The 72,089-nt window shown below is 36.4% G+C and overlaps 2 protein-coding genes and 1 long non-coding RNA gene across 3 annotated transcripts; all 3 read right to left on the bottom strand.

Annotated features, from left to right (window-relative positions):
* Positions 1 to 35,627: 35,627 nt before the first annotated feature.
* LOC145604083 (uncharacterized) lies at positions 35,628 to 39,985 on the bottom strand. Its single transcript, XM_081660031.1, has 3 exons — positions 38,306 to 39,985; positions 36,789 to 37,001; positions 35,628 to 36,698 (listed from the first exon to the last, which is right to left on the bottom strand). The coding sequence occupies exons 1-3, from the start codon at positions 39,983 to 39,985 to the stop codon at positions 35,628 to 35,630; spliced, it is 2,964 nt and encodes a 987-aa protein (XP_081516157.1).
* Positions 39,986 to 45,227: 5,242 nt separating this feature from the next.
* LOC145604082 (uncharacterized) lies at positions 45,228 to 46,864 on the bottom strand. The gene is made up of 4 exons (XM_081660030.1): positions 46,604 to 46,864; positions 46,489 to 46,512; positions 46,369 to 46,443; positions 45,228 to 46,271 (listed from the first exon to the last, which is right to left on the bottom strand). Exons 1-4 carry the CDS (start codon positions 46,862 to 46,864, stop codon positions 45,228 to 45,230), a joined length of 1,404 nt encoding a protein of 467 aa, XP_081516156.1.
* Positions 46,865 to 48,596: 1,732 nt separating this feature from the next.
* Positions 48,597 to 52,590, bottom strand: LOC145606065 (uncharacterized). The gene is made up of 3 exons (XR_014105205.1): positions 52,270 to 52,590; positions 50,032 to 50,201; positions 48,597 to 49,211 (listed from the first exon to the last, which is right to left on the bottom strand). It is a non-coding gene; the product is annotated as an uncharacterized LOC145606065 (long non-coding RNA).
* Between the last annotated feature and the right edge of the window lie 19,499 nt (positions 52,591 to 72,089).

Below are 72,089 nucleotides of genomic sequence, written 5' to 3'. Positions count from 1 at the left end.
TGTCTGGCATCTCTTCCACTTCAAAGGCAAACACATCTTTGAATTCTTTCAGCAGGAGGTGCAAGTCTGCACCCAGAACAGCATTGGCAACCGTCCCAACCTTAACAGTTTGCTCTCGATGGCTGTCGTCCAAAACAAGATCAATACTTTCACCAGCCGGTTGGGGACGGAGCTCCTCTGACCGTTCACCGGTCAGTGATTGCTATTTCTTTTCTTTCTTCACCACCACCAGCTCTGCAGCTTTTCTCTTTTTTCCGGCTGCTGGTGGAGGTGAGGGAGCATCCTTGACATTGTCAAGGTCTATTGGTTCCTTCCCTTGGCCGTCTGCGGCCACAGTATCCTTGACGGCTGAGAGGTAACACTCCCTGGCCGTCTTCTGATCCCCGTTCAGGGAACCAACAGAACCATCATCCCTCTCATACTTGATGAGCATGAGAGAAGGGATGATTACAGCCTTGGCCTCGTTGAGGGTTGGCCTCCCAAGAATGATGTTGTAGGCGGTCAACTCCTCAACGACCAAGAATTTGACGACTATATGTCGTCCCTGGCCCTTCTCACCCAACCGGATGGGTAAGTCAATTCTGCCGGCTGGATAGACCATCCCACCCCCAAAACCAACCAAGGGGTGGGTGACCGGATGCATGCTGCTGGAGTTGTATTTCAGCTTCTGCAAGCACCGGAGGCTGATGATGTTTGACGAGCTGCCGGTGTCAATAAGGATGCGACCAACTAACTGGTTAGCGACTTTGCATTCAATGACAACCGGATCGTCATGCGGGCGGCGGACGCTGCCCCTGTCCTTCTCAGTAATGAGGACATCCCGAAAAGTGGAGCTGGCAGACGCCTGCTCCTCATCATCCTTATCCATCATTCGAAGATGGCTTTTGGTGCCCCGGATGGTAGGGCCACCACAAGAGAATCCGCCTGCTATGGTGTAGACCGGATCCATGTCGGTTTCCGAACTACTTGCAGGCTGGGAGGCAGCCTTAGAGGATTGATCCTTGTTCTTCTTTTTTGCCCCGGCTGGGGACTTAGAAATATAGGACTTCAGATTTCCTTTGTCAGCTAGACGGTCCAACGTCCGCTGTAAACTGAAGCAGTCGTTGGTGTCATGGCCAACCTCCTCATGGAATTGACAATATTTGTTCTTGTTCCGGGATTGGACGGAACTCTTCATTGGATTCGGCTTCTCAATGGACAGCCGATCCTTTACCTCCATGAGGATGGAGTTACAATCCTTGTTAAACTCGTACCGGGGAATGTATGGTTTAAACTCTTTTTTCTTTTTCTGGGATGGCTGCTTAGAATCACTGACCGCCCAGACTTCTTTTCTTTTCTTGCTCTCTTCTTTTTTCTTCGCCGGCTGAGCTGACTGGCTCTCTTTTTGTTTGTCAGACTTCATGGAGTCCGACTGGTTACCAGGCGTACAGAGGTCGGTTGCTTGTTTATAGCTTTCCGCCTCCCTCAGGGCCGCCTGAAGCATTAAAGCCCCTTTTCTGACAAGGTCGAACTTAAAAGTCGACCCGTCTCTCAGACCCTTGAAAATGTCTGTAAATGCTACCTCGTCAGACAGCCCCTGGATTTGAATTCTGACCAGGTTGAACTGCCTGACATATGAGCGTAGCCCTTCTCTCTCTCCCTGCTTAATGGTGCTCAAGTCTAAACTTGTCTTCTTAGCAGGGATGTTCATTGAGAAGTTGGTGGCAAACAAGAAGGCTAGCTTCTTGAAGCAGTCAATAGATCCGGCTGGCAAGTTGCCAAACCATTGCTGGGCAATGCCCTTCAATGTAGCCGGAAACCAACGGCACCAGGTGGCATCATCCCAACCTTGTAAGCACATTAGGTTGGTGTATGCCATCAGGTGATCTTCAGGGTTGGTGGTGCCATCATAAGCACCAACCAAAATGTTTTTAACCGGTTGGTCTTGCCATCATAAGCACCAACCAAAATGTTTTTAACCTTGGCCGGCTGAGCCGCCTCGGTTATATTGGCTGCAAAGGCAGACGGCTGTTCGCCTAGCCTCATCAGCTGGAGCTGCCAGTCCAATGGCTGGGCATTAGCATATGTCGCCTGACCTCCGAATGGGGGTGGCTGCATGAACTGGAGGCCATATTGCCCATACTGCGCCTGGGGTGCGTATGGCATAGACCCTATCATCAGCTGAGGTTCGGTGTTAACGGATTTACCGCCTGTCCGACTCTCATGCAAGGACATAGAGTTCCTTGCAGAAGCTTGCTTGAAGCTGTCTGGAAAGCTTGAGGTAGAAGTTGACTCAGACTGCTGCTGCCTCCTTCGATTGATGACTTCTCTAGCATCAAAGGTAGAGGCTTTTTTGGCCTCCGGCTGGGGTCGCCGGGGCATCATAATCTTAGACCAGTCAAGTTTTGCGGCTGCCTTCTCCTTTGGGTGAGGAGTTGGCTGCCTGTCCTTGACCGGCTTCTTCTTCTTCCCATCACTGGGAGTCTTTTTAGCCTGCTGACTCTTGGAAGAGCCTGCCTTGTTGTTGATCATTTCTTTGATCTCACCCTTGAAGGAGTTCATGAATTTCATGAGCTCGTTCCGGGTGACTGGAGCTTCTCCTCTGGTCTTCCGGGTTTCCCCGTCTGACCTCCCAGTGGGCCGGCTACTAGGGCCCGCCTGATCCAGATTTCGTTCCAGCTGATCTCTAGAACGGATAGATTTAGATGAGAGAACCATCCCAAGAGATTGATAGGTTGTCGTACACCTGTCAAAAATAAATTCCTAACGAATCCAACTAACAATGTAGTAGGGCAAGTAGGGTCGAATCCACAGAGAGATGGTATTCAATCTAACTTCTAAGAAATTGGTGAAACTAAACAAGTCACGAAATTGGGATTAAGAATAGATCTAAAATAAATAGGAAGAAAACAAATAATAAAAAGGACCTAGGGTTAAGGTTCACCATGTTTATAGTTCTAAATCTATCAAGTATCAATAACAATTCAATCAATCAATTATCTAGAGCAATTGCTAAGTCTACGGTCGGGTCTTAACGCTCTCAATTCAACATATGTAGTTTGGTATCTAACATAATCAGAATTGCTAATTGTAGGTAAGCCTCTAAAAGTAAGATCTTTTGATTCAAACTCTTATTAACAATAATTAATCAAACAATTGATCAGGTTTCAAGATTAACAATAGAACACTATCAATTAGAGAAATCAATAATCAAAATATCAAAAATATCAATCAAGATTCATAATATAATCATGGATTCCCAAACCCTAGAAATAAGACTACTCAAGCATGAAATAAATAAATAAAACTAGATCTAAGGAATAAAACATAATTAAAAGCAAGAAAATAGAATAAAATACCTCAATGAATTAAAATAATAAACCCAAGAATCATCCATGGAAGAATCCATGGAGATGCCATGAGAAAGTAGGGTTCTAGAGAGAAAACTAAAAAGAACGTCAAAAAAATAAAAGATATAAAAGGCCTAAGGGAAAATAATATCCCTTGAGTATTAATATTATCCTAAAACTAATCTAAAAATAAATAAAGAAAAGAAATAAGAAAATATAAAGATTACATAAGTTGAATTATTATTGGACAATAGAAGGTGATGTGGCACGAATAAGATCGACGGAATCGAGAGACAAGTGAAAGACGAGCATCAAATGAAGCCTCGTGGGCTGCCTTGGCTGCTCGTCGGAACCTGCGGGCGCAGGTCAGCCCCGCGGCCTAGCAGTAGCTGCGGCAGGCTTCGAGTGGGCGCGGGATAGACCCGCAGCAAAATCCCGCGGGAGGCTGACAGCATTGCTTGGATTCAAACGCTTATAACTTCTGTTCTAGAAGGCTTCTTGGGGCGTGTGACCTTTTAATTGAAATCTCTTCAAGTCTAGTTTCAAATGCAATTTGAATCGCATCAATCCAATTTGTATAACTCAAGTTATGATCAATATAGTGGACAAAGGTCAATTTTGCCACTTTGTAAAACATCGTTTTTCTTCGTTTCTAACTCAAATTCATTTCCGTAAAGTGCATAACAACCCTTGTGGATGCTATATTCATTACTCATTCATATAAACCTCAACCTAAGCTTCCACAAACACATATCCTTCATTGAGCGACCTTGATTCATCGACTTTTCATCCTTTCATTGTCCCGTTCTTCCAAAACCACTCCGAAAGCATTCAAATGATTATGAAATCACTTGAAACATTAAGAAAAACACAAACGAAGCGTAATAGAGCACAAAACAAACAACTTATGCAATTGCGACCAAAAAAGAGACAAAAGACTCAAAAAGCAACTAAAATAACTAGCATAAACGTGCCTATAAACTCTATATAAATATGACTCATCAAATTCCCCCAAGCTAAACCGTTGCTTGTCCCCAGGCAACACTAGACTCAAGACGGAGGAACAAGACAAGTAGGACTTCCAAGGAACCAGAATAAGACCGACCTGACTCTCGAGCAAACAATCAAACCAAAGTTATTAAGACCAAAATTTAGCTCGGATACAAATAGAATCACTCAACATCGCGATCCACAATTGAAACCAAACTTGGCCACAAACGATTTCCCAATCAAGCTAGTCGTCACCGCACACCTTGTAGAATATAAATATTTGATGCAACAAAAGGTAACATGACGATAGCAAGAAATAACGTTCACTCGATCACAAAACACACATGCCGATCAAAAGGACTTTTTAAAGCTTGTAATGGGGCAAAGGTGAAGGGGTAGGATAATATTTAGGAAAATGTGAGCGAAAAAGCCAACTTGGGGAGCAATAACATAAACACGAATAAATAATGATCTAAAAGTCATTCTCCAATTGACATCACCAACTTTCTCTAAAACATTGTATAGAACCAAGATTGAAATCAACTATACATCGTCATGGATAATCTTTTTCTTTCTTTTTTCCTTTTTCTTTGCCCTTTTTTTTTTCTTTGGCTTTTTCAATGAACTACATATAAACAAGCTTTTTTTTTATTCTTTTTTTTTCTTTCGTTTTTTTTTTTTTAATTTTTTTTTTTTTTTATGTTTTTCTTTCTTTCTTTTTCACATCTTCAAGTAACACTTCTCAACTATAAATACAAAAAAAAAAATTCTTCAATAATCATTCCCCCATAAATGTTTCGCATAAAATGAAGCTTGACAATGACAAACAACGACACCACATTAATAAGCTCCCCAAGGTAGCTAGACTTGGGAATAGTAACCAATGGGGCTAAAGTGGCTTGTAATGTAGCTATATATCAATGAATGGGCAAGGCAACAACATGGGTGAGGAAAATGGGAACAAATGTATCTAAATATTATCTGAAGGCTACCTAAAGAACATGGCCTTTATCATATGCGGCATGCGTGAATCATAGTCAAATTACTAATAAATCTCAAGCCAAAGTCATTGAAATAACAAATTGCATCAATCACACAAACACAGAGTAAGGTGACCTAACAAGAGAATTGGCTAGCTATACTTGATATGGGACAACCAATCTTTCCACAAACCATTCAATTGGTTCACCCAATGTTAAGCAGTTAGCAATGTATAGCACAAACCGACTGAATTTTAGAATTATAACTAAGATCAAAAGAAGCTCAAGAGAGTCAAACCAAATCCGCACACGGTTCGAAGTCAAATATATGAAAAATGGACACAAGTATGCACTATTAAAACAACTTAGAAAAAAACTAAGAAAGCAATACATTGTTTTTCTTTGTATGTAAACTCCCACTCCTAATGAATGGTACAAACCATACAACACCTACAAAGCAATAAAAATTAAGCTAAAACACAACTAACATGTATAAAGTGATGATGACAATTATCCTCCCCCAAGCTAAACATCACATTGTCCTCAATGTGAACAAAGAGGAAACTAAAACATAAATAAGGGAGGGGCACAACTCACAAGGGGTGGGTAAGCGAAGGGAGCGTCAAGGGTATAGACACCTCCACCACAATTGGTAGTTGTAATTGGGTAGCTGACGTAGCCAAGGAGCATAGCTATGTTTGTACCTAGCAAAAGACGTCATCACTAGAACACACATTAGCATTATTATTTAAAAAACGAAAAAAAAAGAAATAGAAATAGGAAGTAGCAAAAAAAAAACAAAAAGGAAATCGGGTTGCCTCCCAATTAGCGCTGGTTTTTAAGGTCCCGCACGACCCTACCCAATTCGTCAATCGGAAGAATCCAATGCCTTGAGTAACTTATCATACGCCCCTGCAAACATATCATTGAGCACTATATATGGCTCGATAGCAAGCACACAAATCTTGAAATACAGAGGGTTAAAAAAAATTAAAGAAAAATAATCGGAAAAAGAAAAGTTAAAATAAAAAGAAAAAGAATGTATACACCTTACCCCTGTTTGCCCCTTAGGCAATGTAGACCTTTTTGAATAATCATCAAGGTCCACATGACCAAGTGTATCATGAAATGGAGATATTTTGAGAAAGTATGGAGGATTTGACATAGTGAATGAAGGAACTATATCAAGCCTATGGGAAAACGGGATATGAAGGGGAGATGGGTTAGGCTTAACATAAATGTTTTTACCTATGCTTTTACCTTCAACTTCACCCTCATGAATAAGCTTGTCAACAAGATCTTCAACTACCAAAAGATCTAAAACAAGGACTTCACGATAATTGGTTGTTCTTCCTTCTCCACTACTTCTATATCATCATTCCAAAAAATTTCACCATCGGAATCATAGATAGATGGGAAACTATTCTCCTCAATTGTACTTTCACTTGATGGGGAGTAAATATCATGAGCCAAATTAATGCTTTCCTCCATTGAAATACAATCCTCAAAACCAATATCATTATCATCATGTATCACCTGTTGGTTAGTATATTGTTGCACAGCAAGTAATTCAATAGATTTTGAAATACGTTGACAATCATGCATCAATTCATTAAGTTCTTCATGCTGATGAACAATAAACTCATTCATCATATTGAAAAGTTCCCTACACTCCGATGAATTGGATTGAGTATAATTATCCACTAAGGGTTGGTAAGAGGAATTAAAATCATGCATATCAGACTCACTAGGGTAATAAAAACTTTCACTGGAATTCATGCATATATTTTGTGAATTTTGATAATCATATGATGCATCAAACACATAAACATTAGCATTACAATACCCGAAATTATAATCATATTTCCCCTGATAATTATAACCATTCATCCCATATAAATTATAATCATACCACTCCATAATAACACAATAAGAGTAAAACAAAAATGAAGTATATACAAAATAAAAAAATATATATATAAAAATATATATACAAGTTTAGTTCAACCAAAAATAGAAGTCAAATCAAATGAAGCCGTCTCCCCGGCAACGGCGCCAAAATTTGATAGGTTGTCGTACACCTGTCAAAAATAAATTCCTAACGAATCCAACTAACAATGTAGTAGGGCAAGTAGGGTCGAATCCACAGAGTGATGGTATTCAATCTAACTTCTAAGAAATTGGTGAAACTAAACAAGTCACGAAATTGGGATTAAGAATAGATCTAAAATAAATAGGAAGAAAACAAATAATAAAAAGGACCTAGGGTTAAGGTTCACCATGTTTATAGTTCTAAATCTATCAAGTATCAATAACAATTCAATCAATCAATTATCTAAAGCAATTGCTAAGCCTACGGTCGGGTCTTAACGCTCTCAATTCAACATATGTAGTTCGGTCGCTAACATAATCAGAATTGCTAATTGTAGGTAAGCCTCTAAAAGTAAGATCTTTCGATTCAAACTCTTATTAACAATAATTAATCAAACAATTGATCACTATGCAAGATTAACAATAGAACACTATCAATTAGAGAAATCAATAATCAAAATATCAAAAATATCAATCAAGATTCATAATATAAACATGGATTCCCAAACCCTAGAAATAAAACTACTCAAGCATGAAATAAATAAATAAAACTAGATCTAAGGAATAAAACATAATTAAAAGCAAGAAAATAGAATAAAATACCTCAATGAATTAAAATAATAAACCCAAGAATCATCCATGGAAGAATCCATGGAGATGCCATGAGAAACTAGGGTTCTAGAGAGAAAACTAAAAAGAACGTCAAAAAAATAAAAGATATAAAAGGCCTAAGGGAAAATAATATCCCTTGAGTATTAATATTATCCTAAAACTAATCTAAAAATAAATAAAGAAAAGAAATAAGAAAATATAAAGATTACATAAGTTGAATTATTATTGGACAATAGAAGGTGATGTGGCACGAATAAGATCGAAGGAATCGAGAGACAAGTGAAAGACGAGCATCAAATGAAGCCTCGTGGGCTGCCTTGGCTGCTCGTCGGAACCTGCGGGCGCAGGTCAGCCCCGCGGCCTGGCAGTAGCTGCGGCAGGCTTCGAGTGGGCGCGGGATAGACCCGCAGCAAAATCCCGCGGGAGGCTGACAGCATTGCTTGGATTCAAACGCTTATAACTTCTGTTCTAGAAGGCTTCTTGGGGCGTGTGACCTTTTAATTGAAATCTCTTCAAGTCTAGTTTCAAATGCAATTTGAATCGCATCAATCCAATTTGTATAACTCAAGTTATGATCAATATAGTGGACAAAGGTCAATTTTGCCACTTTGTAAAACATCGTTTTTCTTCGTTTCTAACTCAAATTCATTTCCGTAAAGTGCATAACAACCCTTGTGGATGCTATATTCATTACTCATTCATATAAACCTCAACCTAAGCTTCCACAAACACATATCCTTCATTGAGCGACCTCGATTCATCGACTTTTCATCCTTTCATTGTCCCGTTCTTCCAAAACCACTCCGAAAGCATTCAAATGATTATGAAATCACTTGAAACATTAAGAAAAACACAAACGAAGCGTAATAGAGCACAAAACAAACAACTTATGCAATTGCGACCAAAAAAGAGACAAAAGACTCAAAAAGCAACTAAAAAAACTAGCATAAACGTGCCTATAAACTCTATATAAATATGACTCATCAAAGATGTAAGTCTCAACATCATTGTCTTCTTCTTCATCCTCCTCCTCAGTGAATACCTCTGGCTAAGGCTGAGGTGGAGGCTGGGGGATTTTAAATCCTACCGGCTGAATAACCAGTTGCAAGTCTTCCGGGTTACCCGTCTGAGTACCCGGACGTAGAGAGGTAGAATTGAGAATTGGTACAGAATTTTGAACCATCTTGAGGTACTCTCCCCATAGATGGCGCCAAATGTTTTGGGTGTTTTTGTCCCTTGGGAGAGTTACAACTCGAAGACTGGTCCGGAAGGCTTCTGTACCTGCAAAATAAACGAAGACACCGTTTGGGTGGTGCTCCGCCTCCAACGCTCAAGTTAGTAACTTGAAGGAGAGTAAAAAGTGCGGAATTTAAGGTGGGGATCTGCTTGGATTCCAAGCTCAAGAGTTCTCTGATGAGAGAGAAAATAGGGTGTAATAAATGTTTGGTGAATTTCTGAATGTCCCCCATTTTGGGGGAATATCTCCCTATTTATAGGGTCCTTGGGAAAAGTTCCCTTTCCTAGGTTATTTTAACCTATAATTGATGGGCTGCGCCGCCAAATAGCAGATTTTTGGGAATTGGGCCCTTAAAGGCCGCAATTCTGAAAGAGTATCTGGAGAGGCCACGTGTCAGCTGGAGATTGGTCAAAGGTGACCTGCCAGCCTCTGACACGTGACACCTCCTCATTGGTCCACTTGTCAAGGGTGAAAAATGCCCCAAACACCAGCCCTATAAAATAGGCCTCTACTTTGTTCTGCTCGTATTCATGTGCGCTTTTCAAATAACATACAAACATTATATTAAACCTACCCTGTTTATCTATGTTGGTTGAATATTAATGCACAAATAATACTATTATTGGCGATCACTTGAGTTAAAATCACATTAGCCTAACCCAAATTATTAATAATCTTATTAAGCATGATTTCAAGTACGATTTCCCTTTAACATGCATAAAAGGCGTGATCAAGCAATAACAATAATATATATCAAGCAACATAAATAACAAACAATAAGCATAATCATAATATAATGATAATCATGATAAGGTATAATAAAGCTTAAATAATAGCAAGATCCTAGTCATGATACTAAAAAGATTAATAACAAATCCTGGCATGTCACTAAGCAATAAAGATCAAAGCTTTAAACCTAACATGGTACTAACATGCTATCACAATATTAGAAAAGAGTAAAGGCACCCTAAACATGATTCTAGAAAGCATAAAATAACATCCTAACATGATACTAGGAAAATTAAACATGCTTTCTACATTGTGAAAGAAATAGAGAGTAAGCTAATCTACTTACTTTGAAGCCTCGTACCTCATTCTAATAACAAAATACACAAGTTAGTAAACATTAATGAAAATAATAAAAAATAATTAAAGAACTAAATTAAATAAAATAAAGAAAGAGAGTTAAAAAGTTTAGATTGGATTTGGGACCAAACCCTCAGAAAATATCAAACCTTGCACGTCTAGGGCGAAGACAACTTTGAACTCAGCTAGGTGATTCTAAGTCTTGTGAATGCGGAATTGTGTTTGGTAAAAGCTAGTTTAGAAAGAGAGGGAGAAAGAATTAAGCTATATTGCTTAGAGAGAGAATAGAGAGAATTGATGTTAAGAATTGATGAATGAAAACGGAGATTCAAGACCCTATTTATAAGGAAATAGTCCGGAAAATCATAGAATTTGATAAGGAATAAAACTACACGCTGTCGCCAGGAATTGACTCTGTCGCGACGCGACAGCCTGGTCGTTTGGCGACAACCTGTTTAAGCGCGTTTTCTCCACGCGGAATCCGATCTTTAATCAACTTGATCTAAGGAATCCGTACAGAAGATAAAATACGTATTTTAAAGATAATAATTAATATTCCAAATAAAAGTCTATTTCAAAATAAATAATTATTAAATGTAATAATATTATAATTAAAAAGAACCTTCTAGAAACTTCTAGAAAATTATAATTAATCCTAATAATTTTAGGAATAATAATTAACATTGGGCCTTCCTCTAGATCATTGGGCCGTATGTAAATAATTAAACGGGCCCAGTTTAGTATTTTGGCCATAACTTCCTCAATATTCATCGGAATTGGGCTTATAATATATCGTTGGAAAGGTCTCTTCGTTCGAGCCCCATCCAACTACACTATTATTGGACCTTAATTACGGACCAAACTAAACTGGTTTGGCTATTTTTAAATAAACAGAGTTATTTTCAAAAATAGAGAGAAGAGAATTTTTAATAAAACTAAACCGTAACACTTGACTTTCAACCACTTTCACCTCATTCAATTACGGTTCGACGTGAAAGGCATTCATCACTGGGTTTGGTTTTGGGGAGACATAAATGGGTGTCTACTGTACCTTATCGATGTAAGTATTCTGACTCATTCCTATCATCCTTTTTCATCTATCCCTATAGATCTTGATGCCTAATATATACTGAGCCTCTCCCAAGTCTTTTATTGAAAAACATTTCCCGAGCCAAGCCTTTACAGACTCTAGCAATGGAATGCTATTTCCAATGAGCAAAATGTCATCGACATATAAGACTAGGAAGGCGATGTCACTCCCACTGACCTTGTTGTAGACACAAGACTCATCTGGATTCTTAATAAAACCAAATTTACTGATGGCTTCATCAAATCGCAGATTCCAACTTCTGCTTGATTGCTTTAATCCATAAATGGACTTCTTAAGCTTGAATACATTCTTAGGATTGTTCTGGTCGACAAAACCTTCAGGCTGTGTCATATACACAGTTTCTTCCAAAATCCCATTGAGGAAGGCGGTTTTGACGTTCGTCTGCCATATTTCATAATTGTAATATGCAGCAATCGCTAGAAGAATTCGAACGGACTTAAGCATTGCAACTGGAGAAAAGGTTTCATCATAATCAACGCCGTGAATTTGCCTGTAACCTTTTACTACCAGCCTTGCTTTGTAAATAAATACATTTCCATCTTTGTCGATTTTCATCTTGAAAATCCATTTACATCTGATAGGTGTGTAACCTACGGGTAAATCAACCAAGTCCCATACTTGATTTTCAAACATGGAGTCCATTTCTGATTTCATGGCCTCTTGCCATTTTGCAGAGTCGGGGCTCGTCATAGCTTGCTTGTAGGTTGCCGGCTCATCTCCAGCTATTACTAGGATGTCCTGATCTTCGGTTAATACAACACTGAGATATCTGTCAGGTTGAGATCTTGGCCGAGTTGACCTACGTAGGGTAATGGACTGAGCATTTGCATTGTTGGTTTGACTTTGCATATTTTGACTTTAACCAATGTCAACAGCTGCTTCGTAAGCAGTTTGATTGTCAACTTGTCCTTGTTGCTCGTCCTCTCGAACTTCGTCGAGTTCGATTTTTCTCCCACTTGGCATTTTGGAGAGATGCTCCTTCTCTAGAAAGACACCATCACAAGCAATAAACACTTTGTTCTCGGATTTGTTGTAGAAGTAATACCCTTTGGTTTCTTTTGGATAACCCACAAAGTAAACCTTGTCAAATTTCGGATGAAGTTTGTCAGAAATGAGTTTCTTGACATATGCTTCGCATCCCCAAATCTTGAGAAAAGACAACCTTGGCGGTTTATTTTTCCATAAGTCATATGGAGTCTTTTCCACTGCCTTTGACGGAGCACGATTCAGGGTGAGTGCCGCAGTTAAAAGTGCATGTCCTCAGAACAAGATTGGAAGTTCACTAAGACCCATAGTCGATCGGACCATGTCTAACAGGGTTCGATTCCTCCTTTCAGATACTCCATTGCATTGAGGAGTTCCCGGAGGTGTCAACTCTGAAAGTATTCCATGTTCTTTCAGATGGTCATCGAACTCTTGGCTCAAATATTCGCCACCTCGATCCGATCGAAGCGCTTTGATTTTCTTGCCGAGTTGGTTTTCAACTTCTTTCTGAAATTCTTTGAATTTATCAAACGATTCAGATTTGTGCTACATTAGATAGACATAACCATATCTACTAAAGTCGTCCGTGAAGATTATGAAATACCGATAACCACTCCTTGCGGGTGTACTCATTGGTCCACATACATCGGTGTGTATTAGTCCCAACAAGTCATCGGCCCTTTCTCCTAACTTGGAGAATGGTTGCTTTATCATCTTGCCTAATAAATATCCTTCGCAATTCTCAAAGGATTCTAAATCAAATGAGTCAAGAATACCTTCTTGTAGAAGTTTCTTGATGCGTTTGATGTTAATGTGGCCAAGGCGACAATGCCACAAGTAAGTTTGACTAGATTGTGTAGTCTTAGCTTTCTTTGCATTGGTATCAAACATTTTGTCTAAAAACACGTGAAAGTGTCATTCCATAAATATGTTCAAGACATCAAAAACAAAAGTCTTGGTTTGATGAAAAACGACGTCCAACGTCGGAAATACATCAAAAGTATGGTACATAAAACTAAATAAGTTCTACTTATTTAGAAAAAACATGAGATTACAAGTTTTTCTTGGATAGATCACTTCCATCCTACTTGTGAACTCGATTCCACTTGAAAAAGCACCGCTCACTTGGTTCCTGAAAAAGGAGTGTGTTGTGAGTCAATTTTCTGGTATCTAATACCCTTTTAAAATTGCTTATATTCAAGTGTATAAGATGATACCTGAGGTTGAGGTTACTTTTCCTTTCGCCTCATCATCCAGATACACGCCGCATTCTCTTTTGTAGTGTCCGGTATTACCACAATAGAAGCAGCGCATCTTCCTCTTGTCTTTGAACTCCTTCTTCCTTGGTCTAAGGGCAAAGTTAGCCTTCTTGAAAGAATAGGTCTTTTAGAGCTCTTGTATGACTTCCCTTAAGGACAATGTATCCCTATTGGTGGTGAGACGCATTTTAAGCCCCACATACCCCGAGTGAAGAGAGTTAAGAAGCATGTGAGCCGCTTGCTCGTCTTCCACTGGTTTGCCAATTAGCTCCAGATGGTTTAATAACCTTGTCATGTTAATTACATGAGCTTGAAGTGGCAGTCCGGGCCTAAGTCTCGCATTGTAGACTTTTCCCCACACGTCTTGTCTTTCTTTCGAGAGACAACCTTCATGTGGTGGCTTGATCCTCATTTTGGAGAGTGACCTAGTCACATGCTCCACATGACCATCATAATTGCCCCTAGCACTTTTGGTGACCCTCAAATTGACTACATCCTCAAGAGCTTTGAGCATCATGTCCGGAAAATAGCCGGAGAAAACCTCCTTCCATTAATCCGAGATGGAGTTTGCCATGAGTTTCGAAACTCTCTTGCAATCCATACTCCATTCTTCATGAGCTTCATCACTCATGATCCCTTTCGAGTAGAAACTCGGGATCAGAGTGTCCAAGATATGCTCTATGTAGCAATTTCTGAGTTTCTTTCGGAGTTCATCTTCCCTTTCCTTGAAGTTCACCAAATTGAGCAAAAATAGTAACTTTTCGGGAAGTTCCAGGTACATAAGGTCGTTGTCATTAGTTGAAGACATGATTCTACAATTGAAAGAACTTTAATGAAAAACCATTCAAAATTACTTAAATAAGATTGAATTTTATTCATGCAAATTTTCAATACTTATTTAACGTCTTATTTACACGTAAAATTGTCCCTATTTTGTGAAAATAAGGCAATTCCAAGATCCGAAGAAACAAAGAGTGGTTAAGCATGCTTTGGCTTGTCTTAAACACTCAATCTTCTAGGGTAAGCATTTCCTTGCTAATGGCTCTAAGCCACTCTTGGTTAGACAGTCGTCGCATCTAATGCATCTTTGACGATGTATCTCTTTTGCCACGGTATGTGAGGACTCCTCACTCATACCGATGAGTTAAACCTAAACCAACGTGCACACCCGGTATGCCTTACGCGCCTTGGAGAAGTTATGGCACCTCGCTTTGGCGTAGCCTACCATCATCCTCGTCCGGTCAATAAGTGTCGTTTTGGAAAGGCAAGTTTGACTCAATATTATTAGGGACCTAGTATTTCTATGTTGGTTGATTTAAGTGAACTTAACTAATCATCGCAACATCAAGAAAACCTAAACATGCATCTAACGAATAATTCACATATATATAAGCATAAAATATAAAGCGAAATTATAGATGGATATAATTGGCAACTAGCATGACCCCTTGAATTCTTCATATCTTCAAAAGGTCTTCATTTGCAATTCAAGGCTTTGTCTTCCAAGATACGCCGTCTTCAAGACTTAACCAAACTATGCAAATACTAGTGTCTACGACTAGGAATAATCTAAATATAAAAGTACAAAAATACTTAACGGTGCGTAGACCGTATTTAGATTTACAAAAATACATAACGGCATGTAGTCCGTATTTTCTATCCTAGTCGGGTCCCACTAGTTGCCATTTCATAAAACCTGTAAGAGAGAATATACATTCCATTCATCCATTCACTATTTGTGAATGGCCCATGCATGTTACAAAATCAAACAAGTAAAATACATTTAAACAACGCGCACACTTGTAACTAATCTAGGTGGTTAATCCGATTAACACGCCTAATTAAAACTAGTCAAAGTTGTTTAACCGATTATGTAATTGGTGTCATTAATAATTGAAGCTCCCACTAAATTCCGCATTTCCTTTAATTAATCTAATTAATTAAGTCGGTAGCACCCACACTTGTCAAAATGAAATTTTGCCAATGCCGCTCAAAACCGAGGCCTAGCCTCACAAAATTTTTAATTAAAACAAACAAAATTAATTAAAATAAATAAAACAGCAAAATAAGCAACATTAAGCCTATTACGGCTAGTCATCTCACCGCACCAAGCATACGCACACACCCAAAAATCCGCACACACGGCCCACGGCACGCGGCCGCATGCTGTTGCCACGGCACGCCCGCGCGTGGCTGCTGCAGCCCGTGTGCTTCTGCCGCGCGTGTGGCATCACGCAAGGCGGGGCAGCCACATGCGGGCTGCTGTGCAGCCCGGCTCGCCAAGGTGGTTCCTTGCCTCGTTTTGCGTGCCATGTCCTCGGGATTTGATCCCTTTTCGCGAGACAAAATTAATTAATTCTAAACTAATTTTAGAACTAATTTAGTGAGCAAAATAAAATTTTAAACAAGTCTAACTTAATAAAATTTTCAAAGTGCAAATAACCAAAATAATTCCAAGAACCATTCTTAATTAAATTGGTTTAGCTTGGTGCAAAATTAAATTGAGGTAATTTCTCACTTTCTATTTAATCAATTTAAATTAAACTTAAGAACTTGACAAAGTAAGGGGAAGTTGGAAAAATATGAACTTTAATGTTCAAATGAAAATTTCAACATCTAAATTTTGTGAATCCTTTAAAATTATATCTTCCAACATGAAGATAACCAAATTTCTATCACAAAAATTGAAACTTTATGTTTATGATTAAAACAACAAAGTTTAACACAAAATAACATGGAATTTAGTGGTTTTTAAAGTTTCAATCACTTATCACAAATAAAGATTGAATCTTTAACACTTAGGAAGCCTCAAAATAAAATTTTCACACTAAAAAGCAATTAGTTTGCAATTATGTGAAAATAAATCAACCTTTAAGCATCAAATACTACCAAGTAAGTGTGCTTTAAGGGGACTTAAAATTGCAGAAAATAATGCAAATACTCAACCACATAATCAAAAAGTTATGCCATTAATTTCAAGGTTAGAAAAGACTTAAATTTTTCGTCAACAACGAAAAACCCCTCGAAAAAGGCATTTCAGGTCAGAATTTGGCTAAAATCACAGCCCCCCGGGATAAAAACCTTTCCAGAACACGTTTTCCACCCAAAATTCACTAGTCTTGGGCGAAAATCTGGGTTCTGGGCCAAACTCGACATTTAAAACGGGATTAAAATAAATAAAACCGAGCTACTAATCTAATTAGCAACTTAAACCAGAAAATTAAGCCAAAATAAACCTTGAAAAACATGATTATAAAATAAACGAGCGGGGCTCCGATACCGCTGTTGGGATTTGGTGAGTCCGACTCACCGCGAAAACAACCCCGACCCAAGGAACCACTCGCAATTAATAAAACCATAAAGCATAAATAAATAATCACAAGAAAGGAAGAACGAACCTTACCCTCAAAGGGAGCTTCGCCCTTACAAAAACGAGCTCTTACTTGAAAGCCTCGAGCACCGCAAGCGCCGTGCCTCCGACGGTATCCACCCACAAAGGACGAACACAACTTTAAGGTCCGCTACCTTGGAGTTAGCAAGGTCCGACCAAAACCCGAGTGTTATTAGAGTTTAAGAGTTTTCCCAAAAATATGGAATGCTCTTTCTAACTCCCACTCAAGCACTTTACTCCAAATCCTAAGGTTGGTATTTATAGAGGAAAGTATGAGTGGGAATTTCTATCCCATCAATGTGGGATCATGAAATTCCACAAATTAATTTAAAGCTAAATTAAATTAAAATTGCAAACTAATAACAAACCTACAAGTGGCATTACCATGTGAGATGGGTTGGTGAGGACCACATGGAGAGTAGGGGACCATACTTGCTCCCCACTTAATACTCTCCTTGTGCCACATGTCCTCACCCACTTGCTCCCATATTCCCATGTTTTCCCTAATCAACGGCCGTATGGCCCGAGCCTAGCCACGAGCCTAGCCCGAGCCCGGTCCCAAGCCCAGGCTGCTGCTGCTATGGTGCGGTTGCTGCTGTGCTAGCGAGCCTAGCCGCGGCAGCTAGCTGCTGCACGCACCACGTGCTGTGGCTGCTAGCTGCTGTTGGCCGTGGCTGCTAGCATGGTGTGCTAGCACGCACCAGCCAGCCATGCTAAGCTCGGCTTGTGCTTGCTAGCCACCTTTGCTAGGACATTTTTCCCCTAGCATTCGGATGCTCGGGGCACTCCCATGCTAGGGGTATTTTGGGAATATGGTCGATTTATTATTATTTTTGCACGTCTCGTCTTTTATTATTTTTGACTCGACTTCTGACGATCGGTTTCGACGCTCCAAGCTCGAATTATCGACGTCTAAATATTTAACACTCGGGCGACGAATTAATTTCTTCCGAATTAATTCGTCGAGTCGGTTCATATATTTTGCTTGGGTGTGACCCATAGGGTTCAGTCAAGATTAAGCTGTAATATTAATTATATTAATATTACTGATCGGAAGCGGCCTCCACCCAGGCATTCCGATCACTTGACCTTGCTGAATATATTAGCTTTCTAATAATTCTGAACCCGCTATCAGAAAAATACACTTGTTCGAAGGACACAATTCCTTTCACTTATGCTAAGTCCCAAAGCAAATTGCAAGAGTTGGATATTAAGTATAAACACATAAAAGAGATAGCTAATAGAATCAAGAATGAAAGTATTCTTCTGAATGTTGAATTAACTCAGTATAAGCTCCTGAATTCTGATATCAGTTTTAGCAGTTCCTCAAGAGATCAAATGCTTAAATTCAATGTTGATTTTGAAAATTTGAAAAATGAACTTTTAACTTTAAGAAACAAAAAGGATCAACTTGAAAATGAACTAAATGCTAGAAAGGATAGAAGTATTGACCCAAAAGTCATACCTAAATGGATTGCTGAAGCTCAAGGAAAACGAACAGAAGGCTTTGTTACATGACCAAGAGAAAGGGTAAGCAAAAGAAATATGTTGAACTTCCTATCATGAAGGTGTGTACCTTTTGTGGTAAGTCTGGTCACCTCTATGGTCAATGTAGGATTAGAGAAGAAGCTGATAAAAGAAATGTAAAATAAGTGTGGGTCAAGAAAACTGATATTATATCCACGTCAAAGGAACCCAAGGAAACCTGGGTTCCTGATTCTAATGCTTAGTTTTCTTGCAGGTTCTAGTGAGGAGGAACAACTTGTGGTATCTCGACAGCGGGTGTTCAAAGCATATGACTGGTGATAAATCAAAATTCCTCTCACTAGAAGACTACCCTAGAGGAACAGTAACCTTTGGGGATAACAAGAAAGGAGAGATCATTGGAAAATCAAAATCTTATTCCATTGATAATGTGTTCCTAGTCGAGGGCTTAATGCACAATTTGCTCAGTATATCACAATTTTGTGATAAGGGAAACTCTGTAAGTTTTACTTCTGACTCTTGCAATATCATTAACAACAAGTTGGAAAGGTTGTTCTAAAAGGAACAAGAAGAGGGAATACATATACTGTTGACCTCAACTTAATCTCGAGGAACAACCTCACATATCTGAGTGTTGTTGAAGATGATCCCCTGCTATGGCATAAACGTTTTGGACATGCTAGCTTTACATTACTGGACAAAAAGAGGTCAAGGAACTTGGTTGTGGGAATTCCTATTATCAAGTTCCTACAGAACAAAGTTTGTGACGCATGTGTGAAAGGCAAGCATGTTCGTTCATCTTTTTAATTGAAGAAAATGGTGAGCACCACAATGCCTTTGGAACTAATCCATATGGACTTGTGTGGTCCCATGAGAATTCAAAGCAGGAGTGGCAAGAAATATGTTTTGGTTATTGTTGATGATTATTCCAGATTCACCTGGGTTATTTTTCTTGCTAGTAAAGATAAAACTTTTGATGAGTTTGTTGCTTTTTCCAAGAAAATACAGAAAATCAGTGGTTACTCACTAGTCCATCTCAGATCAGATCACTGATAAGTGACTTTATGTCACTTTTAGGGTGTTTATTGAGTCATATTTCGGCTTATTTTCCAATAATTTCACCCCTTTATCCTTTATTTCTATTATTTTATTATCCTCGTCTTTTATCTTTATTTTGTGTATTTTTTTGCCCTTTTTATTAGTTTTTAGTTTATTTTTGTAGTTTTAGTCAATAATTTCCGCCTTCTCTCTTTTTATTTATTTTCTTTTAGTTTCTAGTTTATTTTATTTTATTTTATTTCATTTAATTTTATTATTTCTTTAGTTTTAGCATTTTATTTTATTTTACTTTATTTATCTTATTTTATTTTACTTTATTTATCTTATTTTATTTTATTTTATTTTAGTCTTTGTCCCGATTTCCCCACATGTTTGGTTTTGTTTGTAGGAACGTTCGGGTCGAGACTTGGTTATAATCAAAGTCATGTTCGAAAGTCCAAGACCAAATGTTCTAACGAGCAAAGTTAAACTCCCTCACTCCCTCGCCAGATTGCAAAGCTGCTCCAAGCTGCTCAATTGCTCACCTGCTGCCAGCCTAACCTACACCACCCCATTTCCTTATCCTTCACCACACCTTCCACCACAATCACACCCACACACCAAACCTCACTTCCCCTGCTCCACAAACCAACTTCCCCTGCTCCCTGCCCTCCCCAACATTACCAACAGCAACTGTAACAGCAAAAATTCGCAGCTCCTCCCCTGCTTCCCCTGCATTCACGAACAACACCCTGCTGCCGCACCCACAACAACCACCAACACAGCAACAGCAGCAAACATAACCACCATCTCTCACCTTACCACGCATCCTCACACTCACCAATAACAACTCCAACTTACAACCACCAGCCACGCAATCCCGCACCTCAATTCTACCACCATCACCCACCTGCGGAATTCACCACCAGCGACAACCGCAGCCGCAATAAGCAGCCCCACACCCGAAACTCCAATCACCCACGCAAGCACCACCCACGAATCTCCCAGCCGCCACATACAGCAACAACACTACTCCCAGCCACCACAAATTACCACCTCCAATCAACAACAACCACCCAAATCACCACCAAATTACTTACCTCATAGCCGCGCAACTCATACCATCTCAAGCCTCCATCGCGGGCTCGGAGGTCTGTCAGAAGGCGCACACAAATTGGAGTCCAAATCAGAGTCGAGGCAAAAGGTTTGCGCGACCTCTGCGCGACGTCTTCGCGGGCGCGTAAATGTGGGTTCAATCACGAGCTTCTCACGTGAGTTTAATGAAAATTGAACGGCCTTGATCGATGCTTGATTGATGAACGGTGATGATGGATGCGTGAATGGATGGTGAAGCATAGCAGCCATGGAGGAAGATTTCGGGGTTGCTGATGCTTGGGAAGTTTGGGGATTTTTGGGGTTTAGTTTCTTTTTCATTTTCCTTTTATTTTCCTTTTATTTTTAGTATTGTTTTTTTTTAGTTTAGGGTTCGTTTGGCATTATTGTGGTTTTCTGTTTTTTGGTTTTTTTATTTTTAAAATCATATGATATATGTCATTTAATGAATTAAAAATTAGTCAAACTTATTAAAATTATAATAATTTTGAAAACTGACAACAAAAAAGTAGAAACACCGTTTTCTTGTTTCCTGTTTTTGGTTTTTGGTTTTCAAAAAAACAGAAAACTAAAAACAAAAAACGATGTCAAACAATTTATTTGTTTTAGTTTAGTTTTATTTTCTATTTTATTATCTCTTTTCTTTTATTTTATTTTTAGCTTGTATTATAAATACCCCCTTTGGGGTTATTTTATCACAACTTTCAATAATAATCAACATTTTATTTTACCCTAGATTAGATTAGAGTAGTTTAGCTCTTTTATTTACTCTCTCTTAGGGTTAGATTAGTTTAGAGAGAAAAAGCTTGGATTATTCATGGAGTTTTTGGGATTTAGAAGAAGCAAATTTGTGGATATTTCCTCTCATAAATTCAATGAGTCTTCCTAACTTTCTCTCACCTTTATTGCTTTTATTTATTATTGTTTTTGCTTATTTATTTGTTTATTTGAGTAGATTAATTAGCTTAGTTATTTTATTCTTGCTTTTATTATTATTTTACCTTGTTTTCCATGTTTTTGTTCATCATGTTAGCTTAGGTTTTGTTCTAGCGAAATGGATGAAGGTTATGTTAATTAATTTAATGATTAATTGTGATTAGTATGAAATTGTTTCTTGATTATTGTGTATGGATGATGCTTTTATGGATTAGAATCTTTCTAGCTAATTGATTCTATGTTCTTAATTGTGCTTTCAATCAATTGTGCGAGAGTGAGTTGGTTGAGGGTCTAAATTCCTCCATACCTTTGCTAGGCTAGTTGCACGAGAGAGGATTAGTTTAGTAGGATAATTAACATGCTTAATTGTGCGGGAGTGAGTTAAATGTGTTAATAGTTCCTAATCGAGGTCGTTTTCATCTAATTGTTTGATGTTGTTGAATGCATTGATGTAATTGGATTCACTTTCCCTAGTTTTAGTTGTTTGCTCTAAGTTGTGGTTATTTGAACCTCTCTCTATCTCACAAGCTTTCCTAATAGTCTAATTAGCATAGATTTATACACTTAGTCCTTTTGGGTTCGACCCTTTACTTACCTATATACTCGTATTAGGGTAGTTTAGGTTATAAATAATTAATTTGATTAGGGTTAGTAGACCAACGACACTACTTTAACCCTCGATCAAATTTTGGCGCCGTTGCCGGGGACTAAGGCGTTCATTAGTTTGTGTTGATTAGATTAGCTAGGTTCTTGTATATTATTTTATTTGTTTTCTTTTCTTTGTTCTTTGTATAAAAATGGCATGCTTATCTTTTCCTCAATTTGATGATGAACCCTTTTATGCATACTTTGATAGATTGGATGGTTTCCTTAGTTACCATGGGTGTTCTCTTAGTGATGCTTGTGGAATAGATTATTGGGGCATGAATGAGTATACTAGGGGTATGGTTGAGAATATGCACAATGGTATATTCCGTCATTTGTATATACATGATGCTTGGAATTTCTTCACTTGCCTTGCTAGAGATTCTTATGATAGAGAAGGTCATGTTTCTTGTTTTGATTCTCAATGTCAAGATTCTTTTAATTTTTGCATGAACTCTCTTGATATGCATGTTGACCCCTCTTATGTTGACCCCTGATACTTCTAATGTGCCTTGTGACGATCCAAATATGCATGTTGACCCCTTCCCCTCTCATGCTCATTGTGATGAGGTTTGTGCTAATTTTAACGATGTGCAATTTTATTTTGATCATGAACCTCAACCCGATAACATTGCTCCCCAAATTCTTTCTCAAATGCAATATCTCACCCAACAACTCCAAGAGCTTCAAGAAGAACAAAAATTGAGAGAAGTGAGTATTGCCCAAGTGATGAGTGCTATGGTTGATGTAAATGGACATGAGGCACCTCATTTGGAGTGTGAGAGTGTTTTTGAGGATGATGTGGGCCGAGGGTGTGAAGGTGAGGAGAGATTTTCCTATGATGAGAGGATTTTTGAGGATTTTGATCACTTTTGCAAGGGGAGCAGTTTCTTGGCAATCTAGATTACAGAAGTGTGTGGCATTGTCCACAACTGAGTCAGAGTTCATTGCAGCGACAGAGGCATGTAAGGAGTTGTTATGGATGAAGCGGTTTGGTCGTCAACTTGGATTTACACAAAAGAGATATGTGTTGTATTGTGACAGTCAGAGTGCTCTTCATCTTGCTAAGAATTCTACCTTTCATGCAAAGTCGAAACACATTGATGTAAGGTATCATTGGATACGGGATGTTCTTGATGCTAAGTTCCTTGAGCTTGAGAAAATCCATACCGATGACAATGGCTCCGACATGATGACTAAAGCATTGCCAAGGGGCAAGTTTGAGACTTGTCGTTCGATTGCCGGAATGGCAACCACCTCCACATAGTCGGGAGGGGGAGATTTGTTGGGATATGGGTCCCTTCCCATGTGGACAAAGCCCATTTTATTGTGTGATGGTTTTGGGGCAACTAGTCAAGTTTTGGCCCAAGTTTGTAGCTTCTCAAGGAAGCTTAATTCTTTGACTTTTTTGGAGTGCCTACCGTGCAAAAATGAGTTGCAACAAAGGGTCTTGTATACTACTTGCTTGCTGCCAACAAGAGTATTAAATTAGAGTTGGAAGTAGTTGGGAAGAAGTGAGAAAGATACAGAGAGTTTCAAAGTGAGCTAGTTCACGTTCTTCATTGCGCAGCTCCAGAAATCAGCCCCGATCAAAGCTCATCCGTGGTCCGATTTAGCTCAAATTTTGACAGCTTGTCCGGGACATCTCGGGCTTCGTTTTCAACGGTCGGATTGTCTTTTTATGCTACTGTTCGTGATTTACGGCCTCTGGACAGAACTCTATTTTCTGGTGATATTCTTCCATTTTTCCTCCATTACTTTGTTCTTATGATTGTTGTTGTTTGGGTAAATTGAGTACCCAACTTTTAGACTTGGAATTGTGTTTGTGTAACATTCCTTTCATCAATAAGAACAATTTGGGTGGACTCCTAAAGTCCCGTGGTTTTTACTCTTCACATCGAAGAGGTTTTCCACGTAAAAATCGTGTGTCTCTTGCTTGGTTGTTTATGCTCGTTCTTTGCTTAAGTTGCTGCATTATATGTGTTATATTGCTGGTGGTTTGTTGATCTTGGAGATAATTCATATAGCTTGGGTTAAATGTGACCTCAGGGCCGTTTCTGACTTTTGTGAGGCCTATGGGCAAACTACCAATTAGGGGCCCTATAAATTTAATCATACCTGCGATATTCACTAAACATTTATTGAAAGTGAAAGTACTTTTTATGAGGCTATTTATCTTATATTTCCTTCTTTATTTTAATTCTAACGTTTCGAATTACATGTTGGAAAAATCCCATATATATACACTCCTTTGATCATTTCTTGTGATTTATATAGATTTTCCTTGAAATATACTTTCATTAAGTATATACGATGTACAACTTAAGATGTTTAAGTTATAAAATGTGCATTAGCATTAGCAAAGGTGAAACCTCCAACGTAACATGTGTGATTAAAAAAGAACAAAGTATAAATCATAACTTTATTACAAAAATAAAGTCATATGAAGGTACAAAAGTATCTCATATAAATGCTCAAAAAAAAAAAAATAGTGTAAGAAATTTTGTATAAGAATAATTACATGTTATCATATTGCATAATAAGAAAATTAGATGCAATATAAAAAATTATGAATTAGGAAAGAAAAAAAAGAGTAAGAGAAAAATATAGTACTTAAAAAACGGGTAAAATAAGTGTAACAGATTGTTCTTTGGAGTAGTAATTAAGGAGAAAAAAATGAAAGAAAATTAATAGCTAATGGGTTTCGAACCTGAGACAATGTGAGGAAGTACAAAACAAATCTTACCAATGAGCCACTTTGTCCATTTGATCGTAACATGTTGGAATTAATTTTTATACCTAGGCTTTTAACAGGTTAACGGAAAAATGGGCTTTTGATTTGGGGCCCTGGGCGACCGCCCCAGTTGCCCTGCCCCAGATACGGTCGTGTGTGACCTTTAAACAAACTAGTAGCTTGTGTGTGCTTGTGGTTTGTTGTTTGGTCGTTGATTATTCTGCAAGAGGTGTGTTTATCCTCAACAATACCTGGTGTTGATACTCTTATAGTCTCATGTGATCAAGATGGAAACACACCATTCCATAAGGCTGTTTTGGATCGAGAATTTGAACTTGCATACTTGATCCTCTAATCATGTCCTGACTATATAACATATTGTGGAACTACATATGCAATGGCTCGATTAATAAAAAGGAAGGAGTTAATTTTGAGCTTAAAAAATGTCGAGGGGAAGACAATCATTGATTTGATTACATCTGGTTCAGACATCCCTGAAAACCTCGTGAGTACAACTAATCTCCTCTAAGCCTATGCTTGAGTCATTTGATTTTGTTTTAAAGTTATACTAGTATCATTTGAGATTATACTACTCCCCCCCCCCCCTCTGTTTTATTATACTACTTCCCCCGTGTTTTTTTAAGTGTTACAATTTGACCGGTACATAGTTTTAGGCAATTTAATTGATTTAAATAAAATAAGAGGTAAGTGGGGTACGTAGTTATTGGAGTATTAAAAATTTGTAAAAGAAAAATAGTGGGGTTAATAGTTTATTGAAAATGAATGAATGTGAGAGGAAAGATATAATAAAAAAAGTAGTAGTGGGTTTGGGTAGGGACCATGAGATGAGAGAGATATAATATTTTAATATAGCTTTTTGCCAAAAAAAAAGAAATGTAACACTTAAAAAAACACGGCCGGAAATGAAAAGTACACTTAAATCCTTAACGGGTAACCCCTATAGCTTTTTTTGGAGTATAGTTATAAAAAAAAACCTCAATCCTCAATCCTCAACTCTCATGCATTCAGTTTGTTTATTTATTTATTTATTTTTTCCTTTTTTTAACTACCTAACCCACTACTTTATTTATTTATTTATTTTTACTTTTAAATACAAAAATCAATAATTACCCATCCTACTATTTTCTTTTTTTCTTCTTCCTTTTTTTTTTTTTTTTTACTATTACTAACATTTCACTTTGTGTTATTTTTTTTGTACGTAGTATAATATGTCAAGTATTAGCATGGGTGTACCATTCCTTTATCAAAAATTCACCATAGCACTCAAAATTCCCAACCCTTCAATTATATGCTTTTTTTAAGGACTACCCTTTAAACAACTTCAACTTCTCTAATCATCAAAACGAAAAATGTGCAGCACGCTTTTTGCGTGACTGGCCTCACCAAATAATTACTTGCAAAAGATCAAAGCAACTCCTAAAGCATTGATGGAATAACACCTATGACACTAATCGAGTAACCCGTATGACACTATAACCTCTATAGTTTTGACAAAGTAAACCTCATAATAGTTGGCCACATCGCGTGGCCACCGACAACATGTATAAAGTTCCTTTATCAAAAATTCACCATAACACTCAAAATCACCTATGCTTTAATTATATGCATTTTTTAGGGACTACACTCTAAACAACTTCAACTTCTCAATCATCAAAACGAAAAAAATGTGTAGCACGCTTTTTGCGTGACTGGCCTTACTTGTAAAGATCAAAGAAACTTATAGAGCACTGATGAAATAACCCCTATGACACTAGCCAAGATACCCATACATCAGATTTTAGCAGAGCAGAGCAGGTGTCAACAAGCATAACAAGTGTCAGAAGATTATTAATACTCAATTAATACAACATAACTAAGTAGGGTTCAGCAGAGACCAGTCCACAATAAACCATAGCAGTCCAAATGAACGGGGTCTAAGTTACAACATCAAAATCAAATTCCAGTATTTTAAAAATATACATTTTTTTCTTATATTATATACTTCATATTTAATATTAAAACATTGTTAAAGAAAGATAGTGGGGTTAATAGTTTATTGAAAAGTAATGAATGTAAGAGGAAAGATATAATAAAAAAGTAGTAGTGGGTTTGGGTGGGGACCATGAGAGGAGAGAGATATAATTTTTTAATGTATTGTTTTGCCAAAAAAGGAAATGTATCATTAAAAAAAACACGGTTGGAAATGGAAAATGTATCACTTAAAAAAACACGGAGAGAGTATAAACTAAGCTCGCTAATATCCTCATATCATTGAGAACAAAATAGGGGAGTAGCCTCTTGCACCACAGTCAATGCATCACCTTCTAAACAAACATTGACCAAACCAAACCTTAGTGCAATCTGTAAAGCATATTTTGCTGCAAGTGTCTCTGCCACCCCCAGGTTGCAATAATTACCGACCATCCTCCTAACTGATGCATTTACCACATTGGCACCTTCAATATCTCTCACTAGTACTCCTAGTCCTAGTCCTAACTCCTAACTTTCCTAAGCCCACATAACTCCCATTCACCACATGAGCATCAAAATTATTTATGCATCATTTGGAATTTTACATATATTACCTTTATGTAATTTTTTTACTACTAATATATGCAATGTACTAAATAAATATTATTATTTTATTATGGAGTATATGCATTGTAAAGTACTCTGTATTTCTGTAGGTTGCCTTTCAAAAAAAAAAATACTATGTAGGTTTTCTTGATTGCCAAAAATAAGAATAAAAATTACTCCGTCATTGTTAAGTACTAATTGATGAGTGTCATTTATGGCACTCATAAGGTAGTCTTTTAGGTTATTTCTTTCCCTTTTTGTTGCTTTCTTCTTTTAGTATTGGCCCTTTTTCTTTTAGTTTCTCCTTTTTCCTCTTTTTTTATGTTTCTCGTGTTTTTATCGTGTTTTTCCTTTATTTTGCTCTTTTTCCCTTTTATTTCCTTCCTTTGTTTACTTGTGTAGGTATTGTGAGATTCACCTTGGCAAAGGATGCAATTCGGGACCTCAATGATCAAGCAAGGAAAAAGCATTTGGCTAGAGAGGGCTTAGAGAGGCCTTGGAGAGACCTCAGAAAGGTCTCCATGGCTTTCCACCAGGCCGCGGGCGCGGGACTTCAAGCCGCGGGCGCGGGCTCTTATTGTTCAAAAATGCCAAAAGTTGGCAGGAACTAGCCGCGGTTGCCCCGCGGTCTCTCCGCGGGCGCGGGCAATTTGGAGAGGTCTCTCCGCTCAGAGAGACCGCGGCTCCCCTGATCAGCCTTTGGGAGCAGGGGAATTCGCCGTGCGCGCGGGACATCAAGCCGCGGGCGCGGGTGCAGCCCAGGCAGCCCGCGGAGGGTTCCGTACCCATTTTTCCGCGGGCGCGGGCTTATCGAGAGAGACCACGGGAGCTGCCGATTTCTTCTTAGCCTATAAATAGAATTGTATTTCCTTTTTAAATCTAACTTTTTGATAATTTTCATTAGCTTAGTTTTAGAGAGAGATGTTAGAGAGAAGTTAGAGAGGAGTTCTTGGTTTTGGATTTGTAACTCAACATTTGATCAATCAAGTTTGGATTTCTTCATTTTCAATCATCAATTTTAGTGAGATTCTCTTCTTTCTTTCATCTTTTACTTACTTGTTATTTGATTCTTTTGCTTGATGTTTTTTTTTCTTGAATTTGAGTTTGATAATATTGAATACTTTGATTTCTATTAGATTTTGATATAGAATGATGATCAATGCAATTTCTAGTTATTTGTTCTTGAATTTCACCATGATTAGTGAGTAGATTAGTTGCTAGGGAAAGGGGGAAGCATGTTTGATTAATGGAAATGCTAGTTGATGCTCTTTAATTGGTTGATTTGTTGCAATTAAATTGGTTGACATAGTTTTGCATGAGATTGATTAGATTAGGATTGATCACCCTATAAGATTAATCTAGATTGCATTGTAACTCTTAATGACATGACCAATTGATTTAAAGGTTGCTCTAATTGATTGAGTTTGCTTATGATTCTTCTTGGTTTGCCTTTCATAGTGACCACTAGATTGGCCTATAGGAGATAGTATTTGAACTCTCTTGATTGCTACTATTGTTTGTCCATTGCAATACTTGAATTAATTGATTGAGCTTTAATCTAGCATTATCATTGATTTTGCATGTGGAACCCATATCCCTAGCGTTTAGACCTTTGATTATTTGTTGAATTTGATCTAGTTCATTTTATTACCAACCAATATCTCATTTTCGACTCCGAGGTAGCTTGACTTAGACTTTAGTTTTCATCATTGCATTCCCTTGGGACCGACCCTTAACTTACCCTATATTCATATAAGGTTGGTTAGGTGTTTACAAATTTAGTTTGGCTTGGGGAAAGGGTAGAAAACGACATGCATTTTCCTCTTGTCAAAATGGCGTCGTTGCCGGGGAACGGTGTCTATGTTTATGTGTTTTTAATTGCTTGAGTCTAGGTCTTTGTGTATACTTTTCTTTTATTTCTTTTTGTTAGCTTTATAAAAATGGCATGTCTCTCATTTCCTCAATTTGACAATGAGCCCTTTTGTGAATATTTTAATAGACTAGAGGGATTTCTTGATTGTAATTGTTGTAGCCTTTGGGAAGCTTGTGAGATTTGTTTTTTTGGTTTGAATGAGCAAACTAGGGAATAAGTTGAATGCATGTATAATGGTGAATTTAGAGCATTGTCAATTGATGATGCTTGGGATTTCTATGTTTGGTTTGCTAGGGATGTTTATAATAGGGGTAATCATGATCCTAATATTGATATGCAATGTGTTGATTCTTCTAATATTAGCTTGATTTCCCATGATTTGTCACATGATCCCACTAGTGAACCTAGAACACATGATTTCAACTCTATTTCCCCTTTTGTTCATAATGATGAAGTACATGCTCAAGTTGATGCTAATGGTGTGTTTCAATATTCTTCATTATTTACCATACCTTCTCGTGATGTGCTTCATTAATTGATGATGAATCTCATGTGTTCGATTGTGCCCCCACTCCCCAATGTGATGTATATGCTCATGATCTTAATGTTGATTCTTCCAATCTTGGTTGTATTTCTTCTCTTCTTGTTGAGCCTCAATCTTCTACATCTTTTGAATCTCTTGTTGATATATTTGAATCTCAAATTAGGCACATTGAGCTTGATAATGAGTTTGGGCCTAGTAAGGAGATGATTCTTAATTCTATGAGAGGTCAATTAGAGATAATGAAAAAGAGTGAGGAGCGTCTTGAGGAAGGAAAGAGAAGAAAAGAAGAGTTAGAAGGCCAATTGTCATCCTTGATGCTTATTTGTGAAAAATCCCTATTTAATGTGTGTAATGAGGATGATGATGATGATTTTGAGCAACCAAAAGAGTGTGAGGATCCCATTTGTGAGCATTACAGTGATGGTGAAGGAGTTGAGAATGAAGAGAGTGTTGATTTTGAAAATCCTACCCCTCTTTCCCATCTTGACGAGTCTCTAGTGCATGATTGTGATTCTTCTATCCATGAGTATTTGGATTCACTTGAGGTTATGTCTAATATGTTTTTTGAGTGTCAAATGAAAACCCATAGCCTTTTGAGTGAGTTTATTAAGAATGCTTCATGTGAGAGAGATGAGTTTGAAATGAATTTACATCCATTCATGCATGGCTTTGAGACTTTAGGCTTTAAGGAAGTTGAGGGAGTTGTTGTCCATGGTTGTGATGGAGGGGATTATGTAGTTTCTCTTGGAAGTTGGATGTTTGAGGGAGATGTTGATCATGAGTGTTCTTCTTTTGAGGATTCTATGATTGATTTTTATGCTCTAATTGGTGATTTGAGGGATGGTGGTGAGGAAGAGTTCATTTGCGAGACCATAGCTCCTATTCCCTCCTCACATGTCCCTTTTTCAAGGAATTTCAACCATATCCCCTACACTCCTATGTCCCTCCCTTCCTTTGTTAATGAGCCTATTGGGGACCCTCTTGTCTATGACGGTTTTTATGTGAATTATTTGTCCCCGATTGAGGAAAGGGGTGACATTGTCACCCAAAAATATTCTAGTGAGGAGGATTTGCCTTTTTCTTTTTCTTTCCATTCTTTTATTCCCCCTCCTTATTCTTATTTTCTTGTTTTTTTTTTATCCCTCTTCTTCTTTCTTTTGGCATCTCCCTTCTCACTTGTGTGCAACGATCTTGTTGCACGTTCTTATCCCGTCATTTTCCTACCTTCTATCATATGAAATGTGTAGTATTGCATTTGACAAGCTCTTGCGTGCGTTGAATTATTATTTTCTAGAGCGGTCAAGCTTGGACCTTAAGCAAGCCTTTCTCGGGAAGTAACCCGTGGTTTATTGCTTTCATTTTATTTTCTTTTTAGAATAGATTTTATCTCATGGAAATGTTTGTGTGCCTTTTGCTAGGTACATGACTTGATATACTTTGGTGCTTCAATATGGATCAAGAATCAAGGAAGGTTGACTCCTATTTTTGCTAGCATAAGGAAGGCAAATTTGATACTAGAGGTTGTTAGCCTTGAAAGGGTAAAATTGGGTCATTTGCGGGTATTTACACCCACCTAATATTCGGTAATATCCTTCCTTGCTCTTTCTCTAGTGGATGATGACTTGTTCGACATATGTTGGTTTGATTGGATTGATCTCCTTGATTTCCCCTCCCTTGGATTGTTTGATTTATGTTTGAGTGTAATGTCTCATTCAAGCTTGGGAGAGGGTATTATATCATGTTTGTTGGGATGTTGATTCATATATGCTACGCACCTTTGTATATGCGTTTCCATGTTTCTTATATTTTGAAAAACTCCAAAAAGATTTTTGTTTTTATCAAGGCAAATTTGCAATGTGTTTTGTTTTGTTCTTGCTTTGGACATAATAACATTTGGACTTGTATAATTGAATGCTTTTCTTCCTAAATGGTAGTGGTATGCACGGTTTGAGATTACGTTTGGTTGATTCTAGGATAAAGCATGCTAAGGTAGTTGTCTAGAACTAGAGGGATCATGAAGCCGGATTCTACTTGTTTGTGGCATGTTTGGTAGTTGCTCCCTATCTTCGATTTGACAACCTTAGTGAGTTTTTGCTACAACCATGTGAGAGGTATATTTGTTCAAGCTTTCATCAAATTCTTGCATGAGCGGCATGGATCCTTGATTTTCGCAAACCTGATCTAGAATCTTAGCATATGATTCCTAAGACCGTGACCGAACTACCTAGGAAGGACAAAGGCAGCTTTTTCGGGGTGGTATTTTTCATTTTTAGGATAGTTTTATTCATTTTCTTTATTTTTGGGTTTGCATTTGCCTTCTTGCAACCATTTGAGCCTTATCCCTTCTTTTCAAGCCACATCTTTAGATCTTTGGCCTTTTGTTTCATTTTCTTTCTTTTCTTGTTTTTGTGAAGCAAATTAATCATATTTGATGGAGTTTGTGGTGGTGAAGTTGGATGTTGGGTTTTTATGAGCGCAAGATTGTGTTAAGTTTGCTTTGTGAATAATGGCAAGTGTTTGTGTAAAAGCATTCCTAAATCATAAAAGGCATGGACTAATAAATTGAATTATAGAAAAAGCCGTCCGAATTTAGCAAAAGGCAAGGACATTGCAAGTTTAAGTAAAAAAAAAGAAGAAAAAAAATTGAAGAAGTAAAAATTCAAAAATATTTTGTTGTAATCTTTTCTCCTTCTAAGCATTGAGGACAATGCTTCCTTTAGCTTTGGGGGGGGGGGGGGAAAGCGTTATTTCTTCACGCTTTTTGGTCTTATTTTAGTAGAGTATTGCGTTGAATAAGCTTGGGGGTGTTAATACATTTTTGTTTGGTGATTACTTAAGTTTGGTGTTGAGATTTGGCCGGTCTTTGCTTCACATTTTAGGATAACCACCAAATTTTTAAATTTTTAGCCTACCTTAACCCTTCTTTCCTTACGTTACAACCTTGGGGAAAGACCTTTGGACCTAGGAGTTGAGTCTTTCATCGGTGGAGGGAATCATAGGTTGTGGACTAAGGAAAGGGGATGCGAAATCAAGATGTCGAGTAGCCTAAAAACTTTGATCTTTTTCCGGTTCCTTCGCGGAATCTATGAGATGCTCACTAAGGGGAGATATGAGATTAGTAGGGGGAACGCGGTAAGACTGTTTGGGATGAAGGTGGAGTGTGATAACTAGTTCCTATGCTTAGCATATTTATGTTTCAATCAACCTTAGGTATCTTTTAACGTGCATACCATAATTCACTTTAGAAAGGTTGTTATTCATTTGAATTATAGTCTCTTTGTAAAGTCCATTTCGTAAAGAATTTGTTTCCTTTTTCCTTCTTCTTTTCTTTCTTTGGTTTGCCTCTTGGGGGTTTGGTGGAGAGTTATGGGTAAACTCTTAGGATACCCTTACGAGAGCATCACTCATCCTCTTGAGCGATTAGGGGTTCAAAATGGCTTGTTGTAGCTAAAAACAACCGTGATTCCTACGACAGTGAGTCCTAGTGTAAATTCTTACCCCTCTTTTTCTTTTTATTTTTCCCTTCTTATTCCTTCTTTGCCTTTGTTTTGCTCGGGACGAGCAAAAGTCTAGCTTAGGGGAATTTGATGAGTGTCATTTATGGCACTCATAAGGTAGTCTTTTAGGTTATTTCTTTCCCTTTTTGTTGCTTTCTTCTTTTAGTATTGGCCCTTTTTCTTTTAGTTTCTCCTTTTTCCTCTTTCTTTATGTTTCTCGTGTTTTTATCGTGTTTTTCCTTTATTTTGCTCTTTTTCCCTTTTATTTCCTTCCTTTGTTTACTTGTGTAGGTATTGTGAGATTCACCTTGGCAAAGGATGCAATTCGGGACCTCAATGATCAAGCAAGGAAGAAGCATTTGGTTAGAGAGGGCTTAGAGAGGCCTTGGAGAGACCTCAGAGAGGTCTCCATGGCTTTCCACCAAGCCGCGGGCGCGGGACTTCAAGCCGCGGGCGCGGGCTCTTATTGTTCAAAAATGCCAAAAGTTGGCAGGAACTAGCCGCGGTTGCCCCGCGGTCTCTCCGCGGGCGCGGGCAATTTGGAAAGTCTCTCCGCTCAGAGAGACCGCGGCTCCCCTGATCAGCCTTTAGGAGCAGGGGAATTCGCTGCGGGCGCGGGACATCAAGCCGCGGGCGCGGGCCCCTGTGGCCGCGGGCGCGGGTGCAGCCTAGGCAGCCCGCGGAGGGTTCCGTACCCATTTTTCCGCGGACGCGGGCTTATCGAGAGAGACCGCGGGAGCTGCCGATTTCTTCTTAGCCTATAAATAGAATTGTATTTCCTTTTTGAATCTAACTTTTTGATAATTTTCATTAGCTTAGTTTTAGAGAGAGAAGTTAGAGAGAAGTTAGAGAGGAGTTCTTGGTTTTGGATTTGTAACTCAACATTTGATCAATCAAGTTTGGATTTCTTCATTTTCAATCATCAATTTTAGTGAGATTCTCTTCTTTCTTTCATATTTTACTTACTTGTTATTTGATTCTTTTGCTTGATGTTTGTTTTTCTTGGATTTGAGTTTGATAATATTGAATACTTTGATTTCTATTAGATTTTGATATAGAATGATGATCAATGCAATTTCTAGTTATTTGTTCTTGAATTTCACCATGATTAGTGAGTAGATTAGTTGCTAGGGAAAGGGGGAAGCATGTTTGATTAATGGAAATGCTAGTTGATGCTCTTTGATTGGTTGATTTGTTGCAATTAAATTGGTTGACATAGTTTTGCATGAGATTGATTAGATTAGGATTGATCACCCTATAAGATTAATCTAGATTGCATTGCAACTCTTAATGACATGACCAATTGATTTAAAGGTTGCTCTAATTGATTGAGTTTGCTTATGATTCTTCTTGGTTTGCCTTTCATAATGACCACTAGATTGACCTATAGGAGATAGTATTTGAACTCTCTTGATTGCTACTATTGTTTGTCCATTGCAATACTTGAATTAATTGATTGAGCTTTAATCTAGCATTATCATTGATTTTGCATGTGGAACCCATATCCCTAGCGTTTAGACCTTTGATTATTTGTTGAATTTGATCTAGTTCATTTTATTACCAACCAATATCTCATTTTCGACTCCGAAGTAGCTTGACTTAGACTTTAGTTTTCATCATTGCATTCCCTTGGGACCGACCCTTAACTTACCCTATATTCATATAAGGTTGGTTAGGTGTTTACAAATTTAGTTTGGCTTGTGGAAAGGGTAGAAAACGACATGCATTTTCCTCTTGTCACTAATATTTAATTTTTTTCGTTTAAGATAGAAGATACCCATGTTTTTTCAACTAGCCATAAACGTTGTACAACTTGTAATACAAAGTAGTAAAGTACTACAGTAGTACTCACGTACTATTCATTATACTTCGTCTAATTTTTCCGTCTATGATTGAAGTCTTGAAGACCCCCCTTCTGATTGAAGGAAATGTATTCCGTGAGTATTGCATTCCAATCACTGAGAATATATACAATTTACAAGCTAAAGACTAGGCACTAATAATGCTATGAGATATACATCAAATATTCTAAGCTACAAAGGAGCTAAGGAAACTAATTATATACAAAGTCAAAGATATATTATTAACTAATATATCTTAACACACCCCCATAGTCTAAGCGGGAGGAGGACGAACACTTAGACTATCCTTGAAATCTTCAAAGAGCACGCGAGGAAGCCCCTTTGTAAAAATATCTGCGATTTGGTGCCTAGAAGGGACATGAAGAACACGGACCTCGCCGCGGGCAACCTTTTCCCGAACAAACAAAATGTCCATCTCTATGTGCTTTGTTCGTGTATGTTGCACCGGATTGCCAGAAAGATAAATAGCACTCACATTATCACAATACACCAATGTTGCCTTTTTAATCGGACAATGTAGCTCTAAAAGTAGATTTCGAAGCCAACATGACTCAGAAACCACATTAGCAACGCCCCTGTACTCTGCCTCAGCACTAGACTTAGATAGAGTAGGTTGTCGTTTCGAGGACCAAGAAATCAAATTGTCACCCAAATATAGACAATATCCAGATTTGGAGCGTCTAGTATCCGGACACCCGGCCCAATCAGCATCTGTATAAGAAATAAGAGAGGAAATAGAAGACGGGTACAGATGCAAACCATGATCAATAGTTCCCTGGATGTACCGAATAACCCGTTTGAGAGCCGCCATATGACTCTCTTTCGGATCATGCATATGTAAGCAAACCTGTTGAACCGCATAAGATATATCCGGTCTAGTGAAAGTAAGGTATTGCAAGGCCCCTGCAAGACTACGATACAATGTAGGATCGGTACATGGTGAACCTGTAGAATTGTCCTTCGGTTTTACCTCAATGGGTGTAGCCGAAGACTTGCAAGAAGTCATCCCTACACGGTCAATAATCTCTTCCGCATATTTGCACTGTGACAAAAATAATCCACCCTTATGTCGTGTCACAGCTATGCCAAGAAAATAATTAAGGTGACCCAAGTCCTTCATAGCAAACTCCGAGCTAAGAAGGGACATAATAGAACGCCGCAGAGTATCAGAAGAAGCTGTGAGAATAATGTCATCAACATATAACAGTAAATAAGCCACATTTTTCCCTTGACGATAAATAAACAAGGAATTGTCACTCTTACTATTAGTGAAACTAATAGATTCAGCAAAATCTGCAAATCTCTTATACCATGCCCGGGGTGCCTGCTTAAGACCATATAAAGAGCCCCGCAATAAACACACATAATCAGGGTGCGTTTTATCATATTACCCAAGGGGTTGATGCATATAAACTGTCTCCTGAAGCTCACCATGCAGAAAAGCGTTCTTAACATCAAGTTGATGTATCGACCAAGCCTTAGACAAAGCCAGGCTAAGAACAGTACGGATAGTAGCCGGTTTCACAACTGGACTAAAAGTCTCCCCACAATCAATGCCAACCTGTTGTGTTTTGCCATCACCTACAAGACGAGCTTTATGCCTCTCAAAAGAACCGTAAGATTTCACCTTGTGAGTAAAAATCCACATAGAACGAATAACATTAACATCAGGTGGACGGGGCACCAACTCCCACGTCTTATTTTTAATAAGAGCATTATATTCATCATCCATAGCCATTTCCAATTCGGGTCACGAAGAGCAGAAACAGGGTTACGAGGGAGAGGGGATTTCGTAACATTAGAAACCATAGTGTTGAAATTTTTATATTTCGGATTTGGTTTAATTATCCCATTTTTTCTTCTCGTGATAATGGTAGAAGAATAATTGGAAATTGGAAGTTGAATATGTAGGCTAAGGGGAGGAGGAGCACGTGGGCCAGCTGTTTGGGTAGGCTGCGAGTGGGCCGTGGCTGATTGAACAGGCCCACAGTCCACTAGCAACCTATTATGCCCAACAGTGGCTGGTATGCTAGAGGAAGGAGGAGATGGAGGTGGGCTGCGGATTGGGCTCAGAGGAGAGGAAAGAGGACGCGGCCCAGAAGGAGAAAAGGGAGGAGAAGGTGGGCTCGTGGGTGCAGCTGGGCTAGACTCGGTTTGGGCTAACGAAGCAGGCTGCCCCAAAGGTGTAGAGGAAGGAAGTTGCATTTGGTGAATGATAGATGGATGGAGCCCTTCATCCAAAAAATCATATGTGTGGGTAGAAGGTGTATGCAACTTAGAAAAAGAGAAAACCGATTCATCAAACACAACATGTCGACTTATGAATATCTTATGAGTAGATAAATCATAACACTTGTAACCCCTATGATTAGGTGGAAACCCCAAGAAAACACAAGGTGTTGAACGAGCTTGAATTTTATTAATAGTAGTAGACGGAAATAGAGGGTAACACAAGCAACCAAAGACACGTAAATGTGAATAAGACGGCTTTCTTTGATATAGAATCTCTAAAGGAGATTTAGACTCTAGTAAGTTACTTGGAATTATGTTATGGAGATAAGTGGCTATTTGTAACGCATGATGCCAAAAAGAACGTGGTAAGGAGGCATGTGCTAGAAGGGTGCGAATAATATTATTCAATGATCTTATTTTCCTCTCGGCCTTCCCATTTTAAGATGATGTATGTGGACATGAAAGACGAAATGACATCCCATTACACTCACACATAGCCCAAAAAGGTCCATTATCATACTCTATCCCATTGTCACATTGAAAGGTCTTAATAGGTCGTTCAAATTGGGTTCGAATAAATGCTTGAAATGCTAAGACTTTATCAAAAACATCCGATTTCTTAGCTAAGGGAAAAGTCCACAAAAATTTCGAATAATCATCCTAAATAAGCATATAATAACGATGTCCCGAAGAACTCACAACGGGTGATGACCAAAAATCACTATGAACAATATCAAAAGGCATAGTAGTAGTAGAAATAGAAGAAACAAATGGCAATTTAACATGTTTTCCAAGTACACATGAATGACAAACACTAGAACTAGAGGAGTGAGTACATTCAATGCTTTTATTATTACTAAGAGTCTTTAAAATAGAAGCTCCCGGATGTCCCAATCTATCATGCCAAATGGAAGAAGCTAAGGCCGTGAAGGTCAATGGAGGAGAACGTGAGAAGGTGTTAGTGAGTGGATAAAGGTCCCCTTGGCTATCACATCTCATTATGGGCATCCCCGTCCGATAATCCTTCACAGAAAAACCATAAGGGTCAAACTCAACAAACACACAGTTATCAGTGGTAAATCTACGAACAGAAATTAGATTTTTAATGAGTTTGGGGGCATGTAGGACATTAGAGAGAGACAAAGGAGGATTAGGGGACGGTAAAGTAGTATTTCCACAACCACGAATTGGAATAGTATGACCACTACCAACAACAATACCATTATGATGATTGCTCAAATTAAAATAAGACGAGAGATTACCGTTGGTGGATGTCATATGAGAAGTAGCACCGGTATCAATGTACCACGAGGGATCGGGCTGCTGTAGAGACATGGTGTGGAAAGCCGACTCCAAGTCCATAGGAACATAAGGCTGAGAAGAAGCAGCATACGCTTGATGTTGAGGCCGAGGACCAAGCAGGCCTTGTTCTTGCTGTCTGTTGGGCCCTTGAGGTCTGGCCCAACCTTGGGTTGGATATGGGCAAGGTGGAGCAGCCCATGGCCAAACCCAAGGTGGGTACTGCTGCTGCCAAGGGGGCATGGACACCCACTGCTGCTGCTGTGAAGAACCGCGGCCACCAGAACCTTGACCACCACCGGACCCAGAACTCCGACAACCGCCGTTGTTACCCTTCCGGTTTTGATTCTTTTTCTGATTTTTGCCTTTGCCACGATAGTTACCCGAGCCATCCAAACTCGAGTCACCATCCCGAGTACTCGCCACCATGGCTGCCACCGAGGATGAAGAAGAAGCCGCCTGTTTTTCCAAGCCCGCTTCCTCCAAAGTAAGCATCGAACGGGCTTGGTAAAACTGAGGGAGAGGGTTGCTTTGGCGAATCAAGGTTGCAACCCCCTTGTACGGTTCCGAGAGGCCGGAAACTAACTGAAGAACAAGCCGGTTGTTATCCACCGGTGCTCCTACATTCGCCAGTTGATCAGAGAGGCTCTTAAGCCTTTGACGATATGCCGAAGCATTGGGAAAGTCCTCCATTTGAGTGCTCAAAAACTCATGTTCAAGGGCAACGACTCGAGAATTTTGATTGTCCTGAAATACGTCGCGAAGTCGATTCCAAGCTTCCATAGCCGTGGAGTCAGGTTCTATAATAGTGTTCAATAGATCATGGGAAATGGTGGAATAAATCCACCTAAGAATGGCGACATCAATGGTCGCCCATTGCTCCTTTTCCTCATCAGTTGAAGGCACAGCAACCTTCTTTTCAGGAGCAATGATGTGATTTAGAACATGGTGAGAACGAGCGTGGACTTTGAATAGCTCCGCCAATGTGGAGTAAAGTGAATTTTCCATCTCAAGAGTGATAGGGATCACAGTTTTGATGTTGTTAACAGTCATGGCTGGGTGAATTTTGTTGTCCACCATGGCTGCCGGGAAAACAGAGGGAAGAAGAAAGTAGGGGAAAGAAGAAGAAAACAGAGGGAAGTTTGGGCGGAAACGCTAGGGTGCAGCGGAAGATTAACCCTAGTCTACTGATACCATGAAGGAAATGTATTCCGTGAGTATTGCATTCCAATTACTGAGAATATATACAATTTACAAGCTAAAGACTAGGCACTAATTATGCTATGAGATATACATCAAATATTCTAAGCTACAAAGGAGGAAACTAATTATATACAAAGTCAAAGATATATTATTAACTAATATATCTTAACACTAATGACTAATGTCTAATGATGCGTCAATTTTTAGTGAAAAGTTTAAAGACTAAAGAGTACGGAGTAATAAATACTCGTACGTAGTAAGTGTTTATGCTAGCTAGCTACTGTCATAATACTAATAAAAAAAATAAAAAAATAAAAAAAAACCAAATGCCTTGCTTTAAGTCTAGTTTCTTTTTTTCCTTTGGTTTTTTGTTTTTTAGTATTTTAAAAAGCTTGCAAAAAAGTGAGAAAAAGAACAAATTAAATAAAGCAAAAACAACAAAGCTAAATTTAGTTTCAAATTGATTTAGGGTCGGCTAGTATGAATCGTATTCATAATTTGTCTATAAAAAAATTAAAATAGATCATATTAAGGTAGTTAATTGAATAAAATATGTTTATAGAACAAACTTGTAGAGTACTCTGTAATTGTTAAGTAACAATTAACAAGATGAAAGTCTTCAAAAAAATAAATAAATAAATAAATAACAAGGTTACAAATTTGGGAAAAGAGATAAAACTATAAAAGGTCAAAACAAGCTTATTTAATTTTTCAGTCAAAGCGCAAAAAAGTGAGAAGAAGCACAATTGAACAAATAATGTGTAAATACAAGTTACTCGTATGATTTTCAAGTGAGAATTTTACATAATGAGAAACTTTTACATAATGAGAAAATACTTCCTCTGTTTTTTTTTACTTGACCTGTTTCTTTTATCACGCTTGTCAATGCAAAACTTTAACGATCAATAACTTTAATTCTTCATAAGTAAAAATTATCAATATGCGAAAAAAGGGGTTGGCCACCGGTTCAAAACCCCCCTTTGCCACCGGTTTTGAACCGGTGGCCAGTGGGGGGGTGGCAAAACCTAGGACAAAAGGCCACCGGTTCAAAACCGGTGGCAAAATTAATTATTGCCACCGGTTAACCGGTGGCAATATTCACTTCCCATTTTTTTTTTTTTTTTGATATTAAATTTAATGCCACCGGTTAACCGGTGGCAATTCTCCCATTTAATTTTTTTTTTTTATTCACTTGAAATTAAACCAATTAAACCAACAAAATAAATTCCCAGTATCAAAATATAAATATAATCGCAATCTTTAACAATTAAACCAACAAAAAAAATTCCCAATATCAAACAATTAAACCAACAAAAAAATTCCCAATATCATATTATCAATTTATCATTCAATATAATCGCAAACTTACAACATATAATCAAAAAAAAAAATTTACAATATCTACCCATTACAACATATAAATCAAAAAAAAAAAATTACAACATCAAAATTTAAAAAAAAAACCCATGCAACATCTAAATCTTGATTCTTCGATTTAAGATCTAAATCAATATACCTGCATCAATTAAAACAAAAAAAAAAACAAATCGATTAAAATAAAAAAAAATAAAAAAAAAAAAAAAAAAAAAAAAAAAAACTCAGAACACTATGCATAATCGATTACAATCATTAAAAAAAACCCAGAAAAAAAAACCCATAATTAAAATCGAATTAAACCCAGAAGATCGAATTAAATTCAAATAAAATCGATTTTAAAACTCAGAAAATTCGATTTAAAAAACCTAAAAAAATTCGATTTCATACCCTGAAAAAATCGATTTAAAACCCAGAAAAAATCGATTTCAAAACCCAAAAAAACCCAGAAGAAATCGAATAAATCAAATAAAAATCGAATTAAAGTCGATTTTAAAACTCAGAAAATTCGAATTAAAAAGCCCAGAAAAATTCGATTTAAAAACCCAGATATATTGGATTTAAAAACCCAGAAAAACCAAGAAGAAATCGAATAAAATAGATTAAAATCAAATAAAGTTCGAATTAAAATCGAGTAAAACCAAAATAAAATTGAATTAAAATTAAAAAAAATCGATTAAAATCAAACCCTAACCTCGATTAAAGTAGGCGTTGCTCATGCATGTGTTCGTGGTGGTATTGTAGCGGCGGTGGTGTTATTGTTGCGGGAGTGGTGGAAAAATTGGTGGTGGTGGTGGAGATCGAAGGAGAAGGGTATGGTGGTGGAGATCGAAGGAGAAGAGGTGGTGCCGTGGTGGTGGAGATTGAAGGAGAAGAGGTGGTACGGTGGTGATTGAAAGAGATCGGGTGGTACGGTGGTGGAGATTGAAGGAGATCGGGTGGTACGGTAGTGGAGAAGAGGTGGTACGGTGGTGGAGATTGAAGGAGAAGAGGTGGTATGGTGGTACGGTGGTACCGTGGTATTATATTGGGGCAGATCGATTGAAGGAGAAGAGAAAGAGGAGGAGAGAGAAAGAGGAGGAGAGGGGAGAGAGAAACGGTTGAGAGGGGAGAGGGGAGAGAGTAGGGTTTGGGTTTTATAAAGGGGCGTTTTTTTTTTTTAATATTACAATGCCACCGGTTTTGAACCGGTGGCAATAATATTTTCCTCACCGGTTCGAACCGAACCGGTGGCATTACTATCCCCGCACATTTTTCTCCTTTTTATTGCCACCGGTTCTTAAAAACCGGTGGCCATTGAGCGTTGTATTTTTCATTTTTTCTACTAGTGTATAAGAGTTATATATTATGATAGTACTTATTGAGACAAATTCAAAAAGATCTCACATTAATATATTTCTCCTTACATATTATTCACAAAAAATGGTCAAAGGAGGGTGATGAATAGTGTAAAAGTCAAAGCGGGTCAAGTTAAAAAAAACGGAGGAAGTACAAGTTACTCGTAGGATTTACAAATGGGATGACTTTTAAATGGCCACAATTGTGTTAGATAAAATCATAACCGTCTATTAATTTTTGACTAATATGAATTGTCGATAAAGTTGACTACGGATTTTATTTTAGAAACGATGACAAAATAAAAAAACTTAAAAATCAATCACGTTCAAATTCAATTTTCAATAAAAAAAATTTCCCCTTTCCATGCTATCAATTCATTCTTCAATTCTTAATTGTGTCATTGTGTGTGTTGCTTCAATCTAATTATCATCCTATTAGTAATGTGAGTAAAAAAAGAAGAGCGATTATATACAGTACTACAAAAAGCGTGTTTTTGGACGCTTTTTAGGCTATATTTCGACACTAAAAAGCGTCACAAAAATATTTCTCGACGATGCTTAAAAGCGTCGAAAAACGTGAGTCGAGAATTCAGAGGGACACAAAAAAGCGTCGAGAACATCGACGCTTTTATGTGTCCTAACTGATATACAAAGTGTCGAAAAATACATATTTCGCGCATTATCCCAAATGTGTGTAGTTTTTTAGCGACGCTTTTTTGTGTCCAAAACTTTATACGAAGCGTCTACAAACTCACTTAAATTTTGCGACACTTTTTCTTGTCTCCTGTTACAAAATTGGTGACGCTTTTCTATGTCCATAGTATTATATTATTTATCGACGCTTTTTTCTGTCCTTATATTCAAATTTAGCAACTCTTATTCAAGTCCATTTTCTTTATAAAAAGATCTAGTGTAGTGAATATTTTTACCACAAAAATAAAATTGAATTTATTCTACTAGCTAGTATTACCAAAACAAGTATATGCTATAAAATATGCCAAAATATAATTTTATCATTGCACATAAATTTTTGGAAAATTTGTCAGAAACCACCCGTTAAAAACTGTTTTTTGTCAAAAACCACCCGAAAAAAAATATGTTGCCAAGGACCACCTGTTTTTAAAATAAAGTTGTCTAACACCACAAGGGTCTCATTTCCGGCATTGACTGACAAACTTCGGCGTTGACCTATGGCACGTGCCTAGCACGTGACTTTTAATGACCCCCCCTCCAAAAATTTTTTTTTTTCCTTTCGAAAATTTTGAACTTCCCTCTCTCTAATATCTTTCCTCTTCTTCTCTCTCATGTTCTTCTCTTTCTTCCTCTCTCTGTTCTTTCTTCCTCTGTTCTTTCACTCTCCTCCATCTGTAAAAGCTCCATTGTTAGTGACGAAAAGGTTTGAAAGTAGTATCAACAACCTCAGATAATTCCGAAACCTACAATTTCAATGTCGTGGTTGTCTTTAATTTTTTTTCCCCAATTTGCTTAATTTAGGGTTTACTAATTGATTGGGATTATGCAAATTTCAGGTTTAATGTCGCAATCTCCAGCAAACACTAAGTGCGGTTGTGGCGTCCCAATTGCTAGGTTGACTCATGACAACCCTGGCCATAGATTTGAAGCCTGTAAGTTCTATAACCCAGAAACTAACCATAGGGGCTGCAAATTCTTTCGATGGGTCGATGAGGAAATGACAAATTGGCAACGAGATGCTCTGAACCTAATTTTGTCTGACAAACAACTTCTGAAAGGGGAAGTCAGTGTTCTACAAACAAGGTTGTGCTGTGCAGAAAATGAGAAGAAGAGGTTGAAGGAAGAAGTTGACAAGTTGAAATTGAAGTTGAAGAAAAGAAGGACTGAACATGGTGGGAACTTTGGATTGACTATGGTAGTTTGTGTTGTGATGTCTATGTTGCTTAGTTTAATCATGGTGAAATTAGTGGCCTAATGTACTTTAAGTTGGGAATGCAGTAGCCTAATGTAGTGGTAGTGGTTAGTACGTAGTTTGTATTAAGGCTGGTTTAGCAACTAAGTTTGTAATCCTTTTTACTAAGTAATGAATGAAATGGTTTCCTTTTCTATAAATTAGTTTGCACAAATGCATTGCCAAAAGTAACAACTTGATTATCATTTAACAAGACATGGTTGCAAAAGTTTGCAAATGTTTGCATAAACAACAATAAAGATATAGGAATGTATCAAGTTTGCAAAAGTTAATCCTAGCTTAATAAACTGAGTTCACATGACAGTATAAACAACTAGCACAATTATGAGTTTGTGTTTGAGGCTTGAGATTGTTGTGTTGTGCAGCTTGCTTGAGAACATAACACTGAAGCTGAGGAATCTACATTGGTCTTCTGTCTTTTTAAGCTTGGTCTTGTAGAAACTTGTGGTGCTTTTGAGGACCCTTATTTCTGCTTAGTATTTTTTCCAAACTTTACAGACTTTGGTGCTTGTATTCTGATTGAAGGACCTGCTGTTGCTTGAGTGGCTGTAGTTGAGGCTGGTTGCAGGGAACGTTGTGGTGCTGTTGTTGTTGCTGCATTGGTGGTGGCTAGTGTTGCAGTAGTGGTGGTTGTAGTAGGTGGTGCATTGGTGGTTGCTGCTGCTGCTCCCTTCTTTGGTCTGCCACCCTTATTGACAGGAGGTGGTGGTGGTGGTGGTGGTGGAACATGTGGATTTTCACAAGTTTTTTGGTAGTGCCCAAACTTACCACAGTTCTTGCAAGTAAATTGTTTTTTATTCTTGACAACATAACTTGCATCTTCTCCCTCTCCTGGCTCCTTTATTCTCTTTTTACCCTTGGGTCTTCCTGGAAGCTTCTTATATGCTGGTGGCAGTGGCTCTGGGAATGTGGTCTTTGGCCATTGGTTTTTACCAGGCATGGGGTGGAAGGCTGGAGCATATGACTTAGCATATGTAGAGACATGATAGGCTAGGTGCACATAGTCCTCCCAGTTGAACCTTTGCTTTGCAATACATGCCAAGGCATGATAACATGGGATCCCCATTAACTCCCACCTAAAACAACCACAAGTTCTACTTTGCAAATTAACCACATAAGTCTCACCAGTTGACACATGATCTACCTTAAATTCATGAACATCAGCTTGTGTAATATCACACTTGCTGACTTGTTCACTTGCCCTATCAATCATCTTAACCACTGAAGGCATAATCATTCCCTGAAAGTTATTTAACCCATCTCTTTTTGCACAACACCTTTTCATAACCCACCTTCTAATCCATTCCAACATTCCTAGGATAGGCATAGACCTAGCTTCTCTGATGACATTATTGAAGCTCTCGCAGCAATTGTTGAGCAACATTCCATACTTGCACCTAGTGCTAAATGCATGTCTTGACCAATGACAAGCTGGAATGTTATTCAAATAGTTGTAAGCATCTGGAGAAAGTTTTTTAATTGCTTCCATTTGTTGATTGAAATGAAACTGACATTGACACACAACAACAATTAAAACAAGGGAACTTCAGTTGCTCTTAACAGATTATATATTCAAACACTTGAATGAAAAGGAGATTATTTACCTTAGTTGATGCTCTAGCTGCCATGTAAAAGTATTGCTTGTAAAGCTGGCCAGGAAACTTCAATTTGAAGTTGGCCTATATGTGTCTGCAGCAGAACCTTATTTCAGCTCTAGGAATTACTTTGTTGAAAGCATCCAAAAGACCCTAAAAACACAGTATATTGCAACATTACATAAGTCCAATTATCAAGCAAAAAATGAACACAAAACAAATGAATATGGTAGGTGTGACTGACCTTTTGCCTGTCAGACATATAAGTGACAGACTCTTCCCCTTGCCTCAACCATGTCAAATCTTGAGCCACACTCCCCAAGTCCTTTACAAGCAGCTCCAGAAACCACTCCCAAGTCTCTCTGTTTTCAGTCTCTACAATGGCCCATGCAACAGGAAACAAATTGTTGTTTCCATCCTTTCCTACTGCTGTCAAACAAATCCCAGGTACTGCACCCTTTAAATGGCATCCATCAACCCCCAAAATTGGCCTACACCCAGCCATAAAACCTTCTTTGCATGGCTGCAAACATATATACATTCTCTAAAATAGGGGTGGTGGATGCTCTATTCCAATGCACTTCACCACAGCTGTACTACCAGGATTATATTGTCTAATGGCTTCAGCATAGTCCCAAACCCTCCTATACTGATCTGCAGCATCTCCATGAATCATTCTCATTGCTATTTGCCTAGCATTATAACATTTGTAATACCCAAGACTAACTCCTGTCACTCTCCTAGCTCTAAGCATAAAGTCTCTAAGCTTCCAAGTTGGTGAGTCCCTCCATTCATTTAAAAATCTCTCAGCTAAATACAAAGCAGTAACCTTGTTGTTTTCATGTTGTCTTCCACACACATGACTCAGATTAATAGTTCTGATCTGAATTGTAGCCTCACCCTTGACCTTCTTGCAATGTACTTTAAACTTGCATTTTCTCTTGCTATCACAACTACACTTTACAATCCTAGAATGCTTCCAGTTACAGTCACACTTATTAACACAGAACACAGTCACTTTGAAGTTGTCATTATGTAGAAAATAGTAATTGTACCCATTTTCAACTGCATGATACCTCAAAGCCTTCCTAAGTATGGATACAGATGAGAATTTTAACCCCTTGCTCAGCTTTATCTTGTCCTTGAAGTCCACTTGTGGGTTGAAAACTGGATAATGTATCCCTCTCTCATCATCAGAGTCTGGCAAGCTCTCAACATCATCATCAGATTCACATAAATCAACATCATCACCTAAGCCCAAGTCCACCAAACCAGGCTCTTCTTTAACAGGGGCCTGTTCTGTTTGTGGCTGGTGCACTTGCAAAGCCTGACTACCACCTAGACTTCTAGTCACTCTCTCAGTGATTGTTTCATCAACATTTGCTGCAAACAAATCATCATCTTCTTGATCCTCCCAGTCATCATCATTTAAGTCCACATCACTGTCATCTTCTGAACCACTGCCTTCCTCCTGCTCCTTCCCTAAACCCCCCTCAACTACAGTCTCTGCATTCCCAAGATCCTCACAAGCTTGCCATTTCCTAGATCTAGCAGTAGCTTTCCCTTTAATGCGTGAAGAAGGATATTTTTGTGGCTGTTTTTGGCTTAAGGAAGGGGTACAAGGTTGGTTAGTAGTTCACTACAAAAAAAAGGGTAGTTTACGACGGCCAAAGTAGTCGCAAATCCGTCGCAAAAATGGATTTGCGACGGATTTGCAACTAATTTCGTTAGTTGCCAAAGACCTCGTCGCAAATCCATTTTTGCGACTAATTTTTGAACAGTCGCAAATTTAGCGACGGATTTGCAACGCCTTTGCAACTGCCATTTAGAGACCAACTTTCGAGTTTTAGCAACTAAATCATTGTTCATCGTAAAATATTTGCAACGGATTAGCAACTACGGAGACCAATGTTTTAAGAATACTTTTGCAATGGATTAGCGACTACATGACCAAACTTTTGCGACTACGAAGACTAGTTTTAATGCGACGGATTTGTGACTACAGAGACTAATTTTTTTCGCGACGGATTAGCAACTACATACGAAACCAAACTTTTGCGACTACAAAACTAATTATTTGCGACTATTGAGACTAATTATTTTGCAACTAACCAATCAGTCTCTGAACCAAATTTACAGTCGCTAAATTTTTGCGACTGACTATGAGTTGGAGACCATAATTTAGTGACGACCAATATCAATCACAAAAAGAAAGGTACCAAATACCAATACATAAATTCAAATAACCAAAATGTTAATTTTATTCAAATATCCAAAATATCATCAATTTTGTATCTATGTATTAAAAAAACAATATTTATCTCATATGACTAATTGTTTCAAAAATCACCTCCCGTATAAAGAAAGCTACTTCAAATAATAATAAGTAACGCTGTAAAAGACTAGTTTTTTCACAAAATTACCACCAAGAAAATAAAAATCACTTAGTTGCATCACGAGAGCGGGTGACTGTAGACGTAGGAGGCTTCACAGGACGGTAACTAACGTTATTGGACAAGGGGTGATGCCATTTCTTGCAATGTTTTTTGTATAGCTAATTTTTTCCTTCTTCCATGTAGTTTTTTTATCTCATGATTTTCGACAAATTCCTCCGCTATTTTTTGGTTTTCTTCTACTTAGGTATGGTTTTCTTCCGCCATCTTCTTTTATTCTTCAACTTGAGAGCTTAGTTGAGGAATCATGGAAGGAGTGAAAGATGATGTAGTAAGGTGAGAAATAGGGTCGCTCTTGTAGTACATTTGTGAAGCACTGCCTAAACCTTAGACTTTTCCTTTCTTTTGCCCACCTACAACCTCCAAGTAGACTTCTTCAAGTTTTTCCATATATTCTCCCTACATTAAGATATGTATTAGTAACTATGATCTCAAATGTTAAAAACTTAAACGACTAAAAACATTTTTTTAAAAAAAAGTTAAAATAAAAAAGTTAAAATAAAAAACGCAACACATACAGTTAAATAATTTATGTAAGAAATTATTAGTAAAAATCTCGGCAAAATCTCCTTTATAAATTGAAGGATTCCCTCCAACAGGGTATGGCTTCAAATTAAACCTGTTTCAATTCACATTATGCCATACCACATTAATCATTTGATTAACGCCGGCCAATTATTCTCATCCTCCAACTCAATCACACAAACAAATAATTAATCTATAATATATCTCCAAACATTAACTACCATACATTTTTTTTAATCTTAGCAAAATATATATAAGTATACTCATACCATGACTTGATGAGTCTTGTCACCCATTAATTGAACTTCATCATTGCCCACGGAAACAGAATAAATGCTCTCATAAACTTCAGCATCTATTGGTAAAATTACATCCTTTTTTCTTTGCCTTGTATTAGCAGTTGTTAGCACTAATAAAATAACAACAAAAAATCGGGGGACATGGAATCCAGAGCAATTGTAATAAAAATCAATTATAGTAATCTCTTAGTGGCTAAAAAGTTTCTACTTGCTTCAATCTTATATTAAAAAGCATAAGTTTGCCACTAAAGTTTATACACTTGCCAATTTTTTAACCACTTAAGGAGTAGATACGCTACCTTGGCGACGGCTAGGGTCAAATTTTTCTAATGTTTGGCCAAATAACTGATTATCTCTTGCTTGGTTAGAACATTTCACAAAATCAGGATGCTTACGTTTATTTTTGAATTCAGCTCGAACAGTGACAATAATGAAACTAACTTGCTTATGGAGAGCCATTTTGTAAACTTGGTTCAATGTACCCCTAAGTTGGTCCCAGCTTTTTTTTTCAAATTCTCTCCTAGCCTTAGCATCGAACTCGGGTCGATCTCAAGGTATATGTACGCTGCACATAATTAACATGTAAAGTTTAAAATTTTAACTCAAAATAGCATATTATACATAAATAATCTCTAACTTTTTTTACAAGTACTATCATTAATGCAATTTAGAATTGAATTACTTTTTGTAGTATGCTTGTATATATAATGAAATAGGATATAATAAAAAAAAGCGGCCCAACTTATTGGCTCTGCAAGCAAAATATGTTGATCAACTCTCCTACAAATGAGGATGATGTGCGGAGGTTAGTGTGGAGTATAAATGACATTGACATAAAATACTGAATTGAGAATATAAGTATTTTTCGGCATATCAAAAAACAGACTAGACTAACATCCTATGTGCAATAAAGAAATGAGCACTTTAGCAGAGACAAACACTTCTTAATATTATTCATAAAAGCAGTGAGTATCAGCTTTAGTATGATTTAACTTTGACAATGTCAATAATAATTGGTTTTTCACAAAGTCAATGGATACACAACAACCCGAATTGGAATCTAAAAAATCACTAATAATATAACATGATTACCTGTGAGTAATATGGAGGGCTATAGTCCGAAAATATTATTCACAGTCCTTACAAGTGATTGCCATTCATGAATGACCCTTTTTTTTTTGTTTCTGATTTAATTGCAAGTGAAAGCTAGTAGTATGTTCAATTTCCTGTAGGATATACATATGCTATCATGCAAGTTATTGTTCATAATTTTCAGCCCACTAAGAATTTAGATTCATCTTGTGGTTGATCAGCCAATTAATTTGAGATACCAGACAACTCGCTTTCTAATACAGCAAAGAGATATATTGTGGCAAACCATATATAAACGTATCACTATTCAACAAGCTATGAAACTAATAACAGACAAAATAATCAATATGCCAATGAAAAATTCAATTTTTTTTTTTAACAAATGAAAAATTCAAGTAAAGTTAGCTTTGGTTAATAAATTCGAAAAGTGTAGGTGTGAGTGTGTGACAGACTTTCCTATGCCCTGCTTTTTGAACAATAGTTACAAGTCTTGTTTTGTAAAGACCTGGAAATAAGAGAACCACGAGGAAGAACAGTAACTGATTGAATCAAAGTTCCCTCTAGTCCAAACAAAATTCATATCTTTCCCCTTCCCTGCATTGCCCCCCTCCCTGCTCCTGCCCCCTTCCCCAACTCCTGCCCCCCTCCCTGCACCCACAGCTTCCCTCCTAGCCTCCCTGTACTACACCCTCCCTGCATCTTCTTCCCTACATCTACTGTTCTCCCTGACTATTGCCTCACTGATGTGGGCATCCTGGAGTTGTAGAAACAAACACGTTTTTGAGAATTTCGTGCCAGACCCGGTTCATCTTGCTATTTGGTTCACTCGAAAGGTTCATCACTACTCCACTTATGCTGCTAGAGTTTTTATGCCAAGGAATAGGGGCAGCCCCCTGATAATCATTTCTTGTTAATCTAAGTATCTAACTGTGTTAGTCAACATACTAAGTTCCATTTGCCATCAAAGAAAAATCAAAACTTTACAACAATTTTCATTTGTAATGAATAATTAAACAAGTATTAAATTATAATGGGAGCCTCAAATAAAATGGGAGGCACAATCTTTAGTACTGTAAATGCCATGGAAATGCTTATACAGATCAGAAATTCAGAATACCATGTAGAGTAACAATTTTATTAAAAAAAAAACCCAGAATCAAATAGAACAAAATGCAATTTATAAACATGCAAGTTAGCAAATTCAAATTAAAAATCAAAAACCTTAATTAACCGGCATACCCACAAATAATTAGCGAATTCAAACCTAAATATCCTAAATCAGGCGTAACCACATAAAAATTGTTAAGGAACCAAGAAAAAAACAAAAACAATCCAGCCATTCTTTACGAAGAAAAATTAAAGAAGCTTGCTTGAAATTTCAGAAAAAGGATCCAAATAAGCCTAAATTAATCACACATAACTGAACCCAATCCCGACAAAACAAAATTCTAGCACCACAATTTCACTAATCAAAAGCATGAGTAAAAACCTAATACAAGTACATCAAAAGAAAAATTCAGCTTATGTATTAGAAAACCAACCTTAAATTAAAGATCAGTGGAGCTCGTAAATTGCACTGTAAGTTATGGAATCTGATCCCGTGAGTTAAAGACCTTGAAGTGAAATCGAGTAGGTGAAAGCTTTAATTTGGTGAAATCGTTTCAATGGCAGAAATGATGTGCAGAGGGTTATAGCGAGGGAATTATAGAAGTGATGGCGGTTCTTCAATAAAAAATTCAAGATTAGAATTGATAGAGGTTGAAGAGATTCAGCACACGAATTAGGGTGTTTTCAATCAATGTTATTAGGGTAAATTTGATTATTTTTTATGAAGAAGAGTATGTACTGAAAATCTGAAAGTATTATCAATAATAAAGGAATAGGGAGTGAATAAGTGATATGTTCTTGTTTTTTATCGGCAACAACTTTGTTATATTAAGGGTTTTTTTAATTTCTTTTTAAATAAATATTAAAAAAAATTATAGCAACTACCATGTTAGTTGCAATAGTAGTTATTCAAAATTGTTAACACTAGCAACTACAATTTAGTCTCAAATTATTCTAAGAGCGTCGCAAATTAGCGACTGCATAACAACTATTATAAAATCAGTTTCAATTTTTGCGACTACTCATCTATTTCAGTTGTTAAAATATTTATACCGACTAATTATTATGGTAGTCGCAAAAATCAGTCGCTAATTAGCGACCGCATAGCAACTACTGCAATATCGGTTGCAAAATTTGCGACTAGTCGTCTTTTTCAGTTGCAAAAATTATATTTGCGACTAATTACCATGGTAGTTGCAAAAATCAGTTGCTAATTCCACTTTTTCTTGTAGTGGTTGAAGAAATAAGTGAGAGTGTGTTTTCAGATCTAGGGTTAGGTTGTGCAACATGTGGGGCCCTCTGACTTGTTGTCTCACCAGCTTTTCCCTTTCCTTTATTGTTCACACCTAACAGCTGGTGCATGTTGAACCACTCTTCAACATTATCAAGATTCTCATATTCCTCATACTCATTATTATACTCACTTTCAACATACTCATCACAGACATGAGGCCCCTCCTCTTGGATTTTCCCTCCCCCAACATTATCCACTCTCTCATGATGTACAACATACAAGTTGTACCACCCATCACTTTCTGGAGATTCCAACAGCTCATGAATCTCTTTATCACTCTCTAATTGCTTCCTCCCAGTGAATAAAGTACAATTCTTTTTCCTAAACCAAATCTCACCAACATCCTCATACTTCAACTCCTGCCTAATCCAGTATGAAAACTCAAAGTAACAACATTCCTCTACATTTGGGTGTAAACTAAGGCCATGAAAACCAGTAGGCCCTGGTTCATAAGTGATTTGTCTTTTCTTCTTATTAGTGACAAAAACCCCACCATAATACGGTCTAAAGTTCATTTCCCCAATTTTTAATCTATACCTAGGCACACCAATAAACTTTTGTCCATTAAACCTGATAAACAACAACAAAAAACCAACATAGAGTACTTAAATTATCACACTAACAACATTACTAATTAAATAATCAACATGCAACAATTAACAATTAACAATATCAAGTTAAAGCTTCAAATACCAATAAAGCAACTCAATTCACAATATTTAATTGCTTCAACTAATGAAAACAATTCAAACAATTCACTATGCACAATTTACAAATTAATCACATAATTAGTGATAAACACACGTCATTAGTGGTACAAGGACATAAATTAGTTTTAAAATCAACCCAAAAATACAACATTAAAGCATAATAACAATCAAAAAATCGAACCTTGCTTTATGAATTATCTCCCATTTGGTCCCCCCTTCTAATTTTGTCTTGCATTTGCTAGTTGTACCTTTACCCATTGATTATCACTCAGCTTGATCAGAAATTTACCCAGAGAACAAAGAACGCAAAAACAAGATAAAAGCTCCGTACAAATTAGGGCAAAAATAGAAAAAATTTACCTTTTAAAAGACGAAATCACTGTTCCAACAACTCCCAATTACTTCAATTTACCTTCGCAATTAAGATTGTTGTCCAATCGGTTCTGCAAATTAGAGGAGTATTTATGGCAGAGAGAGGAAGAAAGAGAAGAACAGGAGAGAGAAGAAGAGGAGAGAGATTAGAGATCAGAGGGAAGTCCAAAATTTTCGAAAGGAAAAAAAAAAAATTTTGGAGGGGGGGTCATTAAAAGTCACGTGCTAGGCACGTGACATAGGTCAACGCCGGAGTTTGTCAGTCAATGCCGGAAATGAGACCCTTGTGGTGTTAGACAACTTTATTTTAAAAACAGGTGGTCCTTGGCAACATATTTTTTTTCGGGTGGTTTTTGACAAAAAAAACAGTTTTTAACGGGTGGTTTCTGACAAATTTTCCTAAATTTTTTACAATATTTCATAGCTAGTGAAGTTTTCTATTACATCTGTTATATACTTAATTGTGCTCAGTCATCACTAATTGAGAATTTTGTGTTAGCTTTAGAAACCCCATGAGCAATATCAAGGATATAAAGCAACAACAACTAAGCATAGAGGAAGCAGCATCAGAGGCGTCAAGCATAGGCGGTTGCAGCAACATGTAGTAACGTTAAGTGCAAAGGCAGCAGCAGCAGTATCAATTGCAGCAACATTCAATAATATCAATAGCAGAAATCATTGGTTTTTCCATAAGGGATTGGTGAACAAAGTTGTCAGAATTGTTTGGAAGTTCATGATGTATAACCTGTGGAAAAAAAACTACTTTAGCAAACCAAGTAAATACATTGAAAATCTAATGGGGAAATCTATAGAGACATCATATATAGTCAATAAAAGTTATCATTACACTACATAACCTTATTGTCCATATGCAAGGGACAAACTACATAAGGAAATCACTCATTTGAAACAGGTTAACGTTACCAAAGTGATCATAAGAGGCTATATAAACCAATTAAATTAGACAACAAGTTTAGTTTGCAAGTAGTTAAAATAATACAATCATATGTCTCTATATATAGTGACATAAGGAAGAGCTAATTCAAAAAAGGTGTTTGTTTGCTACTCTAAATTGGCAGAAAAGAAATAAAGCTCTAAACTAAAACATCAGTAAATTCTTTAAGTTATTAGTTTTATGGATTTGTACCATTTCAATTAACAACATGAATAAATTGTACATTAATAAGTTAGATCATCATAGAACAAACATTCAAAATCTCAATAAAGAAGAAAGAAATAATCTAGGTACCTTGATCTTAGCACCATCACAGCACCCCAGCTCCAAAAAACTACTACATTTAGCAACTGTATAAAAAAAATATCATTTAGTAAGATATGTCAGGAGATAAAATTTCATTAGCAAGATAAACTAGTTACCAAAATGTAGTAGTTACTTGATCCAATAACTAAGATCAAGAAACTGAAGCTTCAGACGCTTAGGAAGGCTGGTATAAAAGGATTCTGGGATCACCCCACTAAGGGGGCGTTTGGTTCACAAAGTGGTATGGGGTTGGAATCAAGAATGGGGTTAAGGTGGTATCGGGTTGGAACTTGATACTTAATACCATGTGTTTGGTGTAATTCTGGAATGGAATATCTCACTATTCTCTCCTTTTATTTGATACCTAAGGGAATGGAATGAGCCAAACCCACCTCCCCCCCAAGGTTTCTAAACCCCATACCTCATGGGTTTGAAATTCATATTTTTGTCAACCAAACATATGGTATGGGTTTTAGTCATTCTAAACCCATACCTCATACCTATATTTCGTAAACCAAACGCCCCCTAAATTTATTATTTGAGAGATCGAGGTAAGTCATGAACCTGCAGCTAGATATGAAACTTGGAAACTCACCATTAAAATTATTGTATCCCAAATTCAAGTGGGTCAACGAATGCATCGTTGCAAACTTTAACCAATCAGGACTGCTAAGCTTATTTGATCCAATATCTAAGTAACTTAACCTCAACAATTTACTAAGTTCAACAGGAATAACATCAGCTATATCATTATTATAAGGTCAAGATACTCGAGCTGTAATAAGTGATCGATTTCAGCAGGTATAACACCTACAAACAAGTTACTGTTGAGGTCTAAGTGAGTAAGTTGAGAAAGATTACCAATGCTTGGTGGGATTTGATCCTGCAGCTGGTTGATATTCAGGGATAAGCTTGTAGGACTAAGAAATGCACTGAAGTCAAGGCTGCTGAGTGTGCCACTAAGGCTTTGATTGTTCAGGTCGATGTTGACAATGCCAGTCCAGTTGCTGCAAAGACTTTGGGCATCGGAAAGTCTCCATGATTTGAGCGAGTAAGGATCAGACAAGGAGTTTTTCCAATGGACTAGTGCCTGCACTTCTACTATTGTTTTTGCTGATTTTAAAGTTAAAAAATGTGTAAGAAAAAAGAAGCAAAGAAAGAATTATCATCCTTGTGAAAAAATTATCAACGAATTATACCTGTAATCCTTAAATAGAAGTAACTACAGTAGGAAAGGAAAGAAGCAACTCAAAGTTCCTTCCTAAACATTCTCCCTCATATCCTTGACACCACTAGCAGCATGTGAGCCTAGACCACGTTTCCAAAAATATTGAGAAACAAACCTTGTATAAATGGATAGAATGGTGTCTTCAAAGTGATGATTTAACTCTCTCTAGCAAATATTTTTCAACAAAATACGAAAAAAAAAAAGAAATTCACCAAGATAAAACAAGTATATCAAATTTTTAAAAAATAAAAGCTTCGTGTACTCCAATAATTTTAACAAGGTTCAACAATAGTTATCTGATTAGTGATTAGGATGGGGTTATTGGGTTATAATACAAGCTAAGACACAAAAGCCCTATAATGAAATACAAATATTAAGAACTAATAAGAATCCTGGATTTAAAAAACATAGAAATATAAAGGAAAAGAAAATGAAAACGGGAAATTACATTGCTCTTCAAAGAACGTGATTCAATTTCTTATCAAAAAAATCACTCATTGTACTAATCACTTATCAAATTACAAGGGTATCAAGTTTTTTCATCTAACAATGCAAGGCAAATGTCAAAAAGTAATACATTCATAGCCCAAATTCCTAAAACTATTGAGAATTATGTGCTCAATTACAACCAACTATTCTTGACAGAGAGGATTTAATCTGTTACCACTGACAACACATGTTAAAGGAGAATTTTTGGGTCATATTTTTCAGTATAAGATTCAAAAGGATGATATTGTCATACTGATAATAAACTAGCTAAGACATGCAAATCTTACTGTTAACTACATTCCCACAAATAATTTGTTAAGAGATATCAGTTACTCTTAACTTAGCTTGCTCAATTCATCCTAAAGATCCATTAATTTCATTCAAGAATACAATCATTTTCATAGAAACGAAAATCATAGAACAATTCAAAGAAAAACCAATATTCTGATTAATTTCAAAAAAAAAAAAAAAAAAAAAAAAAATTGGCAGAAAATCAATTGACAAATGTACTAAAAAGGGGAGAAGATACCTTGGCATGAATCCCGAAACCCTTGAAAGAAATGAATTATTTGAAATATATCGGTAATTACATATTTGAAAGCGAAATTAAATAAAAAGAACCCTTAATCACCAATCGAAACATATAATAGATGGGCAAAAAAAAACCCAAAAAATCGATAATCTACAAAGGGAGAAGTTATGGAAGAGAGAGAGGGCATGGAGATCGAAATCAAAGAAAATTTATATCATAGCAAGGAAATTAAAAAAAAATGATTTGACAGAGGATTTCGAATGATATATTAGCAAAATAACCAACAAATTTATAAAGAGCACAAGATTACTAGAAATTGAAGAGCAACGAAAGAAATTACCACCATTTCAAGCCCAATTCGCCCAATTCGCTGAATTTTTAAAGTTTTAGGAAGCAAATCCAATTGAATTGAAGAAGTTTTGATGGAATTGACGAAGAGGTATTCGGTAATTAGGTTTAGGCTGATGGAGGAAGTTATAGCGTTGAGTGAGTAATGTACAGTGGGCGAATTACTTTTATCCGAGTAGCTTCCAGTTAAAGTCACGTGCAAGGCATATGACTTTCTAGACGCTTTTTAATATCGAGACATTATGAAGACCCCAAAAAGTGTCGAGAAGACACGGGATATAAATTTATTCATTGACACCTTATGTACAACGTCGACCCAAAAGCGTCGAAAAAGTAAGGGAGTTAATGTGTATATTGGCATACCCATGATCATTGATCATCCTATTAAAACTATAAGTTTCTCCGTTGTTAGTTGAGACGAACACTACAAGAGGGGGGGTGAATTGTATATGAGTTCCTAGTGACTACTTTTGCATAATATAAACAGAATAAAATAGGAACTTGCAAAGCACACACGAATTTACTAGGAAACCTTCCAGGGTCCAACTGGAAGTAAAACCTCGACACTACCTTAGGGATTTCAAACACAAACCACTTCACTATAATAAGGAAAACACCAAGTTACAACCCAATCTAAGTCCCACACTTAGATTCACTCGTACTCCCAAAGTACAAATCTTCACAGCTTCACACTAGAAGCTCTCTCAACGGTATGCAATGTATATTAAACACACTCACCCAAATAACCTAACCAAATACAAGTAATGACACCTAGTATATGATAGGCGAGCTATGCACGAAACCCGAAACTAATATGACAAGATTATAAGCTTGGCAAACTTACACAATTAAAGCTTTGTGATTTCTCCACGCATAAACTCACAAAAAACCTAATGAAATGAGATCGCTACTATTTATACAAATATCACTCGTATAGCAAGTAGGTTTTCCAAAAGATAAAGATGTTAATTTTCCTTATATCAAAACATGGTTTTAAGTAAATCTTTTTAGGGAAATCTTTTACTGAAAATAAAATAAAGAAAGATTATGGTAAAAAGAAGGACATTTTGTGAAAAAACTACCTATAAAACATTATTTTTGCGAGAAACTACCTAATAAAAAATATGTTGTAAAAAACTACCTTTTAAAAGGGTAAATGTTGTAAGAGACTACCATTGGTTGGAAAGTCACCATTAACTTTCATTTTCCGACGTTGACTACATCACGTTCCAATCACATGACTAATAATTCACCCTTTCCCTCCTTTTTAAATAATTGGCACATGACATGATCAATGCTCGAAAATAAAAGTCAACGATGACTATAAGACCAAGGGTAGTCTCTTACAACATATATCCTTTTATAAGGTAGTTTCTTACAACATTTTTTTATTAGGTAGTTTTTCGCAAAAAAAGTTCTTTATAAGGTAGTTTTTTACTAAATGTCCTAAAAAGAATAATATCTTTTTAATAAACTAATTTTAAGAAATAAACCTTTTAGAAAATCTTTTCTCAAAATCTATCTTTTATCTGTTCCCTTTTAATTAATTTGTCAAACTAACTTGCCACGCTTCTAATAAATCTCGTGCATAACCTACTTATCATATTTAACAATAAATCTAGAAGATAAAATCTTAACTAAACCATATTGCTGCGCCGCGCTTCTGTACAGGTAGGTTAACTAGGCTTCACGCAGACTAAGTTCCTCATGTAGGTATCATTGGTTCCTCGTGGTGATTTGTCCTGCTAATAACACAATCTTTCACCTTGATTCAGCTCGATCAACAAAGAAGAACCTCGTGATGTATGTACTACAAAAGTAAATATAGCTACCTAGTGTTGATTATCTTAACCTAACTCATTTAGTAGTCAAACTAATCAAATTTGAATTTACTTTCCTATAGTACTATGAAGAAGATACATGGTCGTGCTCCACAGGGTCCTACATGGAAATCACCTATGATAATGCCACATCATATTGTTATTATCTTAATAAACATTGCTAAAACAATTGCTAATTTTATGTGATGTTTGATTCATTTGATTTTTTTCTATGGTAATGCCCACAACAAGATAATGGAGTTGATTGTAGATTATACGTGATGAGATTCATGCTTGACATAGCGACTCATTGTACCAACACCATACATCTTGATGAGGTACGACCTAAAACGTAGTAAAATGCTCTTTTTATGTGATTTCAAGGCTTAGCCACCAAAAACTAAGTATATTAACATGTTATGAGAAAGAACTAGCTCATTAGTTAACAAATGTAGAAAATGGGCAAAATAGAAGTCATTTAGGCCTTATTTAGGCCATTTAGGATGAAAATGCGTCCTTAAATTTAGTAAAAATGCTCTTTTTATGTGATTTTAAGGCTTAGCCACCTAAAAGTAAGTATAATTGACAGGTTATGAGAAACAACTAGCTCATTAGTTAACAAATGTAGAAAATGGGCAAATTAGAAGTCATTTAGGCCTTATTTAGGCTATTTTGGATGAAAATGCGTCCTAAAACTTAGTATTGCTCTATTTATGTGATTTCAAGGCTTATCCATCTAAAACTAAGTATAATTGACATGTTATGAGAAAGAACTAGCTCATTAGTTAACAAATGTAGAAAATGGGCAAAGTAGAAGTCATTTAGGCCTTATTTAGGCTATTTAGAATGAAAATGCGTCCTAAAACTTAGTAAATTGCTCTTTTATGTGATTTCAAGCTTAGCCACCTAAAACTAAGTATAATTGACATGTTATGAGAAAGAACTAGCTCATTAGTTAAAAATGTAGAAAATGGGCAAAGTAGAAGTCATTTAGGCCTTATTTAGGCTATTTTGGATGAAAATGCATCCTAAAACTTAGTAAATTGCTCTATTTATGTGATTTCAAGGCTTAGCCACCAAAATCTAAGTATCATTGACATGTTATGTGCAAAAAACTAGCTCATTAGATTACAAATGTAGAAAATGGGTAAAGTAGAAGTCATTTAGGCCTTCTTTTGACCGTTTTGACCTAAGTATTTAATTTTTTTACATATTTATTTTATACATGTTTAACTTAAGTAATTAATTCTAACATAATTTGTATATATTCCAAGCTTTGCAAGGTGTAAAAGGAAGATCCGTTAACAAGCAAGGACCTTAAAGAAGTTCGAGACATGTTGGCATCTTTCATCACCTTCAATTTGTAAATGTCACATCATTTTGAATTTATACTTTGTTAATTAACTTTTAGACTACAATATTGACTAGTTAGTATTGTTTGTATTTATGTATATGACACTTTTTATTTATTGTATTGCATTTGGTTTTTAATTATTAATGTCTAAATATATATATTTATTATTCTTGTTATAATTATTAATAATAATTATATTATGGCAGAATTTATAGCAATAATATGGCAGAATATTATAGCAGAATTATTGCAGGCAAAACGAAAAAAAATATATATATACCAATTATTGCCACCGGTTAACCGGTGGCAAAAGTCATTTTTTCACCAAAAAAACCGCGCACTTTAATTGCCACCGGTTAACCGGTGGCCATAATTAATATTACAACCGGTTAACCGGTGGCAATACCCCTTTTTGCCACCGGTTTTGAACCGATTGCCTTGCTTCAGTTTATTGCCACCCCCCAAATGACCACTGTATCAAAACCGGTGGCATTGGGGGGTTTTGAACCGGTGGCCAATTCATATTTTCGCCTAGTGTTTTAGGAGAAATGGTAAAACTTAATTAAATATGATGGAAGTACAATTGGTGGAAAAATAAAGTATGATACTCCCTTCGTTTCGCATTAGTTGTAATAGTAGGCTTGACTCATAGTTTAAGAAAATTATAGACTAGAATTATAGGCTTATAATATAAAGTATTGTTAATAAGAAATATAAATAATAGAAAAGGTAGTGTGTGTAGGGTTGGTAGGAAAGAGAAATCAATAACTACATATATACTAAATGACACATCATTAATGGCAAGTACTATGTACTATGTACGTTAATTACAAAAAGATTTATTTTTAGTTATGTAATAGTAGCTACAACTTAAACAATGAAATACAAATATCAAATCAATAAATGATGCTTTTATTATTTCCTTGGATAATTTATGAATATAGTTTTAATTAAATAACACTCTATGGATACTTCAATAATACTTGCCAAGAACGACACATGTTGATTATTCTTAATGTTATTTTTTTCCAACTATTTATTTTGTTGTTCTTTAGCATTCAATTGATATAAATATAACATACGAAAGTCATAAAATTTAATATAGTGTTAATTTGAAAAGTAGATATTTTAAATTATCATGCATGGAGCGGGACCTAATCGAGTAATTTAATATTTGTGAAAGTGGGGTTAGTGGGAAAGAGAAATTATAAAATATAATGGTGGATCATTTTCAAATATAGTAGTGTTGCAACTAATATGAAACGGCTAAAAATGAAAAGTATTGCAATTGATGCGAAATGGAGAGAAGAGTTGGGAGGAGAAAGAGTCTAGAAATAATAAGTATGATAGTTGGGGTCCATTAGGAGTGAAGTTATTAGTAAAATATCTTCAAAAAAGGAAATCGAGCAAGTAATAAAATACGACCGTAAAATGATATTGGAGCAAGTAACAAAATACGGTAATAATAATAATAATAATAATAATAATAATAATAATAATAATAATAATAATAATAATAAAATACGGTACCCTTGTTGATATTTGTTTCCGGTCTGGAATCTCTGCTCGAAAGGAGGTTAACATTGGGTTAATTGGAGGAAACGACGGGGCTCTACGACCAGCGGATGTGCTGCTTTATTCCTGGGATAGAGGCCTTGATGTGTGTGTTGATTTGACGGGCTCTTCACCTTTGACGCAATCGGGGTTGTCTAACTTCGTTCCTGGTCGTGCTGTGTCGGCGGCAGCTCAGCGGAAGCGGGACAAGTATGGGACGCGTTGCAGGGCTATTGGCTATGGTTTTCTTCCTTTCTCCTTTTCTTCGTTGGGGGAATTAGAGAAGGATGCTGTTGCGTTGCTAAAGTGGGTTCAGGCTTTCGCTAAGACTCAGGATATTGGTGCTCGTGCAGCTGCTCACATCTTCAGCAGGATAGGGTTCGCTATAGCTAGAGGGGTGGGGGCCCAGATTGTATCTCGGCTCCCCACCAATTTCTTGTAAATTGATTGACTCTGTAGGTTTTGATTTTTATAATAATAATAATAATAATAATAATAATAATAATAATAATAATAATAATAATAATAATAATAATGATAATAATAATTTCTCCTTTTTCAACAGAAAATAAAAAAGTAAATTCCATTTTAGAGCCGTATGCAATATGAAAAAGATGCACGTACGGTTGTTCAATTCTATATTTTTCGTGCTATTCCGTATTTTTGCTCTTCGCCTCATTGTGTTGTGCGAGATAGAAGAATTCTTTTTATGGTATATCATCAGGGTAATGATTCATCAACCCGCGAGCTCTTTTTATATTTCTTATTTAAAGTTAATGAATTTTAATAAATTGAATTTTTTTTTTACATAAAGAACTTATTTTTACTGATATGAAATTATTTTGTGAAGTATTATATTAATTTTAAGATAAATTGAACCGGACCTAAGCGGGGTTAGTAGGAGAGAGAAATAATAAAATACTAGTGGATATTTAGCTTACCAAATAAGAAAGTGTTGCAATTATTATAAAACATATGTAAAAAAAATGTCGTGATTCCCTGTCTTTTATGTTTAAAGTTAAAGCAAACGCTTATAAATAGTGTTATGCCAACTATATCTCTAAAAATCTCTATTTACATATATACCCCCATTTATGTAAGAGTATTACATGTGCAGCATTTTTCATTTTTTCACCAACGTAGCTTTTTGATTTTTTTTTTTTTTTTTTGCCTTTTTCCCTATCTTTTAAAATGTTTGAGATAGTTCTTATAAATAATGTTTGGACAATTATACCCTTTTAAATGTATATCTGCTTATTTGCACTCAGCTCGTTAATGTTTGCTGACTTTTATATTGAATACACCCCTAATTATTTTCCCCTCAATTAATAATTACTAAGGCTGTGTTTGGTAAAGAGTTTTTTGGAAGACCTTTCATCTTATTTTGCCCAATTAGAGGTATAACCAATTAGAAAAAGCTAATTTGGGTGTAAATAGCTTAATAAAAGAGTTTTTTGGGCTCAAAAAGCTCTTTTAGAAAAAGCTCATTATATTAGCTTATTGAACAATTAGATTTTTGGCTTTAAATACATTGAAACAGCTAACAATTAATATCTATTTACCAAACACATTTACACAATCCAATTATTATAACTAGCTACTCAAATCAGCTAATGCAATCATCTATCTCAATTAGATACCGGCTAATTACCAAAGATGGCCTAAAATTAGGACATAAAAGCAAACTCAAAGAGATTTTCGGACATGACTAGCTATGTACATGCATCGCGCACGTTAATTACCCTAGTATTATAAAATGAATAGAGTACTACTCCCTCCGTCCCATAATACTTGCGACGTTGGAGTGGACATATAATTTTTTTTTAAAAAAATATATATAAGTTGGTTCATTTAAAACATTTTTTTTATTATATAATGTTAGTTGAGACGAACACTACAAGAGGGGGGTGAATGTATGTGAGTTTCTAGTGACTACTTTTTCGGAATATAAAAACAGAATGTAAAGAAACTTGCAAAGCACTCAATATATTACGGGGAAACCTTCCAGGGTCCAACTGGAAAGTAAAACCAGTCCTTTCTAAGGGATTTCCAAAACTAAACCAATTCACTATAATAGGGAAAACACACAAGTTACATCGATATCCTATTATACTCCAGACTGAACTTGCTACACAGTAGGAACCTATCCTACCCAACCTAAGTCCCACAATTAGATTCACTCGTATTCCCTGAGTATTACTCACTCAAATTCACACTAGAAGCCTAAAAAATTGTATGCAAAGATAGATTACACACTCACCCAAGAAGTGGCGGCGCTGGTGCGGTGCGACCTAGGCGACCACACAGGGCCCCTTGAATATTGGGGCCCCAAAATCATATAAGATGTTATTATGAGTCCAATATTAACTAAAGATTTTCTTAGCTTGTTGGTAAGGAGTAGTGGGTTTTACATGGGAAGTCAGGGGTTCGATTACCAGATGTACCCATTTGATTAATTTTTGCACAGAAAACTGTGAGTCTTTGTTTAACTCTTGCACAGAAAACTATGAGTCTTTGTTATTTCTTTCTTTTTTTTTCTTTCTTTCTCTTTCTATGATTAATTTTTCTATTTTGTTTATTTTCCATAAAAAACTACTCGTATTGAGTCTTTTTTTTCTTCTCTTTTTTCATTCTTTCTCTTATTATACTCTTTAACATATCTTTACTACTCTCATTCTAATGTCTATTGGTTTATGACTTATTTTTATTTTCCTTAATTTCTTATATAAAATTACACCTTATTTTCTATTTTTCAAATTCTCCTATACAATTAATGATTAGTTGAACAATCTATAGGCAAGTATTGTTTAAAACACTTATCGCATCCTGTCTATAAAGTAATTAACATAGTTTATTCATACAACTTGCTGAAATATTTTTATGATAACATTTTTTGCTATATCTTAGAATTAGAGATAACTAGCTTTAAAAACGCTCTTGAAAATATTAAAGATTTACAATGTAACGTGACAATTGAAATTAATATTCACTAAGTATCATTTTATCGAAAGGGGCCCAATTTTAAAAATCGCACGGGGCCCCGAAATGCTTTGCCCGCCCCCCGCCAAGAACCCAACCAATACAAAATAATTTATTGCTAGTATATGAAAGGTAAGTTACGCATGAAACCCGAAACTAATATGATGACAAAGTTATGAACTTGGCAAACTTACACAATTAAGCACAATTCGATCTCTTCACGCATAAACTCACATATTATAATGAAATGGGATTTTTACTATTTATACAAGACTTGCTCGTATTAAAAGTAGGGTTTTCAAAAGATAATTATGTTATTTTACCAAAATCCCAAAACACGGTTTTTAATTAAATCTATTTTAAAGAAAATCTTTTTGGAAAACTTAGCAAAGATAAATTATTAAAAGAATAATATATTTTGATAATTCTGTTTTAAGAAATAAATCATTTTAGAAAATCTTTTCTTAAAAACTTATCTTTTTAAACTTTCCTATTTTAAGAAGCTTGCCAAGCTTTTGTCACATTTCTAATAAGTCTCACGCGTAAATCTAACTAACATATTTACAGCAAATCTAAAAGATAAAATCTTAACAAAACTAATTTGCTTCGCCAATATTCTGTAAATTAGGATACTTGGGCTTCACGCAGTCCAAGACTAGATTCCTGCTGCATGTCACTTGTACTCCAGTTCTGAACTGGAACTTCGCAGGCCAAGTTCTTCTAGAACTTGCTTGTCTTGAACGCAGACCAAGTCAACACTTTAACTTGTTGTCTTCAGGTTCCTGTTGGAAAACTTGGACAGTTCTTGTTAGAGAACTCTTATTCTATCTTGTTTAACTTTTCCTTGGAATCTCTTCATGTCTTCTTAGACTAGGCTACTCTTCCTCATTAAAAGTTTACTTCACCTGTTTTAATTACAGCACTTAGAAAAACATTTATTGGTTGAAGTTTGCTTGAGTTCAAATTCATCATCATCAAAACCCTTAAGCTTCAACATATAAAGGATCCTCTTTTGTAATATAATATTTTGGAGTATTAGAAAACAAAATTTAGGGGAGGTGAAGGTAGTGAGGAGAAAGAAAATGTAGAATTACATTGGGTTTTGGGTAGGGATGTCAATGGGGTGGGGTGGGGTGGGGTGGAGCTAGCGGGTGTTAGCCTTCCCCTTCCCATCCCCATCGATTCTCACCTAACATTTTCATCGCAATCCCCATCCCCGCGGCAATTCATCCCCATCCCCATCCCGGTGGGTACAACTCCAAAACCATCTCCGCCCCCACCCCCACTTGGATATCCATCCCTACCTAATTCCTACCAAAGACCCGCCTAATCCCCCCAAGACCCACCTAATCACCGTCTTTCAAATACACAATCCTACATAATTAATACGGATTTCAATTAAAAAAAAAATTCTTAGTATTACACACATTTTTGTTTATAATATAAGTATAGTACAAAATATTTTAAGTAATATTTTATTTCACGTAATTATTTTATAAAATAGTATTATAAAACTATATAATTTTGCTTTTAAAGATATATAGATGTGAGTATGAGGTGGGGATAGGGCGGGTGCGAATGGGGCGGGGCGGGAATGGGATGGGTACAGCTTTAAATCCACCCTCGTCCCATCACCCATGACGGGTATAATTTTTATCCCTATCCCCGCGCCCACCACCCGCCAAACCGAGAACTATCCCCATGGGCGGAGCCACTCTCTTGTGAGAGGGTCAACTTAACCCGCTTGGATTCCAAATTAAAGTCAACAAAAAGCTGAAATCGTGTTTGTAAAAAGTCTTCAATGAACTTGAGTTGAACCCACATATATCTTGCTTAATCACACATAAATTACCAAGTTCCCATATAAAATAAGGAAAGTTTAGTGTTTTTTTTTTTTTACACACATTTTCTTTCTGATTTGTATTATATACAAAAGCATGCAAATGACATCTTTTCACAATAATAAATTAAAGTAGTTAAGTAAAAAACTAATTATTATACATATATATAAAGGAAAAAAATTATGTTTTAGGACATGGGCAGACCCATGAAGGAACAAAGGGGGACGACTGTCCCCCCACTTTCGGGAAAAAAAAACAGAGGAAAAGAAAAAACAACTGGAAAAATAGTTATATACAATTTAGTGTAAGAAATAAATAAGAAATTTGTCTTAGCTAAGTTGGTAGTGGGCTATAGATAATATGACAAGGGGCCCAATATAAGATTCACCTACATCAGGGGTTTGAATCCCCTTTGTAACATATCTCCCTTTCTTTTGGGCATTTTATTTCAACCAAACCACTCAACTACTCACTTATTCTTATTTCCTAACCACAAAGGCAAAAACCACCACCCATGTGGCCACGAGTCCTGGACTGCCGCACCACCGCCCCGCCAAGTAGTTTTTGTTAATTTATCAATTATCATTGTTCAATGGTTGTGAATTAGAGAGTTATTTGGTTAATTATTTTGTGAAATGAATTTTTAGTGAATTGAATTATTAGGGTGTAACATTACTCCCTTTTTTTTGGGTGTTTTTATTTCAACCAAACCACTCGACTACTCACTTATTTCTATTTCCCAACCACAAAGGCACAAACCACCACCCTCGCAGCCACGAGTCCCGAACTGCCGCGCCACATTCCGCCAAGTAGGTTTTCCCTTTTTTCCCCATATTTTTAAAACCCTATTTTACAAAGTTTAAGTAATGTTTTTGTTAATTTATCAATTATCATTGTTCAATGGTTGTGAATTAGAGAGTTATTTGGCTAATTAGTTTGTGGAATGAATTTTTAGTGAATTGAATTATTAGGATAATTAGTATGGGTGATCAATTAATGAATGATTGTTTGGTGACTTTTATTGAGAAAGAAGTGTTTTTACAAGTTCGTAATGATGTCATTGAGCGATTTCAAAGAATGAAGAGTCGAAGGAAATTTTAGTAATATGTACCCGAAGTCCCGAATTGCATTTATTATATGGTCTTTTGGATTGAATATGTACTCAACTTTTTTAAATTGTGTACCCGAACTTTTTTTTTTAATAGATTTAATTAGCTAAATTGTCCCTCCACCGTTAAATTCCTAAGTCCGCCACTGTTTTAGAAAGTATAATCTTTCCACATAATGCAATAATCCTTCTATTTCTAATTGTTTAGAAGGACATATATATATATATATATATATATATATATATATATATATATATATATATATATATATATATATATATATATATATATATAAAACGCACCAACATTGGTCAAATTTTGTTAACTTCGACTTTGACTTTATTGAACCCACTTGAACAAAAGTCTAAATCCACCACTGCCCATCCCCGCCCCATTAGAACAGGGATATAGATTTAAAACGCACCAACGTTGGGGCGGGGATGAGGCGAGTCTTCTACTTGACCCGCCCAACTGACATCCCTAATTTTGGGTTTGTGGTCTCAAAGAGAGTATAGAAATTTTTTTTATTAGTGCTCTCATTCCATATGTAGGGTTTAATCTGATTGGCTGAGCTGAGCTGAATTGAACTGAATTTATTGAAACTGATGAGCTGATCTGAACTGAACTGAACTAAACTGAATATTTTATGAGAGAAGAAAATTAAGAACTGCAATAAACTGAACTAAATATTTTATGATAGAAGGAAACTAAGAACTGCAATGAACTAAACTGAACTGAAATTACTGGAGCTGAATTGAACTGAACTGAATATTTTATGAGAGAAGGAAATTTAGAACTACAATAAACTAAACTGAACTGAATTGAATATTTTATGAGAGAAGGAAATCAAGAACTGCAATGAACTAAACTGAACTGAACTTATTGGAGCTGAACTGAACTGAATAGAACTGAAAATAATTCGAAGAGAACAGGTCGTTAATAACGTGTCATGTATTTTGGGAAAGACATAAATGATAATTGTATTAAGTATTATGGGAAGTAGAAAATACATATTTACTCCCTTTGTCCCTTTTTATAATTTCCATTTGGACTGTGCACGCTTGACAATGCAACACTTTGACCATAAATATCGTTAGTTGCTTATTAATAAAAAAATAACAATTAAATATTGATAATCAGTTTATCGTGACAAATTAAATAGACCAAACATGACTATGTTATTCTTATACTACGTATATTAAGAGTAATATAGAAGATTTTCTCTCATTAACAATAGTATCAAAATTCCAGAGGAATTTTAAAGGGAGGAAAGTTAGGCATTTGTAAATGCATAACATTGATTAAAATATTTTTAAAACACATGAAGAGAGAGAAAAGAGGAGAGAGATAGGAAGAGAGAGGTCTGTAGGTGGACCCCACCTATTTTTTGGTCGGATTGTATCACGTTCTGGGGGACCACATGTTGATTGTTCCACTGAAAGTTTATATGGTATCATTGAATCCTCAGTGGCGCTATTTATGCATAAATTTTGTACAACTGAATGCATATATAATATCATTATGTGCATATATAGTATAAATGTATATTCAGTGGTACCATTTGATCATCCAATGATACAAGAATATGCATTCGTTTTTACACATGTATAATTACATGAATACCCCTTGTTATGCATTTGTAAATGCCTAACTTTCTTCCATTTTCCTCAAAATTCCAAATGAGAATTGAAAAGGGAGGAAAGGAATAATATTTTAATTTTCAAAAAATTACTGAAGTTTATCATTAAAACCAATTTACGTCGTACGAGTAATTTATTTATTATGAGTACAAAGTACAAAACTATAAACCATATAATTGAGACAAGTGGCTTATTCATTGAAAAATTATTGTACTAGAATTTTGACTTTCTTCTTGTTCCCAATAAGAATTAAAAAAAATGTGCGGAGTACTACCTATAGCTTTCAAGAAGAACCCACTGGGTTGAGTATTGTCGATTCTTATGTGGACCCTTTGTCATAGCTTAAGTTATACTCCTACTTCAAATCATAGCTCCACCCATTCAAATTTCTACCTCCGTTATAGGTTATGTGCAACGATTAGACATTTTTTCTCTCTATTTTATGTCAAATTGTTGCACTTAACCTGTTAATGAGGTAGTATAAATTATCTAAATAACACTGTTGAGTTCGCAGCACCAGAGCCAAAGTCTGAAACATCAAAATACATCTCGTGGCCGAAGTACGAGTATTAATTTAAAATCTAAAAAATTGAATACATAACTAACAACTACTCGTACTAGATAGGTAATAAATTCAAACGAGGTAAAAAATGCTAGCAGACGGGGTTAACAGTAAAAATACTGTCTGAAAAGTAATTAAACAGAGTTAACAGATGCCATGATGCCATCTACCATTATGAGCTGGCATACTAGTACATCTTTGTCATTGAATAGTCAAAAGTTATTGATTTAAAAGATTAACCGAGACACACCCACAAATAATTTAGGCCCTTTTATCAACCGTAGGCCGGCTACAATTTTAATAAACAATATACAGTATTATATTCAGATAATGCTATCATACTTCGTATTTATTTGTATCAGTAACTACAAATTTTAATTGTAACTCAATAGTCAATACAACTTAAAAAATATATTCGTCAACATTCTATTAATTAAGTAATGCTCTTTGAAGCAATATCATCAGCTAAAAATTTAAGACTAATGAGTCAATCAAAGTAATCAAAATAATGTTCCACAAAAAAATAATAAATAAATAAAAGAAATACTAAGCTTTACCCTTACAGAGGTGAAGTGAAACTGAGTGTAATTCGGAAACGACAAAATGAATAAGTAACGACAATGAATCAAGAATGATAGAATTTATAAGATTTGTCAATTCATGTTTCATGCAATTGAATTTCCAAGTACCAATTTCTTTTTTTTGATACGAACAATTGGAATTTTAATTGTTTTGAAATTGGAGTATCAAATAATTGTTTATGCTATTTTTGCTAAGTGAAAGGCATTTTTGATATTTCGTCTTATTTAGTCGAGGATATGATTGTCAATTCCACCGATGGCTGGGATTAATTCCCTTGACTAAGCATCCACATGTGCATAACCATGCATTGTTGGACTTCACAGCTTTTGCAATCGTTAACTTTCGTTAGTCAAAGATGATTGCCCCACAACTCTTCATTTATGAGTTAAAGATTTATACTCCCTCCGGTCTCAATTATCTGCAACAAAGGGGACTTTTACGGACTCCTAGGAAAAACTTTTAAGGGATTTTAATGAGATGTTAGGGTGTTTAATTAAGGTGGGAAAAAGGAGGGAAATTGGAGAGAGAAAGTGATGCATGTGAATAAATATTGTTATTGTATTCAAGTGGGTGGGAAAT

The sequence above is a fragment of the Chenopodium album genome, chromosome 22, assembly GCF_948465745.1.
Source record: "Chenopodium album chromosome 22, dcCheAlbu1.1, whole genome shotgun sequence".
NCBI lineage: Eukaryota > Viridiplantae > Streptophyta > Magnoliopsida > Caryophyllales > Amaranthaceae > Chenopodium > Chenopodium album.
The sequence above is the reverse complement of the archived record's forward strand: the minus strand, read 5'-3'. Positions and strand labels throughout refer to the sequence as shown.

Excerpts from the sequence above, each read along its gene's own strand:
- LOC145604083 (XM_081660031.1), bottom strand. The coding sequence starts at position 39,985 with ATGGTGGACAACAAAATTCACCCAGCCATGACTGTTAACAACATCAAA. Across the intron at positions 37,002-38,305 it reads ATTTTTGGTCATCACCCGTT|GTGAAATCTTACGGTTCTTT; the intron begins GTGAGTTCTTCG and ends TTTACTCACAAG. Across the intron at positions 36,699-36,788 it reads ATGGTGAGCTTCAGGAGACA|GCACCCCGGGCATGGTATAA; the intron begins GTTTATATGCAT and ends GGTCTTAAGCAG.
- LOC145604082 (XM_081660030.1), bottom strand. The coding sequence starts at position 46,864 with ATGGCTGGGTGTAGGCCAATTTTGGGGGTTGATGGATGCCATTTAAAG. Across the intron at positions 46,444-46,488 it reads TTTTGGATGCTTTCAACAAA|GCCAACTTCAAATTGAAGTT; the intron begins GTAATTCCTAGA and ends AGACACATATAG. Across the intron at positions 46,272-46,368 it reads CAGCTAGAGCATCAACTAAG|TTTCATTTCAATCAACAAAT; the intron begins GTAAATAATCTC and ends TGTCAATGTCAG.